This window comes from Porites lutea, chromosome 3 (assembly GCF_958299795.1).
Source record: "Porites lutea chromosome 3, jaPorLute2.1, whole genome shotgun sequence".
In the NCBI taxonomy this organism is placed as follows: Eukaryota; Metazoa; Cnidaria; class Anthozoa; order Scleractinia; family Poritidae; genus Porites; species Porites lutea.
In genome coordinates this window covers 38758986-38831074 of record NC_133203.1, presented here as the reverse complement: position 1 = coordinate 38831074, position 72089 = coordinate 38758986, and the positions used below count along the sequence as shown (strand labels likewise).

The following is a 72089-nucleotide window of genomic DNA, read 5'->3' as shown; positions in this document are numbered from 1 at the left end:
AATGTTTTTCTCTCACCAAACCAATCACTAAAAAGCATGGATCAGTCTAACAGTTATACTAAACTACATGAAATATTGCTGAAATAAGTGTGTGCTAAAATTCAATTAGCAAAAACCAAATTAAATCCTCTTTTTTTTTTTTTTTAAAAAAAGCAAATTTTGAAGAACATGGCCGTCAAAACCTGGTTGCAATGTTCACTTAAACGTTGACGTATACGTCACGGTGACTTTAAAATGTTGCGAGGAAATTCTTAGGAAAAGTTAGCGGAGGGAGCTCCAAAAGCCCCCACCGGCCTGAATAGGGCTAAAGGTGAATTTGTTTCCAGCATCCAAGTATAGCCGACGCATTTGCATGGAGGATTTTTGCTCAAAAACAACACTGAGAAAACTTTGACAGGCAAATGAGTCGGCTGTACGGTAATGCTGCAAATGATGTAATCACATGATGGAGACCAGCCGTAGGCTGTGAAAAGTTCGCGATCAACAAAGTGACTAAATTGTCAGAAAGGATATACGAGTCCTGTCATACACACACCACAGATAGTAATGTCTTCCATTATCTTAGCCAACACGAAGTTACACTGAGATACACAAAAACGCAATAGCTCGTACAATTGCATGTATTTTGTTCAGTTTAAATCCTCTTACATATCTTTAGTAGTAAGTTTTGTTATATGCGTGCTAAGATATCAAGTCGATGTAAAGCTGTTTCTTCAACTATTAAACGTAAAGGAGTTTTAGCCAACCACAGGAGCACACCATGTTTTACACAACAGAGTTTACGATAACTAGATAAAGATGCTCGCTGTTGATTCAATCATGAAATCCTGTCCAGGTAGTCGCTTTTAATAGGGAAGTTCGGGCAAACCTAGAAAAAGGTGCAAGAAATAAATGAAATAAAAATGATAAATGAATAAGTTATAATTCAATACTAATCGCCAGGTAATGTCTTACAAGTACCTGCGTTTAGTGACATTTTTGAGAAATCAAAGTGATAATAAATCGATTTCTTACGTGTTTTAGGTTGCAACTAATAAAATAAATATTCAGACACCCGTTCTCACTCTGTAGTGTCAAACGAGAATAGAAAATAGTAATAATAATAATAATAATAATAATAATAATAATAATAATAATAATAAAAAAGACAGATCATCCTTTAAACGGTGTAAGATTGCTGCCGACCCAGGACAGGTCGCGCACCCGGTCAAGATTCTTCCGCACTGTTTTAGTTTGTTTTTTCTATTTCCTTTCAACTATAAAAGTAAATCTTGTGGCTAAAATAATACAAAGTGGTTATTTATATGTTATTATTCATGTAAAGCACAAAAATTACTATTTCCCGCAGTTTTAACCCGACTTCTAATTCTTGGTAAAATCCAAGATGGCGACCATTGTTGGTGACGTCACAGGTGTCAAGCAGCGCCACCACCCATAAAGTATACCTCATCTTCTTAAGAAGATCAAAGTCTTTCAACTAAAACTACAATCGTTTTGAAATACTGCAGCATATCAAAAACTGCGGGGATGGGTTCTATCCACCGCGCCCCTTCCCCACCCCCCCACCCTTGTACCACGGTGGGGGTATGAATTTGCGTGTACGTTCGAGGGTTAAACTCCCGGAAACCACCAACTTATATAACCCCTATATATGTGGTAAAATAAGCAGACGCTATCTTTTGCCTGAGAGGTGAATATAGTAAACACAAAATTGTTGAGATGTGCAAAAACGAATGCCGATTGCAGATTGTCCAGATTGCACTTGAAACAATGTATAGATAAACAGACAAACAAAGAAACAGATGGACAGACAAATACAAATGGATGGATGAATGCATGGATGGCTAGATGGATAGATTGGTAAATACATTTCAGATAGATGCATCCACCTACTTTTAACGTTTCCAGCATTAACCCCATCGTCGGCCTCTACGTCTGCGACGCCAACCCCCGCGACGGCCTCTGCGACGGCGGCGCCAACCCCCACGCCGGCCTCTACGTCGGCGGAAACGTCGAAATACTGTTCGACCAATGAGAAGAGGCCAGATAGGATCTTCAACTTCATTTCCTGGGTTGATCAAAGCGTTTTCATTCTCATCTTCGTTATCCCCTTCCTCGTCATCATCGTCTACTTGCCGTACAGCATAAACGTTTTCGTCATCGTCTTCTTCGTTTTCGTTTCTGTGATTCATATCTTTGTTCCTGCTGTTTAGGCAAATGAAATTGATATTCCACAGTTAATCTTTATGATATGATATTTGTTTTTGTGTTAACTGGAAAATGTTTTCCAATTGTTTGTTGCCAACGCTATTCACGCATCCAAATAATCATACTGTAAACAATACCTTTTTGTGTAACTATTCGGCAAAGGCTATAATTATCGTGATTTACCGAAAATTAAACAAGGCTACGTGGGGAACTTGGCAGACCGACACATGTCCTGACAGCCGAAATCATTAGTTATGTGCTTTGTTGGCGATAAGTTTTTAAATCATTATATATTTTTTTATATTACAATACCGAATTGTCCCTGTTTCTGCTAGAGATTTAACAAAGTACAAATACACTTTAAAGAACAGAAAATAACTCTACTGGGTTCATAACTGATTTAGTAACTTGCTGGATGAAAAACGTTCATGAAAAAAAAAAATGTTTTGACCAAGCGTTTTTTTGTTTGTTTGAATCCTATGTTAGTGCCTCAACAACTGTAACCTCGATGTAACCAATAGGAACCTAGGAATGTTTGGAGAGCAATGAAAAAGGACACTTGCACATGATGCAATTGAAAATGCGTACATTTCAACCTATGCAGATATGCTACAATTAAGTCTTTGAAAATCTATCAGTAACTGCATAAAACAGGCTACGTTTCTCTCTTACCCTTCTTTTTCGTCTGCTTGGACCTCCCTCGCAAGATCGTTACTTTCAGCATCATATATTTCAGCAGTATCTCCGTTGAATGGAATAGCCAAGCTAAGGGCCAGTACAAAACCAAGCAATGCCAACAGAATTAGAGTCTTCATCTCCAAAACTTCTTCAGTTGACTACTGGTTCATGGAAACGCAAGTCGCGCTTTTATATGCTTTGTAACCATCGTATGTATCGTGATATTTTGATTCAAAACAAAAGTCCACGATAGCTTTCTAAAATTAACATCATGTGTGAAATTTAAACATCACGTTTTGTTACCAATGAATACATCAAAAATATAACGAGGACCTACACTTAACGCTCAATAAGCTACGTAAAAGCCAATAGGTACATATCCTTCTTGACTAAAAGAGTTTCCTGTTGTACACGTCGTATATTAGCCCTAAAAGTAATCTATAGTAATCGGTTATTTGATTTATTTAAAATTAACAAAAATACCAAGGAAGTTAGAAAGCTTTTAAACAAAAGTGTTTGAGAAGGCGTGATTGAGTGTAAATCATGGTTCATATTTTGCACTTAACCTGCCTGAAACTACACTTAACTCAACTAAAAATGTAAAAAAGGAGAGGAACATTTTACCCCAACAAATTTCATTTCTAATTTGTTACACTACAGAGAGATATTGAGGTTTTCAAAAATAGGATTTTCAACTTTCACCCGCGCCATTGAGGTTTCTCCCCATCCGCTACTGAAGGCGTAGCAATATTGTTGCCGATTTAATAATACTATCGCTCTATTTTTAGGCAGGCGTGTCTTTATTATTTCCCCCTATCTGAAGTACTTCCCCTTGATCGAGATAGCATTATAGTGTAACTTTTTTATGCATACCTATTATCTTTTAAAGATTTACTGCGCACAAATTTTATTTTTATTCACGTTCTCTCTTTCTTTCCTTTTTTTTTCATTTTGGAAATTTTCTAACGAAGCAAATTACTACTGTTACTCATAAGTGAAGGAAATGCCCGAACGAGCCTTAATGAACCACGAGGTCTCTGATCAAGGTCCTCCTCTCACGACAATTGTTCATAAGTCAGACATTAAGAGCGTAATAGTCCTTAATTTAACAGATCATAGTGCTGTGTTTCATCCAGCGTTCCTTCCTTACACGGTGGTCGGTTGCTAGGGCTTTTGCTCCCACACCTCTCAAAACTGAGAGTTTAAGGCCATAGAGAGAAGTAGAATGCATAGAATGTAACAAAACTTGGCAAGGAAGTAAATTGATAAATTACCTATTTATTGGTGTTTATTTCATCCCATGGGACTTCTATTGTGACGTCATAAATGATGTCCAAATTTGGCATCAGAAAGAAAATTCAGGAAAGAAATGCTAAAAATTTTACATTAGTTTTCTGTATAGAATTCTATGATTTCTGGTGAAAACCCCATCTCAATCGGATGAAAAGGCGCAAAGTTACATTTAATTAAAGAAATTCAAATTTCCCGCCAAATGACCATATATGGTCAAACTTTAGGGGTATTTTAACGCGAAAACAATGAAGGTAGTCGCAACGGAGAAAAGACAAATTTGCATAAAAACAAAATTGTAGTTTTTTGAGTTTAGGATGTGTGGTCTATGACGCGTATTTCGTCACGAATTACGTCATTTTGACGTCATAATGACGTAATTTGTGACGAAATACGCGTCATAGCACCACATATGCCGAATTCAAAAAACTACAATTTTGATTTTATGCAGCTTTGTCTTTTTTCCGTTGTAAATACAGTCATTGTTTTCGCGTTAAAATACCCCTAAAGTTTGACCATATATGGTCATGAGGCGGGAAATTTGAATTTCTTTAATTACCTGTAACTTCACGCCATTTTATCCGATTGAGATGGGGTTTTCACTGTAAATATTGTTTTTCTGTAACAAAAATGTTTGTAGCATTTTGAACACTGCTTATCAAATTTTTAACGTTGTTACTAAAAATAGGTGTCACTTATGACGTCATACTTTCAAGAAAAGTCAAAAATACCTTTACAATTGTAAAAATTTAAAGAAAACTTTTCTCCAATTAAGATGTTCTAATGTTTTGCTTCATTTGAAATATAAACTACCCCGCTGTAAGCCAGAAATTGAATTTAAGACCAAACGGGAGCAAAAGCCCTAGCAACCGACCATCGTGTTAAGAAGGTAATTTAAGCTTTTTTGTCTAGCTTATTGTTTATAGCCTACGTAACAGACGTAATCTAACCCCCGTTAGAAGTTAAGTTACGTTTGTGACGCAGGCTAATTGTTTAAGCTGTTTGCCTGCCTATTTTCCAACGCGTTAGACCCTACACCACTGCGATTTGGCTACTTCTATAAAAGCTATCGATATAAACCTGATCAATTACATTTTTTTGCAGCTACAGAAGCGTTGGCAAACAACGGTAAGATTACCACTTCCTCCTTTTATTTTATAATTTTTTACATCCAAGATTGATTTGCAACAGGAAACTTCCTGATCAGTGCTCATAGATGAAGGTTAAATATAACCTGCTTGTAAAATGATACATGATAAAACTGAATATTGTAAAAGCGGAGCTCTTACCAAAAGTAGCAAGTTTCGCAAGATCTCTTTTTTAGTAATGAATATCTGTATCACAATATCATTTAAAAAATTAAGTACATCTGCAGTACTGTGCAACTGAAGAAACAAAGCAAATCATCTCAGCTTATTCAAATAACTTGACAATAAAAACAAATTAAATTAGAAAGGATACATATTTTCTCTTGAAAAATAGTAAATTTAAATGGCTATTAATTCCTGTTGGGTTCGACGATTCATGGAAATTGAATATCCTGACTCATGTAACCCATTCTTCAATGGAGTACATGGAGTCCATGATGTGGTGAATGATTATTGGAGGAGTTATACGAATTTCTTCAATTTTCGCTAATAAAAAAACTTGAGCATGACTCTTAAATTAGTGGTTACTAACTAAAGGTTATTTCACAGGTTGACCAAATCCACTGCTATTGCTTGATTTATTTATAATCCTGAGGAACGTTTATTTAAGGAACCATTCACTATACGAGTTGGTGTTTGCAAAAAAGCGATATCGAATCCGTAATAGCGGGGTTACGTGAGAGAAAACAGGCACTGACCATTTCTTTATCTTTTTACTATATATAAAGAAGTGAAGAGGCGGATAAAAATATAAGGGATACAGAATATTTTTGAATGAAAGACCAATATATTAGCGTAGTTGGCATGCAGAAGCATCAAAACTCAAAAAAACACTTGTAAGTGAACGGAGATCAAATAATCGTTATAGTTTTACAAAGAATTGCTCACGCTGGCCGGTTACTCATAAGCAAATCTTTGGTGACTGATGCAATTAGTCACATTCAACATGTAACCGGTATCTTTAGTGCAGCTGCATAAAAGCTAATATCTCTATTAAGGTGTGTCTTCAGTCTTTTCCTGTTTTTTATTACTTCCTCTAAGTAATATATAAAAAAAGGAAAATGTAAGGAGTTTAAAATGACGCTCACAAAATCGATTCCACGGACTCAGATGGAACAGTTTCTTTGAACAAAATTGCGTTTACTGCGCAAATAGCAAAATAGTTGAAAATAGTAAGTTACCCGCAAGTAGTGTTGTCGTATAGGGTCGTGTACATGTATCAAAAACGTTTGTTTGTACTTTCATTATTACTGATTGTCAAGGTATCAGATTTTAATGATGGATATGCGCGCTTTTTTTTTTTTACAATCCGTAAACAACAAAATAACTGCTAAAATGTTTCTTTTATCCTTAGTTTTTTTGTAAGTTTTACTTGATCTTATAGAGGTTGTATTCGTCAGCAATTTTATAAATAGATGAATTAAGAATTTTAATCTTTCAAATTACCCGTAGATTTTAGTGTTTGTATGACCCACCACTGCAAAGGAGGTCAATTAACCTGACAAACTGTCATTTAATCACGTAATGTTAATTCAGGAATTATTCTCTACTCTCCTGCCTTTACTCAAATTGTCACCACTTCGAAAGACGTGATAGGGTAACCACAAAGGGTAAAGGCACAAATTAAATTTTGTTTTAATGGATTATGGCTAGCTATAAAAAGCCGGTGAAAAAAAAAGTCAAAACTTTTTCAATTGTAACATTGGTCAAAAGTTTCACTCATGCAAAAACTAATTACTGTATTGTGAAGGTGGATGACAATCCCCTCTAAGGAGTTTCTGACTTTTTTCCCTAGAGGATTAAACATCAGCACCTCAAGTTTTCAGTAGTTGTTGTTTTATCCCTCAAGCGCATTGTGAGACAAGTTTAGTGATGATCAGTTACTATGGTTACGAGATATGATGTCATAACTAGCATGTGGTCTACCCATTTTTCAGTGAAACGATAAAAGTAGATCTTGTGGATAAAATGAAGAGTTATTCTACATTTCAAGCACAAAAAATACCAATTCTCGCGGTTTTTACTTGATTTATAATTATTGTGTGACGTCACAGGCCTCCAGCAGCGCCACCACCGATAAAATATACCTCATCTTTTAGGGAAGATCAAAGGCTCTCCACTGAAGGTATAATCTTTCAGAAATACTTGAACATGTCAAAAACTCTCTTCCCCCTTGTACCACGCTGGGGAGATCACTTTGCGTTAACGTCCCAGGGTTAACACATCAATGTCCATGAGCAATAGACTGAGAGACTCACTCATGGAAAGAAATAAGCGTAGTTACCATGTTCCACGCTTGGTTGCTGTGCGCCTCACTGTTTATTTCCAACGAGCCATCCGAGCGAAGACGCTCGGATGGCGAGGCGGCAGCAGAATAGAGCCGCGCAAGACTGGGCAACAGGCAGAAAAATTCTCGATCGAGCTGAAAAAAGTGTAACCCAATGTAATGTAGATTCCCCTGAGACCAAGTGGTCAGTTGTGAACCAATCAAAAGGCAGTACCTGGCGCACGGGCTCAAGTTGAATAACAAACAAAATTTCACACACTTCACGCCGTCGCGACTTCGTGTGTTTCTTTACCTAAATTTTTTCGTTTAACCCGGCCACCGCAGTCAAGAGACATGAGCACTTGATATATTCTATTAATTTTAGGGGCCATAACGTTAAATTTTAACGAAGAGAAGTTTGTAAAACAGCAAAAGTGTTCTATGTGCAGCAAGCAATATTCTCACCACTAAAAAGGATCAGATTACACGAGGAGATAAGGAAAGCTTGACACGAAGAATGCAGTCGCTTCTGTTGGAAAATCTGGTGTTGGGGAAAAAATCTAACCAGCAAACAAAAACAATGAGAACAAAAACGAATTACAAGCCTAAAGCGAACGACAAAGGAAAAGAAAACAACGCCATTTTTTTTCGAAACGTGGCCGAGTTCAGTATAAAAATAATGAACTAAAATTAAATACCGACGTGCCGTACATCGTTTGTCCTTGGAAACATTTCAGATGGCCCAGCGAATCATTTTAAGTTTCAATCCGATAACAAAAAGACTCGGGAAATTTGAAAGGAGGTGTAAATGATTAAACTGTGCAAATATTTATCAACAATGTGAAACCGAACCGACAGTAGATTTGTAGCTGGACTTAATAATTTTCCCGATCGCTTCCTCTGCAAAGCTGACTTTATTCTTTCAAGGCACTTCACAATTTTACATAGCAGGTTTGTAAAGCCACCATACTGAATCTGAGAACTTTTCAAGAAAATAATCCTTGCAACAGGAAGGGACCAAGAAATGGTCAAATGGGAAAAAAAGGAATTTTACTCCTAAGCAAAATACTCAAGTAGATTAAGGCCTGGTTCTACGTGATTTGCGATTTTTATGCAAATTTTCCAAAAACTATTGTTAAAGACATCCTCCTTGAAAAATAGGTGGTAAAGTAAACTAACCTTAACAAAAACTTGAAAAAAAATCCAAATTACCTCGTCACGTGATCGACCACGCCCTCTTCTGTTCATAAATTTCAATTAACGATGCCCACCACTTCCTAAACGTGTAACTCCAGTTTCTCTGTATCAAAACTTTGACCCTACAAAGTGTCTACGAAATCAGCCTGGAATGGTTGGAATCTTTACAATTTGTAGGTGCAATTGGTGTTCATTGACTAGTGCCAGTCCTCCTCTTAATAAAATTTTCGTTAGGAGAAAGACGTTAAATGACTTCGTTTCATTCCACCCGTTTTTACAAGAAGACCATCAGTAGCCACTGTTTGGACCTACAAAAGGAAAACGGTTTGCTTTCTACATAGTGGGCATTTCGACCCAAAGGATTTCTCGATAAAACAGGGCGTGGCTGGTCACGTGATGCAGTTATAAACAATTTTTAAAATGAAAGTTGAAGATTTCGTAGTTATCATTAGCCTTAATTTATTAGACCTGGGATACCTTTAAAAAACTTTACATTAGACCACCCCCCTTTAAAATTCTGAGGAATTTGTAAAGAACCAGGCCTTAATCTACTTGAGTAAGCATGATTTGCTCGTTGGCACTCTATCGATAGGTATACCTAGTATATTGCAGCTAATATTAAATCGAAATATCTTCGCTTGTATTACCTTAACCTTTCCAACGATGAGATCTTATTCTAACTCCAAAAATTCTAACATTTTTTTATGGACCCAAACAACGTGCACAATTCGTTAACAATCAACCATTAGTTGACGTTTAGTACATAAAATTCCAAAACTCGGAGGGAATAAATGAGAGAGGAAACAAATATTTTGTCCGACGTGACGTGCGTTTGATAACAAGTGTTTACGAGGAGTTTCGGTTTTTCACGCATGCAAAGGATACTCTAATATTGGTCTTCCTCTCAATGTTATTGTATATATACTATGTATTTATCTCCCTTCACTTCTTTAGTGTCTGCCCCGCTATAAAGGACTTAATCTCGCAACTATGTATTTTTGCAAACACTGACTCGCATATTGTCAGTAATAAGTACCTCTATAAAAAATATGACTGTAAATAAATAAGACTAGGTTTTCTCAGCCTGTAAAATAACCCCGGAGTTTTGGTCTTTTACTCTCAGTCGTTTTCTAAAAGTTGCTCTATGGTACTGTTTATTCAATTGTATGCAAAACGTTTTTTTTTTTACTCGTAAAAATCGTATCGATCATCAGCTGAAATAGATATCCTTGGGCAACATATAATTGTGGACACCGATTTCTAAAGGAACCTGCACTTATTTAAGAATCCTTCTCAACTTGGAAATTGGAGTAATAGGTGTATCTCCTTTCCAATAACTGATGATTCCCCACTTCACGGATTCCTTTCACTCCATTCAAAGTCGGTCGTAGGAGATTAAACTGAGATTATTTGCTTTGAGCCTAAATTTGTAAATATAGGGATATACTTATTTTGATATCACAAGAAATATAATCGATATCGTGATACAGATATTCTGGATTAAAAAAGAGCTCTAGCGAAATGAACAACCAATTAATTTGGTTTTAAAGCCTTTTGTCATATCTTTGCTTTTACTATAAACCTGGTTCCATTGTTAACCTAAATATTGACGAACAGGTCACGACGAATTTTAAATGTCCCGAGATAATTTTTAGGAAAAGGCGCAAAGTTTGGTGGCCATAGCTTGAACGTTTTTGAAGTTATTCAACATTTTAGCGAGGACAGTAGGGAGAGGGGCTTCGAAAGCCCTCTCCGAACCGACTAGGATTAAGGATGAATTCATGTAAAAACAACACTGAGAAAATTTTAACAGGCAAATGCGTCGGCTCTATGTTAATGTGGCAAATGAAATCATCACATGATGGAGACCAGCCGTAGGCTGTCAAGAGTTCCCCATCAATAAAGTGACTACATGGCCAGAAAGGATACATGAGTCCTGTCCTACAGAAACCATATTGAATAATGTTTTCCATTGTCTTAGCCAATTCGAAGTTACACTAAGACACAGAAGAACTCAACAGCTCGTTTAATTGCATTTTTTTATTCAGTTTAATTTCACTTACACATCTTTAGTAGAAAGTTTTGTAATATGCATGCTAAGATATTAAGTCAGTGTAAATCTATTTCATAAACTTTCAAACGTAAAGGAGTTCTAGCCAACCATAGGAGCAAACCATGTTTTACACAAGAGAGTTTACGATAACTAGATAAACATGCTCGCTGTGTGATTCAATCATTAAATCTCTGTCCAGGCAGTCGCTTCTGATAGGGACGTTCGGAAAAACCTAGAAAAAGGTGCAAGGAATAAAAAGTAAATGACAAAAAAATGCAAAAAAATATGAAATAAAAATGATAAATAAATAATGTAATAATCGATTGTAATCGCAAGGTAATGTACTACAAATACCTGCATTTAGTGACATTTTGAAAAATCAAAGTGACAATAAATCGATTTCTTCCGTGTTTTACGTTGCTACTAATAAAATAAATATTCAATGACCCATTCTCACTCTGCACTGTCAAGCGAGAATGGAAAAAAAGAAAAAAAAAGACAGATCATCCTTTAAACAGTGCAAGATGGTTGCCGACCCAGGACAAGTCGCGCAACCGGTCAACATACTTCCGTACTGTTTTACTTTGTTCTTTACAAAGTTTAAACTACCAGAAACCACCAACTTGTGAAAAAGAGTGGTAACTTCCCTACATATATGGTAAAATAAGCCCACTCTATCTGGTAAATATAGTAAAAACAAATTGTGGAGATGTGCGAAAAGAAATACAGATTGCAGATTGTCCATATTGTAGTTGAAACAATGTATAGATAAATAGACAAACAAAGAAACAGGTCGACAGACAAATACAAACGGATGGGTAGGGGGATAAATTGGTAGATACATTAGATTCAGATATATCCACCTACTTTTAACAATTCCAGCTTTAACCCCATCGACGGCCTCTACGTCTGCGACGCCAACCCCCGCGACGGCCTCTGCTTCGGCGACGCCCACCCCCGCGCCGGCCTCTACGTCGGCGGAAACGTCGAAATACTGCGCGACCAATGAGAAGAGGCCAGATAGGATCTTCAACTTCATTTCCTGGATTGATCAAAGCGTTTTCATTCTCATCTTTGTCCTCTCCTTCGTCGTCATCATCGTCTACTTGCCGTACAGCATAAACGTTTTCGTCATCGTCTTCTTGGTCTTCTTCGTTTTCGTTACTGTGGTTCATATCTTTGTTGTTGCTGTTTAGGGAAACGAAATTGATATTCGATATTTAATGTTTATCATATGATACTTATTTTTGTATTAACTGGAAATTTGTTTCCATTGTTTGTTTCAAACTCTATTCATGCATCCAAATAATCAAACAGTAAACAATATCTTTTTGTGTAACTATTCGGCAAAGGCTATAATTATGGTGATTTACCGACCATTAAAGAAGGCAACGTGGGGAACCTGGCAGACCGACGCAGGTCCTCACAGCCGAAATCATTATTTATGTGCTTTGTTGGCGATCTAGTGAAATAAGTTTTTATATAATTATATATTTTTTATATTACAATACCAAATAATCCTTGTTTTAGCTAGAGATTTAACAAAGTACAAATACACTATAATGAACAGAAAATTACCCTGCCGGGTTCATAACTGCTTTGCTGGATGAAAAACGTTACTTTATGAAAAAAAAATATACATTTTGACAAAGCGTTTCCGTTTGTTTGAATTCTATGTTAGGGCCTCAACAACTGTAACCTCGATGTAATCACTTAAACGTAGGACTGTTCGGAGAGCAATGGAAAAGGACACATACATATGATGGAATTGAAAATGAGTACATTTTTAACCACTACAGATAAGCTACAATTAAGTCTTTGAAAATCCATAAGTAACTGCATCAATGAAACAGGCTACATGTCTTTCTTACCCTTCTTTTTCGTCTGCTTGGGCCTCCGTCGCAAGATCGTAACTTTCAGCATCATATGCTTCAGCAGTATCTCCGTTGAATGGAATAGCCAAGCTAAGGGCCAGTACAAAGCCAAGGAATGCCAACAGAATTAGAGTCTTCATCTCCAAAACTTCTTCAGTTGACTACTGGTTCATGGAAACGCAAGCCGCGCTTTTATGTGCTAGGTAACGATCGTATGTATTGTGATATTTTGATTCAAAACAAATATCTAGGATATCTTTCTAAAATTAACATTATGTGTGAAATTTAAACATCACGTTTTGTTACCAATGAATACATAAAAAATATGACGAGGACCTACACTTAAGACTCAATAAGCTAAATAAAGACCAATAGGTACATATCCTTCTTGACTAAAAAAGTTTCCTGTTGTACATGTCGTATATTAACCCCCATATTAATCTATAGTAATCAGTTATTTAACTTATTTGAAATTGCCAAAAATACCAAGGAGCTTATAAAGGCTTTAAACAACAGTGTTTGAGAAAGCGTGATTGAGTATAAGTCATGGTTCATAGTTTACACTTAACCTACCTGAAACTATGTTTAACTCACCTAAAATGTAAAAAAGTAGAGGAACATTTAACCCCAACAAATTTCATTTCTAATTTGTTAGACCACAGAAAGATATTGAGATTTGCAAAAAGAGGATTTTGAACTTTTACCCGCGCCATTGAGGTTTCTCCCCATCCGCAACTGAGGGCGTAGCAATATTAATACTGATTTAATAATACTATCGCTCTATTTTTATGTAGGCGTGTCTTCATTATTTCCCCCTATTCGAAGTACTTCCCCTTGTTCGAGATTGCATTATAATGTAACTTTGTTATTCATGCTTATTATCTTTTAAACTAAAAGATTCACTGTATACAAAATTGTATTTAATTTACGTCTTCTCTTTCTTTCTTTGTTTTTTTGTTTTTGTTGTTTTCATTTTGGTAATTTTCTAGCGAAAAAAGTTACCACTGTTACTATAAGTGAAGGAAATGCCCGAACGAGCCTTAATAAACCACGAGGTCTCCGCTCAAGGTCCTCCTCTCACGACAATTGTTCCTAAGTCTGACTTTAAAATTTGTTTAAGAGCGTAATAGTCCCTAATTTCACAGATCATAATGCTGGGTTTCGTCCAGCGTTCCTTCCTTAAGAAGGTAATTTAAGCTTTTTCGTCTAGCTAGTTGTTTATAGCCTGCGTAACAGACGTAATCTAACCCCCGTTAGAAGTTAAGTTACGTTTGTGGCGCAGGCTAATTGTTTAAGCTGTTTGCCTGCCTATTTTCAACGCTTTAGACCATACACCACTGCGATTTGACCACTTCTATAAAGGTTATGGAGAGAAACCTGAACAATTACAATTTTTCTCTGCTACAGAAGCGTTGGCAAACAACGGTAATATTACCACTTCCTTTTTTAAATTTATTATTTTTTTACAACATCCGAGATTGATTTGCAACTAAAAATTTCCTGATGATTGCTCATAGATGAAGGTAAAATATAATCTGCTTAAAAAATGATACATGATAAAACTGAATATTGTAAAAGCGGAGCTCTGACCAAAAATAGCAAGTATCAGCAATATGATATCTTTTAAAAATTAAGTATATACATCTGCAGTACTGTGCAACTCAAGAAACAAATTAAAGATATTCAAATAACTTGACAATAACAACAAATTAGAGAGCATACACATTTTTCTCTTGAAAAATAATAAATTTATATGGCTATCAAATCCGGTTGGGTTCGACGATTCATGGATATTGAATATCCTGATTGATGAAGCCGATCCTTCAATGGAGTACATGAAATCCGTGATGTGGTGAGTCATTATTGGGGAAGTTATACGAATTTCTTTAGTTTTCGTTAATAGAAGAACTTGAGCATGACTCTTAAATTAGTGGTCACTTTACGATGGGCGTTCTTACTTATATAAGTTGCACAGGGATATCTATTTCAGCTGTTAGATCAATATAATTTTGCAATATTAATCAAATGTTTTGCATAAACCAGACAAAAGATGTTAGAAAACAACCTTTAGAAAATATCAGTAAAATCCCAAAACTCTCCAAAAGTCTAACTAAAGGTTGTTTCACAGGCTGACCAAATCCACTGCTATAGCTTGATTTATTTATAATCCTGAGGAACGTTTATAAGGAACCATTCACCATACGAGTCGGTGTTTGCAAAAAAAGCGATATCAAATCCGTAATAGCGGGGTCACGTAAGAGAAAACGGCCACTTCCTATTGCTTTATTTTTTTACTGTCAAATGCTTAAGTATTGAGGCACCTACTTCGTATACGAAAAAGGTGATTTATATTATAGCGGGGAAGGAGAAGAATTTGTGAAACTATATATAAAGAAGTGAAGAGACGGATAAAAATATAAGGGATATACAATAACTTTGAATGAAAGACCAATATATTACCGTAGTTCGCATGCAAGAAGTATCAAAATTCGAAAACACTTGTAAGTGAATGGAGGTCAAATGATCGTTATCGTTTTACAAAGAATTGCTCACCCTGACCGGTTACTCATTAGCCAATCTTTGGTGGCTGATACAATTAGTCATATTCAAAGCCTATTCAACATGTAACCTGTATCTTTAGTCCAGCTGCATAAAAGCTAATATCTCTATTAAGGTGTGTCTTCAGTCTTTTCTTGTTCTTCACCGACTCAGCTGGAACATTTTTTTAATTGCGTTTAATGCGCAAAATAGCAAAATAGCTCAAAAATAAGATTACCCCCAAGTAGCATTGTCGTATAGGTGCGGGTACTTGTATCAAAAAAGTTTTGTTTGTACTTTTATTATTATTGATTATCAAGGTATCAGATTTTAACTATAGAAATGCGCTCTTTTTTACTCAATCTGTAAATAACAAGCTAACTGCTGAGATATTTCTTTTCACCTTAGTTTTTTTTAAGTTTTACTTGATCTTATAGAGATTGTATTCGTCAGCAATTTTATAAATGGATGAATTAAGAGTTTTAATCTTTCTTCTTAATGTTTGTATGAACCACCACTGCAAAGTAGGTCCATTAACCTGACAAACTGACATTTAATCACGTGATGTTAATTCAGCAATAATTCTCTACTCTCCTGCCTTTACTCAATCCCCTCTAAGGTTTTTCTGACTTTTTTTCTAGACGATTGAACATAAGCACCTCAACTTTTCATTAGCTGTTGGTTTATCCCTTACGCGCAGTTTGAGACAAGTTAAGTAATGATCAGTTACTATGGTTACGAGATATGAAGTCATAACTAGCAGGTGGTTTAGCCATTTTTGAGTGAAAATGCATGTTTTTTTCAATTTCTTTGAGCGATAAAAGTAAATCTTGTGGATAAAATGAAGCAAATTACTTATTTATGTGTTATTCTACATGTCAAGCATAAAAAATACCAATTCTCGCCGTTTTTACCTGATTTCTAATTATTGGTAAAATCCAAGATGGTGGAAAAGATGGCGACCATGTTTGGTGACGCCACAGGTCTCCAGCAGCGCCACCACCAATAAAATATACCTCATCTTTAGGGAAGATAAAAGGCTCTTCACTGGATCCGGAGGTATAATATTTTCGAAATGCTGCAACATATCAAAAACTCTCTTCCCCCTTGTAAAACGGTGGGGGTATCACTTTGCGTGAACGGCCCAGGGTTAACACATAAATATCCATGAGCCATAGACTGACAGACTCACTTATGGAAAGAAACAAGCGTAGCTACCATGTTCAACGCTTGGTTTCTGTGCGCCTCATTGTTAAATGGCAGCTAATATTAAATCGAAATATCTTCGCTTGTTTTACCTTAACCTTTCCAACGATGAGATCTTATTCTACCTCCAAAAATTCTAAATTCTTTCCATGGACCCAAATCGAGCAACTAATTATAATGTTAACACTGCAGCGAATGATACTCCAATTTTGCGAAAACGAAGGTATCCTAAAGTGAATGATGCTTTGAATTATTAATTAGTGTAAGATGTCCCTAAGAAACTTTAATTCATCCCGCCATTTTTTCACAATTTAACCCGTTCATATATGGGTATGAAAGTGCTACTTGCGGGTAATGAAAGGTATTCTTGAACTATTTTGCTAATAATTGTTTTTAAGCATCGAAAGCAACGTAAACTTTTGAGATACTTTTCCAACTGTGTCCGTGTAATCGATTTTCGGACGACAATGTACAAGTCTTCTTACGTACGTGGTCAAGTTTTCCTTTTACGGTTTTTTTAAAAGTTTTCTTAGGGAAAGTAATTGAAAAACAGGAAAATTGTAAATGACACGCCTAAAAAATATCATTTTTTCTGCTAGCAGGACCGAAATACAGATCATATTTTGTGGGTTTGATTATTAGAACCAGTGAAAAGTGATCTCTTGAACCTAAATTTCTAAATATAGTGGGGTACACTTATTTTGATATCCCAAGAAATATAATTGATATCGTGATACAGATATTCTGGATTAAAAAAGAGCTCTAGCGAAATTAACGACCAGTTTATTTGGATTTAAAGCCTTTTGTCATATCTTTGCTTTTACTATAAACTTGGTTCCAAAGTTAACCTTAATTTTGACGTACGCACGTCACGACGAATTTTAAATGTCCCGAGATAATTTTTAGGAAAAGTCTCAAAGTTTTTGGCCATAGCTTGAACGGTTTTGAATTTATTCAATATTTTTGCGCGTACAGGAGTGAGAGGGGCTCCGAAGCCCTGTCTGGCCGACTAGGATTAAGGGTGAATTCGTTTGCAGCATGCAAGTATAGCCGATGCCTTTGTATGGAATGAACCTGAAACAAAGGCTGCGTGGTGAACTTGGCAGTCCAACACAGGCACCCACAGCCAAAATCATTATGTATGTGCTTTGTTGGACATCAAGTCAAAGAAGTTTTTATATATATCATTTATGTTACAAAACCGAATTATCCTTGTTTTTGCTGGAGATTTAACAAAATACATATGCTCTGTACGCTATAAGATAGTCCATGAACAGAAAACTGCACTAACTAGTAACTTTCTGGATGAAAAACGTTCATTAAAAAAAAAAATTGTTTTGACAAAGCCTTTTTGTGTGTTTGTATCCTATGTTAGTGTCTCAACAATTTTAACTCAATGTAATCACTAACCAAAGACCTACAGCCGTGGACTGTTTATAGAGCAACAAAAAAGACACATGCACATGCACATTTCAACCCATTACAGATCAGTTATAACTTTCTTTGAAAATCTATCAGTAACATGTAACAAGCTTCGTCTGTTTCTTACCCTTCTTTTTCGTCCGCTTGGACGTCCCTCGCAAGATCGTTGATTTCAGCATTATATGCTTCAGAAGTATCTCCGTTGAATGGAATAGCCAAGCTGAAGGCCAGTACAAAGCCAAGCAGTGCCAACAGAAATAGAGTCTTCATTTCTAAATCTTTTCCAGTTGACTACTGGTTCATGGAGACGCAAGTCTCGCTTTTATATGCTATGTAAGATCATATATATCGTGATATTTGGATTCAAAAGAAATATTCAGGATATCTTTCTAAAATCAACATCATGTGTGAAATTTAAACATCACGTTTTGTTACCAATGAATACATCAAACATATGATGAGGACCTACACTTAAAGCTCTGTAAGCTATATATAAGCCAATAGGTACATATCTTTCTTGAATAAAAGTGTTTCCTGTTTTTAATGTCGTATATTAACCCCTAACGCCATCAGTTGTTTAATTTATTAAAATTATTTAAAATATCGAGGGAGTTATGAAAGCTTTAAACAACAGTCTTTGAGAAATCGTGATTGAGTGTAAGTTATGGTTCATATTTTACACTTAACCCACCTAAAACTAAACTTAACTCACCGAAAAGTCTAAAAAGGAGAGAGACACTTCACCCCCCAAAATTTAATTGAATGTTAATTTGTTAAACCACAGAGAGACATTGAGGTTTACAAAAATAGGACTTTGAACTTTTACCCGCGCCATTGAGGTTTCTCCCCATCCGCAAGTGAGGGCGTGGCAATATTGTTGTCGATTTAATAATATTATTGCTCTATTTTTATGTAGGCGTGTCTTCATTTTTTCCCCCTTTCGAAGTATTTCCTATTAATCGAGATTGCATTATAATGTAACCTTTTTTATGCACATTTGTTATCTTTTAAAGATTCAGTGATAGCGAAAAAAATTAACACTGTTGCTATTAGTGAAGGAAATGCCCGAACGAGCCTTAATCCGTAATAAACCACGAGGTCTCTGCACAAGGTCCTCCACTCACGACAATTGTCCATAAGTGAGAAATTAAATTTGTTTAAAAAACAAAGTCGGTGATGGAATGATAAAACAATATTGAACTCGGTTATCGAAAATATCGTGATTTGTCAGTGTCTCGCATTATTGATCTGCTCGCCACTGACAAATCACGATATTTTGATCAACCTCGTCCAGTAATTGTTAATTATTTGCTGCTATATTAGCGTTGGGAAACAACAATAATAATATTACAACATCTTTTTTTTTTTACATCAACCGAGATTGATTCGCAACAGATATTTTCCTGACCAGTGTTCATGATAAAGGTAAAATATAACCTGCCTATAAAATGATACATGACAAAACTGAATATTGTGAAAGCGGAGCTCTGACCAAAAGTAGCAAGTTCCGCTAGAGCTCTTTTTTAGCCCTGAATATCCGTATCACAATATCATTTAAAAAAGTAAGTATACATCTATCATTAGAAACTCAAGAACAAAGCAACTCATCTCAGCTTATTTAAATAACATAACAGTAACAACAAATTTTAAAAGCTTACATATTCTTCTCTTGCAAAATGATAAATTTAAATGACTGTTAATTCGTTCAGTTCGACGATAGAATAGCTAGAATAGAATAATTTACTTAATGTCGAAGACGTGGGAAGTGTTTGCACAATCTTCCGAGCCAGAGGCTCATGATCACGATTCATGGATATTGAATACCTGGTTCATTTAACCGACAATCTATCTATTTCAGCAGGTAGATTAATATAATTTTGCAATATTGTTCAAACGGTTTGCTTAAACCTCACAAACAATATGATAAAACAAACTTTAGAAAATATCAGTGAAATCCCAAAGCCCTAACTAAAGGTTATTTCACGGGTTAACCAAATCCAATGCTATTGCTTGATTTATTTACAATCCTGAAGAACTTTTATTGAGACGGTGTTTGCAAAAAAATCGATATCATCTTAAATCCGTAATAGCGGGTTTACGAATGAGAAAACAGCCACTGCGGATGCTGAAGGCAATAGATCGACAGACTCACTCATGGAAAGAAACAAGCGTACCTACCATGTTCCACGCCTAGTTGCCGTGCACCTCACTGTTTATATTGCAACTAAATAAATATTAAATCGAAATATCTTGGCTAGTTTTGCCTTTACCTTTCCAACGATGAGATCTTATTCTAACTTCCAAAAAAATCCAAAAGTTTTTATAGACCCTAAATCGAGCAACAAACGTTAACACTGCAGCGAAAGATACTCCAATTTTGCAAAAAATCAAAACGTCTGAAATACTGTTCCAGCTGTGCATCTGTCCGTGTTATCGATTTTTTGGACGACAATGTACAAATCGTCGTCTTACGTACGAGCCTACGTTTTCTTTTTTCCTTTTTTTTTAAAGATTTTTTTAGGGAAAGTAATTTAAAGAACAGGAAAATTGTAAATAACACGCCTAAAGATATCATTTCTTTTTTCTGCTAGCTGGACTGAAATATACAGAACATATTTTGTAGGTTAGATTATTTTAACCTGTGAAAAGTGATCTTTCTTTTAGACTTCTAACCCGTGAAATGTGACCCTTGTATCAGTTGCCAAATATTATAAGCAAAAGTGTAACCGAACACGGTGCACAATTCGCTAAAAATTAACGATAACGATTAATTGACGTTTAGTACAGAAAATTGCAAAACTCAGAGCGAAAAAAATAAAAAAACTAAATCGATATTCGTCCGACGTGACGTGCGTTCGTTAACAAGTATTTATGAGGTTTTGTTCTTCTAGCATGCAAAATATACTCTAATATTATTGTATATACACTATATTTTTATCTAACTTCACTTCTTTAGTGTCAGGCTCTTTACCTGCCACCCTCTTACGGACTTGATATCGCCATTAAGTATTTTTGCAAACACTGACTCGCATATTAATGTCAGTAATACCTTTAAGTGCCTCAATAAAAGGATTGACTGTAAATAAATAAGACTGTTGCTTTTCTCAGCCCGTAAAGTAATTAAAAAAACCTCAGAGACTTGTTCTTTCACTCTCATTTGTTTTCTAAAAGTTGTTTTATGGTACTGTTTGTCCAATTGTATGCAAAACATTCTTTTTTTGATATACGGTAAACACCGTATTGATTTATCAGCTGAAATAGATATCCTCGGGCAACATAAAACTATGGACACCGATTTCTAATTAAAGTAAACCGCACTCATTTAGGAATTCTTCTGACGTTGGAAATTGGAGTAATACACTGTACGTTTATCTCCCTTCCAATAATGATTCCCCACTACACGGATTACTTTCATTCCATTCAAAAGTCGGTCGTAGGAGATTAAACTGAGATTACTTGCTTTGTTCCTCAATTTTTAAATATAAGGGTATACTTATTTTGATATCACAAGAAATATAAACGATATTGTGATACAGATATTCTGTATTAAAAAAGAGCTCTAGCGAAATTAATTCTACCAATTAATTTGGTTTTAAAGCCTTTTGTCATTTCTTTGCTTTTACTATAATCAGTATTATTATTCCTCTTTATAGTATTTTGCCTTCATCTATGAGTAGTGATAGGGAATTATCTGTAGCAAATCAATTGCTTCTCGGTTGTTGTAAAAAAGAGAAAATGGAAATATATCGTCGTTATTGGCCAACGCTAATGTATCAGCCGTAATCGATCAGGTTTCTCTCGAAAGCCTTTATGGAAACTAGTGAAAAAACAGGCCTTTACGTGTTTGAAAATAGGCAAGCAGCTTAGACAAAACGACGAAAAGGTTAACTTAACTATTGGAACCCAATACGAACTTGGCCTAACACTATGATCTTGAAATTAGTGACTATCACGTTCTCTTACAAAATTTGTAACATATAGAGTTTTACCGCGACAGGGCGACCTTTACACAGAAAAGCAACTTCAACAACAACGACAACACCAACAAATAATTTTCTTTTTCACTAATTGCTTGTGACTCGATAGGCGTATTTTTACTTAAGGTGGATTTCAAATGTAACTTTCCGTCCGTAAATAAGATTGAGGCAATTTATGGAAGGTCGTTTGTACAGGTAAAATTTGAACCTCTCTCAAACATTTAGGGTAAACGCGCGGCCTTTCAAACATTACGTCTATTTTTACGAACGTAAATTTCACGCGTGTGCACAGGGAAAAATTACGCAACAGTGGAAATCCACCCTTAGGAGCTTTTCGTGATGTGGGCCCATGACAAAGAATACTACATCAAGAACCCAGAAATGACTTTTTCTCGAACATTGATACTGAAAAATAAACGATATCTGCAACGGCAGTAGGCTCTTGCAAGAACTACCCGAAGGCTGAGAAAGTCAAGTAAACCTGTTGCTAACGTCACCCAGCTCTCTTTTTCGCGACCTTCTGTTGATATTTGTGTATGCTTTCTGCTTTACGCTTTGTTATGACATCGTTTTACTCATTCTCTCGATGCTTTCGCTTATGCTCTATTTCTATTATAGTCTATTTCTATTATATTTATTTAATTATTCAATTCCTTTGTTTCCTTCACTTTTGGTATTCCTGTTTGTGAGTCAAGCTACACTGAAGATCAATGCGTATAAAGTGAAGCGTCAAGAGATAAGAGATATTCATATAAGTGGTTACTTTATATTTCTTCATGTAAACAAATATAGACTGAAATAAAAATTCGGACTTGGAGGCAATCTCGATCAAGGGGAAGTGCTTGGAAAAGGAGGAAATAATGAAGACACGCCTACATAAAAATAAAGCAATTATTAAGTCGGCAACAATATCCCCATACCCTCACTTACGGATGGGGACAAACCTCAATGGCAAGGGTAAAAAGGTTAAAAATCCAATTTCGCATGCCTCAATTAGCATTAGGGGAAACTTGTTGGTTAGATTTTTGAGTGGGTTAAGTATAGGACAATTGCCTCAAAGGATCAGAAAGTATTAATCATAGGATGAATCATGACTGATACTCAATCACGCTTCCTCAACATATTGCTTGTTTATAGCCTCTGTAACTTCCTCGATATTTTTGATTACTGATTACTATAGGGGTCAATATAAGACATATACAACAGGAAACACTTATAGCCAAGAAGGATATATTCTCATTGGTTTTTAAGTAGATTATTGGACTTTAAGTGTAGGTCCTCATCAAATTTTCTATTAGTAACAAAACGTGATGTTTAAATTTCAAGCATGATGTTAAATTTAGAAAGATACTCTGGATATTTCTTTTGAATTGAAATATCACGATCTTTGTGATCGTTACATAGCATATAAAAGCACGATGTGCGTTTCCATGAACCAGTAGTCAACTGAAGAAGTTTTGGAGATGAAGACTCTAATTCTGTTGGCACTGCTTGGCTTTGTACTGGCCTTCAGCTTGGCTATTCCATTCAACGGAGATACTGCTGATATATATGATGCTGAAAGTAACGATCTTGCGAGGGACGTCCAAACAGACGAAAGAGAAGGGTAAGAAAAAAACGAAGCTTGTCTTCCTGTTAGTGATAGATTTCCAAAGAAAATTATAGCTTATCTGTAATAAATTAAAATACTCCCAATTTTCTTAGTGTAGTACATGTCTTTCTTTCTTTCTTTCTTTCTCTCCTTTCTTCTCTTTTTCTTTTTATCTTTTTTCCCTCTCAGAAAAGTCATTCATGTAGGTTCAGGTAAAGTTGTCGAGGTTCTAATCTAGAATATATAAACAATTGCAAACAATACGAAAATTCTTCGTTAAAATAAAATAATATATTCTAAAAATCAAACTTGATAGACTCTGCCTGAAAATAAGAAAATTCCTGGTTGATTATTTTGTAAGCGCACGTTTTTCATGTATCAATTGTTTCTTCCCCCCGCAGGTACTATGTTACTCAGTTGAAAATAGATATTAGTAAATATTAATATGTTAAAGTTATGTAAACTTTTTGTTGAATGAAACTTGTTCACTTTTCTGGGTATGTACTGCACTTTACAGTGCAGTTTAGTTATGAACAGCTTTGAAACTGGATCGTGTGCGTTTTTAGGCAAACAAACTCACTTGATGTCTGGAAAGTGAATCTATAAAATCTTTTCGATAATAAGATTTCTCGGTCATCGTACAACCGACGATTGCGTTTAATTCTAGGTAAATCAATCGAATTAGCTTTTGATAGTTCAACAAGGTTTAGTTTCCAGTTTGATTTTTTCGATCAATAAATACAGCTTGGATCCACCCGAAAGGAAAAATGATTTGCGAAGGAATATAAAAATTTAATATGATATAGTAAAATTAAAACTAAATACCGAACATCCTTTACATTTGCCTTACTGTAGGAATGAAGATACAAACAACAGAAATGGAAACAACGAAAAAGAAGACGAAGAAGACGAAGACGAAAACGTTTATGCTGTACAGCAATTAGAAGATGATGACGAGGAACTGGAAAACGAAGATGAGAATGAAAACGCTTTGACCAATCAAGGAAATGAAGTTGAAGATCCTATCTGGCCTCTTCTCATTGGTCGCGCAGTATTTAGACGTTTCCGCCGACGTAGAGGTCGGCGCGGGGGCTGGCGTCGCCGACGCAGAGGCCGTCGCGGGGGTTGGCGTCGCAGACGTAGAGGCCGACGATGGGGTTAATGATTAAGAGATCCAATGTAGGTTGATGTATCTATCTAACCATCTATGCATCCATCCATCCTTGCATCCCTTTCGCTGTCCCCCCTTTCTTTCTGTCTGTCTGTCGGTCTGTCTATCTATGCCTTAAAGAAATATATAGACAGAGGCACACTGGCGGCCCAGAGGTCCCTTTTTAGGGAAAAAAAGACCATCCGGCACCCAGAGTAAAACGGAGGCTTCGTACGATTTTTTTTTTCGCACATCTACACTTTCTATTCGTCAGTTTTACCATTTACCTGTCGGGAACCAGTTTCAGTGTAACCACTCTTTAAGCACTTTTGGGGGCAACGGCGTACAATATAGCGATTTCACTGAAACGGATAATAAATCATATTTTATTTTTATTTTTTTTATTCTAGGTTTGCCCAAATGTCCCCTTGAAGGCCGATTGACTGGACATGATTTAAATTCGCCGCTACACTTCAGTAATTCACAAAGGAAACCAAATCAAATTTCAAAACAAATTAGACAAGTAAAAGACGTGTAATTTAGTTACGAATATAAGGTAATACAGAAAAGACGTAAACAATCATAACTTTTTGCACAACGTTCTGACTTTTTTTTTGACCGCGTACTCTTGTTTGTAGGCTCTCTCTGACACAGTTTTTCATTGGGTATAGCCTAGCACATTTACTATCATGATATATATGTTATTGAATTTTAACTGAAAATAATAAATGTCATTTAATGAGCTGTTGATCAACTATTCAGCGTATAAGGGGTTCCTACTTTTTGCTAATATAATGGAAGGAATTAACGCTGCTCTTACGCAAACCAAAGCGAAAATATTATGAAAATGAAATTGATAAAGCTAGACAAAAGATAAAGCAAACAGGAGAGTTTTGGGGGATATTGGTAACAAACGCAAATCCAGATCGAGCCTGCATTCTGGATGTAAACATAATGAGTCCGATCTTACCGAGCCTACCCAGATTGCTGATAAATTTTGTTCTTAATTCACCAATATTGGAAAACCGTTGGTCCACCAAATTCCAGCAACTTTTCACAATCTGCCATATCTTACCTAAACGATTATCCTACTATTTATTTTTTTTGCATCCAACGATAAAGGAAGAGATGTTAAAAATCCAACACATTCCAGGGTGGAAAAGCTCCTGGTTTCGACGGGATAAACAATGTTTTACCTCTATTTGTCCCTGACAATATCAAAATAGCCAAAGTAATACCCGTTTACAAAAAGGATCAAAATTATTTACTAGTAGTTACAGACCGATTTCAATATGACCCTGTTTTTCGAAATTTTTTGAAAGTATTATTTTGAACCGTTTCCAGGATTTTATTGATGAATACTACATACTTTCTGGTCTCCAATTCAGTTCCAGGAAATGCCATTCAACCTGTTTGGCAACGATTAACCTGTTCGAGAATAATCCTTGGGCTCTTGGTGATAAAGAATTCGCTATTGGAAGTTTCCTCGACTTGTCCAAAGCATTTGACACTGTTTCCTCGAAATTCTTTTTGAAAAGCTGTTCCACTATGGCATACGCAGAGTTGCCTTAGACCGGGTGAAAAGCTGTTTCAACGATTGAAAGCATTTTGTTCAATTCAATCAGTCTTGCTTTGGCCATTATAAAATCACATGCGATGTTCTCTGATAGGACCCTTGTTCTTTCTTCTTTATATAAATTACATTTGCAAAGTTCTAATATTAATATTAAAGTTCCTACTGTTTGTGGACGATACCAATGTTTTCTAATCCTCTGATTGACTCGGCAAATTTCGAATTTACCAAAATTGTTATCTGGTTTCAAGCATCGCCAAACAAGCTCTCTTTGAATATAAAAAAGGCTAATTGTGTGTTGTTTAAGCCGCGACAACGGAATTGCTCTTCAGCAAATCGATTGCAAAACAATAGATCGGGTACACCGAACGTCCTTTCGAGGAGTTACTTTTACAAACCAGCTATCTTAGAAAACACACATTTGCATTGTTGCTTCAAAGAAAGCCAAAACAATTGGTATAATTCATAAGTCCAAATACTTTCTACCCAAGAAATCTTTTCTTTCGCTTTACCATTCACTTGTTTATCGTTATCACTACAACCTAGACTGGGATTCAACTTATAAAACCAATTTTCATTGGCCCGTTCTTTTTCAAAAACGCACTGTTCGAATAATCGGCAATAAAGATTATCGAGCTCTTTTGGAACCTAGTTTTAAAAATTTAAAAATTTGAGATCAATTCTTTACGAACCGGTATTTTTATGTTCTCTTATTGTAACCATCTATTGCCTTCGACTTGACAATCTTCTCACATCTGGTTCTCTTGTTCATGATTACAATACTCGATTTGCACAGACTCTTAAACCAGTTCAGTATTTCCTACCAAGGCCCACTCTCTTGGAACTCTCTAAGCAAACATTAACCTAAAATATGTCATCATCCTTACCCTCCTGTTTTAGAAGCAATTTTTGTATGTAATTAAGTTGTATTTTTCCTGTATCTTAGTTTATACTGTGGTTTATTTTGTAAATCGCGTCTTCTTTCCTCTAATGTTATGTCAACTTAAGCTAATCCAGACACAGGGTCCAGAGGAGTTTCGTGTGAATAAATGAATTACTTATTTAACGTCTCACCTCGAAAAATGTCTATACCTGTCGCTTAGTACGATTAATTAGCCCAATAGGATCTTTATAAATCTACTGTAAACGATTTCTTCGCTTCTTATCTGATCCAGATCGACTTTTGAAAATCAATAACCACAAGCCATATCCTCGCTGGCGCACGGCACGTCGCCCGAAGGACCGAGTAAAAGAAAGGACAAGGGAGGAAACTTGTACCTCGTGACTTCGTTCACTGTGAACCGCATCACTCGGTGACGGAAGTGAATGAGACCGGAAACGCAAAAGCAACAGACCGCTGCTAATTCGAGAATCAAAACATCAGCCGCGGAGAGAGTTTTAAAGATCTCACAGACCTATGCGAAGACAACAGAGTTTTAATTGAAGTAAAGATCTTTCAAGATTGGACATTTGTTGTACGTGTCAACAGTCTTCAATGTCTTAAGCAGGTTTTGCCTGTGCGAAGGCTTCCCAGTAGTCGCAAAACGTACAGCCAGACTCAAGAGGTAATATAGTTGGGACCACCGAAGAATGGCACAGTTGTGATGATATTACAGTTGCCTTGTACGTCCGCTCTACTCAGTGTCACGTTTTATTGCAAGAGTACACACGACCCGTAAATCTCTATCCGTAATAATGTAACATTCTCCAAACAAAACTATTGAACTGGGCCCAGCGAGATAAAGCATTGCAGAAAAACGTTACATTCACGGACTAAAGAAAATCGCTTAGTTATTCAGATCCAGAAGGCTCTTTGGAGAAAATTGGAACCCTTATTCAGCCGTAATAAAAAGCTTTACGCCTCCAAAGAGGTCAAAGAAAATGCGCTTGCATCAGAGGGCAAATCCTGCCGACCAGAAACAATAACCACAGTTAATCGATATGTGTCATGATCATGACCTCTCAGTGTGAAACATGCGGCTAAAATCCCCGCTAAAATCACATTTGCTCAGTGAAAGTGTAGAACCTTCCAGAGCATAATCTACCCAGCAGAAGAAAAAAACTTTATTGGAACGAGCAGCATTTTGGCACGAGGCGAAAGTCGTGTAGGCTTTCCTTTTATTGCTCCGATCTTGAGCACATTTACTTTACTACGTCATTTCCGTCCCCATCTGTTGTGGTGCACAGGGAACGAAAGCGCTATCTCGAAGCCGTAAATTTCGGTCGCCGAAAATGAATTTGAACGCTTCTTTATGCCGTTTTCCAACAGTATTTGGAAGATACATAAGAATTCTAGATAAGGTTAGTAAAATCAGACGATTTCATTCAATTCCATTTGAGTTTCAGGGATTCGAAAATCGGCCCCAATTTTGTTTCCTCCCTTTCCGTATTTTATACTGTAAGCCGATCTTGCGAGCCCTCAGTCTCTTGGTTTGCGGTCTATAGAATGTGTAACGAAACTGTAACGCGATCAAAATAACCCATTTTTTCAGAGGTTTTCGTCGGGTTTTGGTGTTCTAACGACAAACACATTTCCTCTGGACCCTGTGATTCAGAGGGAGCCTTGACCCATATAAATCCCAGGCTTCCAGTTCAGGCTTCCCAGTCACCATATTTTTCTACATTTGTCTGTATACTTAACCTGTAATGTGACAAAACAAATAAATAACTAGCTAAATAAAAAAATAATAAATAATAAAACAAAGAAATAAATAAATGATAAGTTGTTGTGGCACGTGTTTGAAAGGGCTAGTATAACCTTTCTCACGATGGTCACTTTGTGATTAATAGCAACGTCTTAACCGCCTGCGATTTGTCTTCATCAGGTGATGAAATTGTCCATTTGTAGAGTAAGTGAGGCGTCTCAATTCCCTGTTATCTGCCTGAATTTGTTGATATATATATATATATATATTTATATTATCTGAGAGCCCAAACGTTTGGCTAAGAATTATTAAGAAATCGACGCAGAGAGCGAGAGGTCGCTAGTTCAATTCCCAGGTGTGAACTTAAAAAAAATACTTGTTTTATCTTGTTCTTTTCCTTTTGGTGTAGATTCCGTTAGATTTAGGCTATGTTCACACTATACCGGAGGCTATCCAGCATAGTGTGAACATCTATCCGCTCTGTGATTCTCCACCTTAGAAATCGGCGTGGCGCAGCCTCTCTCCGTCACTGAAAACGCACCGCAACAACCGTTCTTGTGTGTGAACAGAAGCCCTAGCCGGTATGATTTTCGTGGCGGCGCAAAAGTTACCCGGTATCGTTTAAACATAGCCTAACTGGAATACTAATAAAATCGAGCGCTGATGGTGGTAAAACGAGCGCATCGTCAGCCTCGGTTGTCTTAGCTTGGTCTGATGATGATCAGGGACCTTATGATTGTTTGATGGACAGGAAAGTTGCCTCGAAGGATGAAAGGCCAAAAAAAAAGTATGAATACGTCATGTACAACGGAAAACAGCCTTAGTCAAAGGCGATTTGTACTTCATGGTTTACTGCAGCAAATTGAGCCTCAAAGGTGAAAGTATTTACACTATTTTTACATGTAGTTAAAAGAAAACTTTTTTGAGTTTAAAACGTGCTTTATGAATTTATAATTCAAATATCGCAATATTTAAGATTGTAACATGACATATAAACGCAAGGCCTGCGTTAATATAAACCAGAAACAGAGAAGATTTCGTGATAAAGACTTATATTCTGTTTTCATTGCAGGTGGACTTGTGGCACGGTGGCTATTGCTTTCAACAGAGATGCAGTTGAAGCACTAGATAACGCTGTCACACGAAAAATGTGAGGGACGTTCAAGCAGAAGAAACTGGAGGATAACGTAGAAAATGTGATTTAAAGTTTATTGTGGAGTACCGTAGTATCCCTGCGATGGATAAAAATGTTTTATTTCAAATTATCTCAGCTGTGTATGTACGTTTTAAAGTCAACCGAAGGTTGTAACTGTTTCAACATGTTTCTTGTATCTTTTCAACAGGTATTTGACCATTTGTTCCGTAGCAAATGAAGAGCATCGTGAATCATCATAAATCAGGCAAATAAATCATTTTAATCCAGCAGGCGGCTTGAACACCCAGTTACAAGCCAGTTTCATTGGTAAAGCCTTTTTTTGAACATTCTTAAAACTTTATATCAGCTTTTTCATTAATCATCGTTTATTTAGTATTTAGAATTTCGCAACAGACACTTAATTCTTTTTGACTTGATAATGGCAATTAGATTAGTTGAACGTCGAAACGTTGTCGTTTTTTAACGTTAATATTTTTAATATGAAAGTACATTTGCACAGTATTTTACATCCAAATGTTTAAATATTATGTTATTTTAAATTTGTATCAACTCTTTTTTTTCCTTCACTTTTTTTTGAAACGTTATCCCTCTTTTAATTTTCGGAGAATCCTTCAACTAAGCTGCAGTAAAGAAGCATTAATTGTTGCTTTTTGTGTGAAGAAACGATCAAAACCGGTCAGTCCTTCGCGCTTCTAAGGCTAAGATGAAGGTGACGTTTATTAGTTGCAAAGTGGTTTTTTTTCGATATTGATTTGCATCCTCATACGAAATGGTTCATTTAATGTATTTAATAAGATCAAGACTGAAGTAAATTTTAAGAGGTCGGCACCGATGGAAGTGTGAAATATATATTTAGTATTATTATTATTATTATTATTATTATTATTATTATTATTATTATTAACGACAAAATAGTCCAACTCTGTGTCTGTTAACGAAGTAAATAAAGGTATATAGGGATGAATAAACAGTTATGCCAAGTATCATTTATACATTTATGCCAATTTTATCAAATTCCATTTTATGTTATCATTATGATTATTATTTTATTTCTTATGTTATCTGGTGAATGTATCTACCTGATTATCTTTGTAATATACATGTGTTAGGCTAAGGTTTTTTTTAAAAGTGTTCATGTTTATGAAAGGAGAGTAGCCCTAGAATGGGAAATCAGTTTCCCCCTGCCGCTATCCCGCCATCTTTTAACGTACCTTTTTGTTATTTTTATTGTATGGATAGTAAAGCATTATTAAACTTGAACTCAATCTTAAGTTAGGTCGAAAAGGAATTAATTTGCTTACTATAAAAGCTTCAAATATCCCAACAACTACATAATTTTGAAAAGTTTTATTTCAATCTGGAATCTTGAAGAAAAGTCTAATGCTGATTAGCTTAAGAAAACAGTATTGCAGATCAACTTAGGCTGTTTTACTGGTTGCTTGTTTAATTTGCTATTGCTCATTTTACTGTTCCCTGTCAATTTCAAGCAAAGGGACATTTGAAGTGCACGAGTAGCACACTTTGTACATTTCTTTGCTGTTGTTTTGTACGACTACAATGTGAAACATCCAGAAGCTTCCTGGTTACACGTTTTATGGAGGAAATGTCGTACGTGTTCTTGTTCACTTTTTTCCTCTGTCGCTCATTTTCACCCAGGTGGCCGCTAGCATTTCTCATTTTCTCATCGCCCCTACAAAATTTCATGCTGTTCCTCCAACAAAAAATTCCTCCTTTGTTTTTTCTATCTCGCTCTTGCTCTTTTTCTCGTTGAGCTTCGCTGGCCTGTCGCCTTACTTTCTCTTTTTCTCTGTCTTTCTCTTCCCCTATTTCCCAATTTGTGGACATGACAATTAATCTAAACTTGACACTTTAGACAACAGGATACTGTTTAGTTGTCTCTGCTTCACATGACGCGGGCAGCCATACGCTTTCCCGCCAAAATAACCTGACATTTGGCATCGGCTTACATGAAGTGGGTGTACTTCGCCCGCTGGCATGGAGCTCCGCTATAAATTCAATTGAATTGATCTGTTCCAAATGTCTGTGGGAAACTCTGCTTTTTGCAACATCTTCTGACTTTGACATCGATATGTGTTCGAAATATGAAAATAGTATCGTAAAAATAATTATGCAAACATTCATTGTTCTGATCCTCATGTACTCACTGAAAGGAAGCAAGATTCTAGGAACGTGCTTAAAGTTTATTTGAATATAAACAGTATTCAAAATAAAATCGAAGAGCTAAAGGAACTATTCCGATCTTTTGAAAGCTCAAGTTTTGTTCCTGTCTAAACAAAGATTTCTAATTCCTACACTAACGATCAATTCAGAATTGAAGAATACCAATTAAATATTTCGAAAAGATCGTTTTGAAGATGGCGGTGGCCTGTAGGCTTACATCTCATGTGCATTAGGGTCGAAAAAGATGAAGTTGCCCAAGGCATTCAAAACCATCGAAGTTCTGGCATCGGAAATGAACATTGCAGGCAAAGAACTCCTAATTCTAGGCATTAATAGAACTCCAAAAGCAAACAGTGAGGATAACTTTCTCAAGCTAGATTTGTTTATGTGGTCACCCCCGTTAAAGCATGTTGTCGTCGTGGGTGATTTGAACCTTGAAAGTATGCGCTTGGACAAAAGAGAGGGAAAATTGTTGATTGATCTGGAGGAAATCTACAATTTCAAATGTCTATAGGCCTATATATACGCGGGTTACACCAACCACGCAAACACTTATCGAGGTTTTGCTGTCTAATAAACCTTATTATTTCAGACCAAGCGGAATAATAAATGCTAGTTTAAGTGATCATTTCATGATTCATGGTATTATGTACAGCAAAATGACAAGGATCAGGAAACTGGTACCAGAGAAGACCAAGCGTCTTTTTAAATCCCTTATCCTTCTTGGGTTAAACTATTGTTCAATTGTATGGTTATTCATAAGAGCATTCGACAAGCGCAAATTGAAACAAATTAATGCCACACCTGATGCAAGAAAATGCTGGCGAGCAGCATTTAATGACAATACATTAAGTTACGAGAGCTTGTTGAAAAAGGCAACACTACTAACTTTTTATATAACAGAAGACTGCAAGATTTGGCAATTTTGATCTTTTAAGTTAAGAATGGAATATCTCCAGATTATATTTCCGGCTGAGCTGTTTCAAAGATCGGACACCGTTACTATAAGCTACGTAATTCTGACATTATAATTCCTATAGATTAAACACGATAAGTTTTGGTAAACACTCCATCAGACAATATCTTGGTCCGTATCTATGACGTAAATTACCAATAGCCTTGAAAGAAAATTAGGCAAAAGTAATATAGCCGGTCACTTGAGGGAAGACAAATGTGGGTCGGAATGCACCTTATGTAGCTCTTAAATCTTTCTTGCTTTGTCTACAAAAATTATTTCTTTCTTTCTTCATTTATTTTTCAACTGTTATTATTTTATTTTATTGCTGTACATGTTGTACATATATGTCTTTTATTTCATAGTGTCCCCAATTAGCTTCATAGCTAAAGACCTGAAACTTAAATAAAGTTTATTATTATTATTATTGTTAACAGCTGAAGAAACTGCTGTTAACATTACCCTTTTCAGAACAGGCTGTTTTTGATTCCTGCGACCGTGGGGAGGCTTCTAGAGCCCTTCTCTATAACTTCACAACCGCTCATGCTACGACCACCGAAATTACACAGGATAATGTACTTATTTTTTGCAACATCCAGGCATAACATAATTGATACAAAAAATGGACACGAAATTCGACGTCATATTGTTGAATTTATGAGCAAAATCGAAATTCCATCTTTTTTTCCCTCCAAGCGGGGGAAAAGTGATGTCATGGTGACGTAATTCATAGTTAAAGAAGGGTCTGAAACCATCCGCCATCTTGGATTAGACAGTTTAATTGATGAACTGTTTTCCATTTTAGGGACTGTGCAATAATTATCAGGAGGGGGGGCTAAAACCAGAGGGGGGGCATTACATAAAATGGCTGCCAAGATAGGGGGGCTCAAAGTAAAATCACTCATTTGACGGAGGGGAGGGCTTAAGTTTTATTCGAAATGTAAATAAAATTAAACGCAATAAAAGGTTCTCAATACAGGCATCATGATAGACTGTAACAAATATCAACACGAACAGTTGTTAAACGATTATTGAAAATATTCCATCAAAATGAAAAGCAAATTCACAACTGATCAATTTTAACCCGTCTTCTAATTAATTGAGCTGATCCTATGTAAAGCAAAAATCATGAACTTGTTTTTCAGCTTCCCCCATAAAACAATGGGAATCAAACAGATCTCGTAGACAAGCTTTGTCGGTTTTTGATGTGGCAAAAAGTAATGTTTCTTCATCGACTGAATCGATTTGCAGAATTCCATATATATGTGGCTCATAACAAAGTTCAACAGGCTCTCCTCTTTTTCGTCTGTTATTTGAAGCGTTCAATCTCCTGTTCTTTGATTTTTTTTCTCTGCTCCTTTCTCTTTCTGGCGTCAGAAATTTTAGATTTTGAGCCAATGTGGTAAGCACCCCGGTACTTAGCAAATACTTTGTCTAAATCTTCAATCAAGCGATCAACATCCTTCTCGATACTAGATGTTACATAATAACGTTTGTCATTATTGAAGTTTTGATGGCAGCTCAGTCCAGTTTTGAGTTTACCAGTGTGGTGGGGGGGGGGGGGGGGGGCGACGTTATTTTTAACATAACAGAGGGGGGGTTAGAACTAATTTTTTTGTTTTAGAGGGGGGTACTGTCTAAGTTTTTGCTAGATAACTCTAGTTTTTCAGCCCCCCCTCCTGGGGGGCTGAAAAACTAGAGGGTGGCTCCCAAAGCCTCCTCCGGTCTGAAGAGGGTTAAGGATGAATTCGTTAGCAGCATGCAAGTATAGCCGACGCATTCATATACAGGATTTTTTCTCGTTTTTTTACCCAATAACAGCAGAAAGTTTTAACAGGCACATGCGTTGGCTATACGCTAATGCTGCAAATGGATGGCATCATCGATCATCTCATGATGGAGACCAGCCGTAGGCGGTCAAGAGTTCGCGATTAATAAAGTGACTACATTGTCAGAAAGGATAAACGAGTCCTGTTATACACAAACCACAGTGAGTAATGCCTTCCATTATCTTAGCCAACACAAAGTTACACTAGGACACAGAAGAACTCGACAACTCGTTCAATTGCATTTATTTTATTCAGTTTAATTTCACTTACATATCTTTTGTAGTAAGTTTTGTTATATGCATGATAAGATATTAAGTTAATGTAAAACTGTTTTATAAAATATAAACTTTTTAACGTAAACGATTTCTAGACAACTACAAGAGCAAACCATATTTTGCACAAGAGAGTTTACGATAACTAGATAAATTGCTCGCTGTTTGATCCAGTCATTAAATCCTGTCCAGGCAGTCGCTTTCAATAGGTACGTTTGGGCAAACCTAGAAAAGGTGCAAGAAATAATAAAAAAAAATTAGGGAGAGCAAAAATGTAAGAAATAAATGAAATAAAAATGATAAATAAATAATGTATTATTCGATAATAATCGCTAGGTAATGTCCCTAAAAGTGCCTGCATTTAGTGACTGATTTTTGAAAAATCAAAGTGATAATAAATCGATTTCTTACGTGTCGTTGCAACTAATAAAAGAAATATTTAATGACCTGTTCTCATTCTGTACTGTTAAACGAGAATGAAAAAAAAGGAGAAGAAGAAAAGACACGTCTTCCTTTAAACAGTAAAAACAAAATTGTGGAGATGTGAGTAAAGAAATGCACTCCTCTGTCCAGATTACACTTGAAACAATGTACAGATGAACAGACAAACAAAGGTGAACAGACCGACAGACAAATACAAATGGATGGATGGGTAGATGGGAAGATACATTACAGATAGCCTACTTTTAACATTCCGGCGTTAACCCCATCGACGGCCTCTACGTCTGCTACGCCTGCGTCGGCGGAAACGTCGAAATACTGCGCGACCAACAAGAAGGGGCCAGACAGGTTCTTCAACTTTATTTCCTGGATTGGTCAAAGCATTTTCATTCTCATCTTGGTTCTCCACTTCCTGGTCATCATCGTCTACTGGTTGTACAGCATAAACGTTTTCGTCATCGTCTTCTTCTTCTTGATCGTTTTCGTTTCTGCCGTTTATACCTTTGTTCCTGCAATCAGGCAAATGAAATTGATATTCTATATTAAATCCTAATAATATGATATTTGATTTTTGCGTAAATCCGAAGGTTTTTTTCCAGTGCTTGTTGCAAACTTTATTCATTCATCCAAATTATCAAACTGTAAACTATACCTTTTTATTTAACTATCCGGCAAAGGCTATAATTATAATTGTGATTTACCGACAATTAGACGATTCTGCGTGGTGAACTTAGCAGACTAACACAGGTACCCATAGCCAAAATAATTAGTTATGTGTTTTGCTGGCGATCAATTTAAAGAAGTTTTTATCTAGAGACTCAACAAAATTCAAGTACAGTATAACATAATTCATAAACAGAAATTTAACCTTGTTGAGTTGATAATAATAATAATAATAATAATAATAATAATAATAATAATAATAATAAAAATAAAATGTTTTGACAAAGTTAATAATAATAATAATAATAATAATAATAATAATAATAATAATAATAATAATAAAATGTTTTGACAAAGTTTTTTTGTTTGAAGAATGTACAAACAAAAGCATGTACTACACATTTAGGAGACTAGGAATGATGGCATTTTAATATACTACGGATAAGCTAAAATTTTCTTCGGAAGTCTTTCATTAACATGATGCCAAGCCTACGTTTCTTTCTTACCGTTCATCTTCGTCTGCTTGGATGTCCCTCTCAACTTCGTTCCTTTCAGCATCATATGCTTCAGCAGTATCTTCTTTGAATGGAATAGCCAAGCTGAAGGCCAGTACAAAGCCAAGCAATGCCAACAGAATTAGAGTCTTCATCTCCAAATCTTCTGCAGTTGACGACTGGTTCATGGAAGCGCACGTCGTGCTTTTATATGCTTTGTAACCATCGTATGTATTGCAATATTTTGATTCAAAAGAAATATCCAGGATATCTTTCTAAAATTAACATCATGTTTGAAATTTAAACATCATATTTTGTTACCAAGACATCGAAAATATTATGAGGACCTACACTTAAAGCTCTGTAAGCTACATAAAAGCCAATAGGTACATATCCTTCTTGACTAAAAGTGTTTCCTGTTGTAAATGTCGTATTTTAACCCCTATTAATAGTAATCTATAGTAATCAGTTGTTTAATTTATTTAAAATTGCTAGAAATATCAAGGAAGTTATAAAGGCTTTAAAAACAGTTTTTGAGAAGCCGTGACTGAGTATAAGTCATGGTTCATATTTTACACTTAACCCACCTGAAACTACACTTAACGCACCTAAAAAAGGAAGAAGGAAAGGAACCTTTCACCCCTGGCCAACAAATTTCATTTAGTGCTAATTTGTTACACCAGACAGAGAGATATTGAGGTTTGCAAAAATAGGACTCTGAACATTTATTTTACCCGCATCATTGAGGTTTGTCCTCATCCGCAACTGAGGGCGTAGTAATATTGTTGCCGATTTAATAATATTATTGCTCTATTTTTATGTAGGCGTGCCTTTATTATTTCCCCCTTTTCGAAGTACTTCCTCTCGATCGAGATTGCGTTATAATTTAAATTTTTAACGATAGCTATAATCTTAAAGATTCACTGTATACAAATTTTATTTAATTTACGTCTTCTCTTTCTTTCTCTTTCTTTTCTTTTTGGAAATGTTCTAGCGAAACAATTTACCACAGTTACTACTAGTGAAGGAAATACCCGAACGAGCCTTCATAAATCACGAGGTCTCTGCACAAGGTCCTCCTCACGACAATTGTCCATAAGTCTGACATTAAAATTTGGTTAAGAGCGTAATAGTTCCTGATTTCACGATCATAGTGTTGCGTTTCGTCTAACGTTCCTTAAGTTGGTAAGTTAACTTTTTTCGTCTGGCTAGTTTTTTAAAGCCTGCGTAACAGATGTAATCTAACCACCGTTAGAAGTTAAGTCGCGTTTGTGGCGCAGGCGAGTTGTTTAAGCTGTTTTCATGCTTATTTTCGAACATGATAGCTAGGGCCTACACCATTCACTACGTATATAAAGCTATAGAGATAAACCTGATCAACTGCAATTATTTGCTCCTACAGTGGCGTTTGCAAACAACGGTAATATAACCACTTCCTTTTTTTTATTTTATTATTATTATTACTATTTATTTTTTATTGTTACAACAACCGAGATTGATTTGCAATAGAACATTCCCTGATCAGTGCTCATACAGACGTAGGAATTATATAACCTGCTCATAAAGTGATAAAACTGAATATTATAAAAAGAGAGCTCTTACAAAAATTCTCAAGTTTCGCAAGAGCTCTTTTAATTTTTAGTACTGAATATCTGTATCACAATATCATTTAAAAAATAAGAATACATCTATCATTAGAAACTCAAGAACAAAGCAAATCATCTGAGCTTATTCAAATAACATGACAAAAACAGCAAATTAGAAAGCTCCCATATTCATCTCTTGCAAAATAACAAATTAAATTTAAATGGCTATTAACTCGTTGGGCTCGAGGACTCATGGATATTGAACACGAGGAGCCGCAAGCAGTGATATTTTTGCACGGCATCTGGCGGCATATCAAGGAATTTGGAATTGAAGGGCAAATTCCTAGAATATCTTCGCCAGTTAAGCTAGAGAAAAGGTGTTAAAAAACTTCAGGATCCAAAACAACACGTCAATCAAAATATCACTTGGACCTTTTCGCTAATGAAGAGCTATCACGCGGCTAAGCTTAAATTAGACATATATTGAAATAGGAATTCGTGTCAATAAAGAATCAGAAGTGAGTGGGAATCGCTCCTTGTTAAAAAACTGGTTCACAGGGATATGCATCTCTTCTAGTTAAGAGAAGGGAATCAGAACTGCTTTTCACGCAGGAACAGGTTTTCTTCGGGCTACCTACAAAACTTCAGCTTTTTTCACTCCTTGACATTATGAAAGCGCATTTTGTAAAGATGACTTTTTCCGCTTTATCAGCTTTTTTTATATTCTATTCCATTAATGTTTAACCTCCCTCAAAAAGCCAAATAATATAAATGCTGTTGTTAAAAAAAGCGTTTTACCTGTTTTCGTGAATTCGCTACCCAAAGATCACTATGCTCAAAGGACAGGGCAAAATTTCCAGGAGAGACTCAGAGGCATTAATTTTTTTTCCCACGCGGTTACAAAGAGAAAATGCAATGATTAATTTTATTAATGTAACCATCAGGTATACTCTACCCATGAGTTTACGGACAGCAAATGCAGTGATTATTATTAATGTAACCATCAGGTATGTTCTACCCACGAGGTTACAAAGAGAAAATGCAATGATTATTATTAATGTAACCATCAGGTATACTCTACCGACGAGTTTACGGACAGCAAATGCAGTGATTATTCTTAATGTAACCATCAGGTATGTTCTACCCACGAGGTTACAAAGAGAAAATGCAATGATTATTATTAACGTGACCTTCAGGTATGTTCTACCCACGAGGTTACAGAGAGAAAATGCAGTCAGTGATTATTGTTAAATGTAACCGTCAGGTATATTCTACCCACGAGGTTACAAAGAGAAAATGCAATGATTATTATTAACGTAACCTTCAGGTATGTTCTACCCACGAGGTTACAGAGAGAAAATGCAGTCAGTGATTATTATTAAATGTAACCGTCAGGTATATTCTACCCACGAGGTTACAAAGACAAAATGCAATGATTTTTATTAACGTAACCTTCAGGTATGTTCTACCCACGAAGTTACAGAGAGAAAATGCATTGATTATTGTTAAATGTAACCGTCAGGTATATTCTACCCACGAGGTTACGGAGAGCAAATGCAGTGATATTATTAATGTAACCATCAGGTATGTTCTACCCACGAGGTTACAGAGAGCATGCAAATGCAGTAACAATTATTAGATTTTAGTGCAACTATCAGGTTGAGTTCCTCCATTAAAAGAGTTTTTTGCTAGGGTTAAACAAGTTTGGCTTTCATGAGTTTCAAGGTGCAAGAAATTATCAGTATAATTATAGCACACAAACATTGTCATCTAATTTTTCGCACGCAGTCGGAATAAGCTAAGAAATGAAGCATATATAATGAAAAATCGTTCTCAGATGATCTCCATATTAAGTAAATTATACTAAACGTTGCGAAAGAAATTATTGTTTGTAACCGTCTTATCCATCGTAAAAGCGGAGGGTCATCGCATGACATCCGGTATATTAAACAGAGGTAATACTCACGGGTTTCACGAGTTGTATGCACTATTTTTCGCCGAGAAACAAATTTAAACTTCAATTCTTACCTTACAGTAGTCCGTTCTTTTACCTTGCATTCGACAACAAATCTGTTAAAGGCGAACAAAGCGATTCCGGCACTCTTCTTTATAATGAGTAGCAAGCCGCAGGAACTGAAGCCGCTTGACTGAAGTAAAATCCACCGATATGCATGGCATTCTCACTACAAATATAAACAAACTTCGCGGGGAAAAAAAGACGAGGAGGAAAAAAAGGCCAGATCTTCGCCTCGGCAATGTATTCCAGAGCCGGCGTATCTCCAGAAGGTGGACTCGAAGTGGGACAAACCTTGTGATTTTTTTTAGAAGCCCTTTGCGCGCAGACTAATTTTTTCTGGCGCGAAATGAAGATTAACGTATACTGAAATCTAATCCACGACAAGAAGATTTTCGCACTGTAGCGCGACATATTAAATGCCTATTTTTACAAGTACGCGGAGAAAGTGGTCCACTAGTTTAACTTTTTTAAGATGAATTTACTCCACAAAAGCAAAATGAAATGTTTTATCTCTATGTTGTTTACGTGCCTGCTTAGAAGGCAGAAGTATATTCATCATACAGACCCCATCAAAATGAAAGTGCACGAATGAAACGGAATAAGTCTGGGACGGTTTAGTTTCTACTCAGCAGCTTCTTTGATTTTATAACAAAAATTTAATGTTGCAGTCTGTTTTAAACGTTGGCATATCAACGCGCACAGTCACTGAATGAAAACAACAGTCACGATCAAGTTCTTCGAAACCGACCAGACGCGCGCGACCTACCACTGTTATGGTAAGCAATTATACTGAAGGTGTTAATGTTCCCGTGACAGTCTTCGCACTGAAGGTGTAAATGGTAAACCGAACGGTCGCTTTGATCATCAGAAAGACCTGTCAACTTTGATGATTTAACTGATTAAATTACGGGACAGAAATTTTACTGCTTGCGGCTCCTCGTGACCCTGATTCATAACCGACCCGTCACTGGAATACATGGAATCCGTGATGTGGTGAATCATTATTGGGGGAGTTATACGATTTTGTTCAATTTTCGCTGATAGAACTTGAGCATGGATATCTTATTTTACTTGTCAACCTTCATACATTGTACATAATCTTGTTATTTCAATATATATATATATATGAAGACTGTGTTTCGATTTTTCCGTACTAGAGTGCTCGATACGTTAAAGTAGAGCGTGATACATAAATACTGGAAATAGTTAAAAGTTAATAGTTAAAAGGAAACACAGTAAGCTCTTATGAGCTTTTTTTAAGGATCCCCAATGATTTCTTTACAGAGTTGAAAATAATAACAAAGGTGGCGTATAAAGTATCACTATCAAAGAGCATTTTTTTGCTGATTGTACATGATGTAATACTTTCTTAAATGCGTTGCTTGATTTTAATTCCTTCATATCATTTGGTAAACTATTCCATATTATTGCTCCTCTATACTGAAGAGAAAATTTTCCGTTATTTGTTCTTTTAAAATCAATGTGTATTTTTGAATCTGACCTAGTATTACAGGAGTGTATACTATCATTCATTACGAAGTAGTCATTTAAAGTTTCAGGACGTTTGCCATAATAATGTAAGTACATGAAGTTTGTAATTATGAATAGATTTATTTAAAAGATATTCAGTATTTTTAATAATTTGAACAAAGGTTGACAAGTTTCTCGAAAACTTGAAAAAGTCAAGAGTCTTACGATTTTCTTTTGTGCTATATAAATAGATCTTAGTCTAGCTGGATAATTATGTCCTTGCCCAGTTAATGTTACAATAGACCAGTTATGGATAAACCATGGTATTGTATAATTCCTTTAAATTTTTAAGCTCTAAATAATGTCTTGCTTTTTGCTATTATTCCTGCTATTTTTGATACTTTCATTGAAACATATAACTGATATGAAATTTTTGTCTATGTATACCCCCTTAGAATTTTGTGTGATCGACTGTCTTATATTTTGGTCTGCAATATTTACAGGAACTTCATGTTGAACGTTTTTATTTTTGCTTTTGAAGATCATAAAATTAGCTTTTCCAACTTTCAATGATAATTTGTTTGCTGCTAGCCACAATGTATCCTTCTCTAATTCTTGGTTCATGGTATTGTTGAAAACAATAAATTTTGGTGACGTAAGAACAGATTTGTATCATAAGCAAATAAAATAAAGGATAATATCTCAGAGCTTTTACATATATCAATGATATAATAATATATTAAAAACAAGAGCGGTCCTAGAACAGAGTCTTATATATTAGTGGTTACCTTAAAATGGGCGTCTATCTATTTCAGCTGATAGATCAATATAATTTTGCAATATTCTTCAAATGTTTTTCATAAAACTGACTAACAATATGACAAAACAACTTTTAGAAAATATCAGTGAAACCCCAAAACTCTGAACTAAAAGGTTATTTCACAGGATGACCAAATCCACTGCTGTTGCTTGATTTATTCACAATCCTGAAGAACTTTTATTAAGGAGCTACTATACGAGTAGGTGTTTGCAAAAAAAAGCGATATCGAATCCGTATTAGCGGGGTTACGTAGTCACCACCTATTGCTTTATTTTTTTACTGTCAAAAGCTTTAGTATTGAGGCACCTACTTCGTATACGAAAACAGTGATATATATATAATAGCGGGGAAGGAGAATAGTTTGAAACTGTATAAAGAAGTCAAGAGACGGATAAAAATATAATGTATGAGAACTTTGAATGAAAGACCAATATAATAGCGTAGTACGCATGCGAGAAGCATCAACACTCGGAAACACTTGTAAGTGGCGGAGGTTAATTAATCGTTATCGTTTTACAAAGAATTGCTCACCGTGATCGGTTACTCATTAGCCAATATTGGTAACTGATACAGTTGGTCACATTCCACATGTAACCTGTATCTTTAGTTTAGCTGCATAAAAGCTAATATCTTTATTTGTTTATTTGTTTATTGTTTTGTTTGCCAAAAATTATACTAATCAAATAAAATCTAATTGCCTTAACTCTCATGGCGAGGAAGCCCAAGAGAAGCCACCGGGCTTATAAGGAATGGGCTCCCTCAGTTAGATAATTAGAACAAAATATTGTCATAATTACACACGGGAAAATCAATGGCAGAGCTACAGTAAATCTTAAAATAAGTATATTAGATAGTCGTACTAATCATAGTTCTAGGCTAAAAAAAGCGAAATGACAAAAAGAAAAAACAAAACAAAACAAAACAAAAGAAAATAAAAGAGCAAAGGAAGAAAAAAAATACATATATATATATATATAAATATTGAGGTATGTCTCCACTATTTTCCTTTTTTTTCCCTTTCTTTTTCCTAAGTAACAAAAGAACATAAAAGGACAATGTAAGGAGATTTAAAATGATGCCCACAAAATGGATCACAAGGACTCAGCTGAAACAGTCTCTTACAAGAAATTCCGTTCGATACGCAAAATAGCAATTAGCTCAAGAATAAGGTTACCCGCAAGTAGCATTGTCTTATACGGGCGGGATTATTATTACGCGCACATGTATCAAAAAAGGATTTTGGTTTTACTTTTAGTATTATTGATTGTCGAGGTATCCAATTTCAATGATGTATATGCACGCCCTTTTACTCAATCTGTAAATAACAAAGTACCTACTTAGATATTTATGATGCACCTTAGTTTTTTGTTTATTTTTAATATAGAGATTGTGCTTGTGAGAAATTTTATAAATAGATGAATAAAGGGTTTTCGTCTTTCAAATTACATGAAGATTTCTTCGATCATCAAATTACCAGACGCCTCAAATGTTTGTATGGCCTACCACTGCAAAGTAGGTCAATTAACCTGACAAACTGGCATTTAATCACCTGATGTTAATTCAGGGATAATTCTATACTCTTCCGCCTATACTCAATTTGTCACCACTTCGAAAGACGTGATAGGGTACCAACAAAGGGTAGTCTAGAGAGGATGGGTAGCTATAAAAAAGCTGATGAAAAAATAGTCAAAACATACTGCATGATTGGTCAAACGTTTCACGAATGCAAAGTCTAATTACTATATTGTAAAGGTAGAAAAAAAATATCGATTTGTATGGAGGATATAAGCACTAAAGATGTTTTAAGAGGTTAAAGTGTACCCTTCCTTTTGTAACCAAAAAGCTCAGTGTCCGGAATAACAAGAGTCATTATGGCTCTTGGGAATAATTAATCAGTTACAATGTATAAGAAAGTAGTATCCTTCTGATGTGAGAAAAGTAGGAGTTGTTCATGTCCAGGTGCGAATTGATGACTTTTGAAAAATCGCGATAACGAAGCTTTTTACCTTCGGACGAGCAGGGAGTGGGGGGGGGGAGGGGGGGGGGTCTGAGTTATGCCAATTAACCCCTTGTAAGGTTTTTCTGAGTTTTTTTCCTAGACGATTGAACATCTGTACCTGAAGTTTCAGTAGCTGTTCATTTATTCCTAACGCGAATTTTGTGACAACTTTAGTGATGATCAGCTACTATGGTCACAAGATATTACGTCATAAGTAGCAGGTGGTGAGGCCATTTTTGAGTGAAAATGCATGTTTTTTCAACTTCTTTCAACGATAAACGTAAGTCTTGTGGATAAAATGAAGCGAATTACTCCTTTATGTATTATTCTATATATCAAGCACAAAGAACGTGAGAGAAGGCGTGCCGCACGGTTCTGGAGTCACTGCAATTTATCACGCAACGTTTTACCACATTTACCCCATACCACGCTGCAATAGTCAAAGTGTGATTGGACGAGGCCACAATATACATCATGCAAGGCGGTTGGGGGCAAACAATGACTGATGCGTTTCATAGCTCCAATACCAGATGCAATTTTCTTAGATAAAGCGTCAGCATGGTTTTTCCATGTTAGATTTTCGTCAATAAGCACCCCAAGAGACTTGAAGCATTGCAAATGTGTTATGGGAACGTTATTTATATTCAAAGAAGGCAGAGAAGGTAAATTATTAAGCTTTTGCCTTGAGCAGGTTAACATGAAATCAGTTTTAGTCGTAGTTAGCGTTAATTCGTTTGCGATAAGCCAGCGATTTATGTTGCGAAAGTCCTCGCTCAGGGAAGACTGAATGGAGTGGATATTACCATTCGAATAAGTAGAAGGGTATCATCAGTATACATTCTTGTCAGAGAGTGAGACACCTAGACAATTGGGCAAATCATTGATATATTATAGCAAAAAAAGTAAAGGCCTTAATGTATGGTGCATTCTAATGGTGCTTAGACAAAATATTATGATCTGATAAATAGGCAAAGAGTTGATCGTAGATAATTCTTTCAAATACTTTGCCAATTATAGAGACCACTGAAACTGGACGATAATTATCTATATCGCTTCTCTCGCCATGCTTAAATAGAGGAGTAAACATCGCGGACTTCCAATCGTCAGGAAATATACCATTAGCTAAGGAACTATTAAATATAATTGAAATGTGAGGTGCAATCAAATCAGCGCAAACCCAAAGGATAAGGCGACTAGATATTCCATCGAGACCGTGTCTTTTAGACTTGTTCAGTTTTGCTCCATGAGCAATAGACTGAGATACTCACCGTGGAAAGATTAGCAAGCGTACCTACCATGCTCCACGCACGCTTGGTTGCCGTGCGCCTCACTCTTTATATTTCAACTAATATTAAATCGAAATATCTTCGCTAGTCTTAAAGTTTACTTTTCCAACGGTGAGATCTTATTCTTACTCCTAAAATTTCCAGAATTTTTTATAGACCCAAAATCGAGCAACAAACCCTAAGACTGCAGCCAAAGATAATCTACTTTTGCCTACTGATTCCTTGAAACCGCTTGATATTTATATTGTAGTACACTGGGTATGAGATTATGACAGGGGCTTAACAGAGGAGACGGACAAGAGATTTAATTTACCTTTCGGTATTATTAATAAGTGAAAAACTTTCGTAAAAAACTTTATTTAGTCCCGCTATTTAACCCGTTGATACATGAATATGAAAATGCTACTTGCTTGTAATGAAACGTATTCTTTGACTATTTTGCTATAATTGTTTTTGCGCATCAAAAGCAACGCAAACATCTAAAATACTGTTCCAGCTGTGTCCGTGTAATCGATTTTTTTGGACGACAATGTACAAGTCTTCTTACGTACGTGGCCGTCACGTTTTCCTTTGACGTTTTTTTTTAGATTTCTAAGGGAAAGTAATCAAAGAACGCGAAAATTTTTTCTGCTGGCTGGACTGAAATACAGATCATATTTTGTAGGTTAGATTATTTTAACCAGTGAAAAGTGATCTTTCATTTAGATCTCTAACCTGCTGTGAAATGTCACTCGTATCAGTTGCCAAAAAATAGCAAAAGAGTAACCGAACAAGGTGCACCATTCTTTACCGATAAGGATTAAGTGACGTTTAGTACCTAAAAATTCCAAAACTCGGAGCGAAAAAATAAGAAACAAAACGAACATTTCGTCAGACGTGACGTGCGTTCGTTAACAAGTGTTTACGAGCTTGATTCCTCTCGCACGCAACATATACTCTAATATCGGTCTTCCATTCAATCTTATTGTATATTATATTTTTTTATTTTTATCTCTTTTCACTTTTTTAGTGTCAGGCTCTTTACCTTCCCCGCTATTACGGACTTAATATCTCGATCAACTATGTATTTTTGCAAACACTGACTCGCATATTGTCAGTAATAGGTGCTTCAATAAAAAATTGACTGTAAATGAATAAAACAAAGACTGTGGCTTTTCTCAGAGTGTAAAATAACCTCAGAATTTTGGTCTTTCACTCTCATTTGTTTTCTAAAAGTTGTTTGATGGCATACTGTTTGTCCAATTGTCTGCAAAACATCTTTGTTTACGATATCGTAAAAATCGTATTGATCTATCAGCTGATATAGATATCCTTGGGCAACATAAAATTGTGGACACCGGTTTCTAATTAAAGTAACCTGCACTCGTTTTGGAATCCTTCACAAGTTGGATTTTGGAGTAATACACTGTACGTGTATCTCCCTTCCAATAATGATTCCCCACTACACGGATTCCTTTCATTCCATTCAAAAGTCGGTCGTAGGAGATTAAACTGAGATTATTTGCTTTGTGCCTAAATTTCTAAATATAAGGGTATATTTATTTTGATATCACAAGAAATATAAACGATTTCGTGATACAGATATTCTGTCTTAAAAAAGAGCTCTAGTGAAATTAACTACACGATGAATAAATTTGGTTTTAAAGCCCTTTTTTTCATAATCGTTACTTTAATTTACTATAATCAGTATTATTAATAATTTTTGTATTATTTTACCATCATCTATGAGTACTGATAGGGAAATATATTGTCGTTATTGGCCAACGCTAATGTATCAGTCGTAATTGATCTGCAGGTTCCTCTCGATAGCCTTCATGGAAACGAGTGAAATGGTTCAGGCCTTTACGTGTTCGAAAATTGGCAAACAACATCAGGCAAAAAGACGGCCTGTATGGTCTAACACTATGATCTTGAAATTAGTGACTATTAAGTTCTCAAACAAAATTTGTAGCAGTATGGACAATTGGCGTGACAGTGCGACCTTACATGGCAAAGTAACTTCGAGAACAACGACAACAACAACAACAACAAATTATTTTCTTTTTGACAATTGCTTGTGACCCGGCAGGCGTCTTTTCACTTAAGGTGCATTTCAACTGTAACTTTCCGTCAGTAAATAAAATAGAGGCAATGTATGGAAGGTCGCACGTAAGGCAACAGTGGAAATCCAAAAAACTCTTCGAGGTTGGCCCAAGACAAAGAAAACTACAGTAAAAACCCATAAATGATTTTTTCTGGAACATTGGTATTGAAAAATAAACGATATCTGCAATGGCAGTGGCTCTCTTGCAAGAACTACCCTAAGGCTGAAAAAGTCAAGTAAACTTGTTACTAACGTGACTCAGCTCTCTGTTCTGTTGATATTGGTCTATGCCACTTTCTGCTTTCCGTTTTGTTCTGACATCGTTTTACTCATTCTTTAAATGCTTTCTTTTATGTTCTTTTTATACCATATACTATTTTCTATTCTATTTATTTAATCGTTCAATTCCTTCTTTTCGTCACTTTTGGTATCCCTGTTAATGAGTGCAGCTACAACTAAGATAAATGTGTATAAACTGAAGCGTCAAGAGAAAGACATATGCATACAAGTGAAGTTACTTTATATCTCATTAAAACAAAATAGACTGAAATATAATTCCTGGAGCTGGAGGCAATCTCGATCAAGGGAAAGTGCTTGGGAAAGGAGTAAATAATGAAGACACACCTACATTAAAATAAAGCAGTTATTAAGTCGGCAACAATATCCCAATACCCTCACTTACGGATGGGGACAAACCTCAATGGCAATGGCAAAAAAAGTTCAAAATCCCACTTTCGCAAGCCTCAATTAGCATTAGGGGAAATTTGTTCGGGTTAAGTGTTACCCTCATTTTTACATTTTTTTACATTTTTACATTTTAACATTTGGAACCGATTACCATAGGGGTTAATATATGACATACAATCTGTGTGTATAACCGATCGATTGTTATTTCATAGTAAATGCACTGAACTTGCCGCTTGCCTCACCCACAGCGATATATCGCTAAGTATGTATTATAAATCAATGTTAAACGTTGAATTACTTTTCCTGTAGTAAATCGCGTCCTTTTGCCTCAAAAACGATTGTTTGAGCGATTTGGAAGGATTTTGAGTTCGCCGATTATATTTCCTAATAATAGAAGGACAAGGGAGGAATCCCTGTTTTGAAAGGGCTCCATCGCCGGAGCAATTTTCCCCCAGAAAATCGCATTGCTCTGGTTTCAAACTTTGCAGCAAAAAGGTCGAAAGATTCACGCTTCTCCTCGTACCTTCCGATCGAAAATCCATCCAAAAGGCCCGGAGCTAGCCCTCGAAGAAAATTAAAATGCGACAGTTTTTTAAATTGGATGTCGTTAAACAAACAATAATCGCTTACAAAGTCTTCTTTAAATTTATTATTATTTAACCATTTGGTTAACGACATCCAATTAAAAAGAGGCAATCAGCGGGACGGTTTCTGACTGGCACGTATGAATCTTACTACGCATTTTGACTGTTCAAGAACTGTGGGATTTTAATTTTCTTCGACGACTATCCACAGGAAAGGTAATTCAACGTGTAACATTGAGTTATACACATACTTAGCGATATGTTGCTATGGATCAGAGGCAAACGGTAAACCCAGTACATTTACCATAAAATAACATCGGTTACACAAACAGATTGTGTGGGCCCCCTACAGGGAAACACTTATAGTCAAGAAGGATACGAACCCTTGGCTTTTAAGTAGCTTATTGAGCCTTAAATGTGGGTCCTCATCAAATGTATTGGTCACAAAACGTAATGTTTAAATTTCAATCATGATGTTAAATTTAGAAAGATATCCTGGATATTTCTTTTGAATTAAAATATCACGATGTCTCTGATCGTTACATAGAATATAAAAGAGCAAGCTGCGTTTTCATGAACCAGTAGTCAACTGAAGAAGATTTTGAGATGAAGACTCTAATTCTGTTGGCATTGCTTGGCTTTGTACTGGCCTTCAGCTTGGCTATTCCATTTAACGGAGATACTGCTGAAGCATATGATGCTGAAAGCAACAATCTTGCGAGGGACTTCCAAGGAGAAGTAAATGAAGGGTAAGAGAAAAACGTAGCTTGTCTTCCTGTTAGTGATAGATTTCCAAAGAAAATTATAGCTTATCAGTAATTTATTAAAATTTTACCAATTTTCTTAATGTAGTACATGTTTCTGTTTTCTTTCCTTTTTTTCTTTTCTTTTTATCTTTTTTCCCTCTTCGAAAAGTCACACATGTAGGTTCAGGCAAAGTTGTCCAGGTTCTAATCTAGATATATAAGCAATTGCAAACAATAGAAAAATGCTTTGTTAAAATAAAATAATGTGTTCTAAAAATCAAGCGATATACTCTGCTTGAAAATAAGAAAATTGCTGGTTGATAATTTTGTAAGCGCACGTGCATCAATTACTTCTTCCCCCCGCAGTTACTAAGTTAAATATTATGGTAAAGTTCCGGCATTATGTAAACGTTTTGTTAAATGAAACTTCGGCAGTTTTCTGGCAATGTACAGCACTTTACAGTGCAGTTTGAAAGGGCTTTTGAAACTGGAACGTGTGAGTTTGTCGGCAGATAAACTTACTTGCTCTCTCTGGAAATTGAATTTATAAAATGTTTTCAGTAGTAACATTTCTCGATCATAGTACAACCTACGAGTGCGATTAATTGTCGGTAAATCATTCGAATTAGCAGTTGATACATGTTCGGCATGTTGTTCAACAAGGTTTAATTTACAGTTTGCTTATTTGGATCAATAAATACAGCTTGGATTCACCCCAAAAGGAAAATGATTCGCGAACGAATATAAAAATTTAATATAATATAATACAATTACAACTATTAATATCGAATATCTTTTACATTTGCCTTAAGTTAATGTAGGAACGAGATACAGACGACAGAAGAACGAAGAACACGATGACGAAAACGTTTATGCTATACATCACCAGCAATTAAAAGATGATAACGAGGAAGTGGAGAACGAAGATGAGAATGAAAAAGCTTTGACCATTCTGGGGAATGAAGTTGACGATCCTATCTGGCCTATTCTCATTGGTCGTACAGTATTTCGACGTTTTCGCCGACGTAGATGCCGGCGCGGGGGCTCTCTATCAAGAGAGGATAAAAGGGCTAAGAGAATTAATCCCCCATATAGGCTCTGTACACATCGTAATCCCTCTAAAAATATTTTTAGATCTCCTCTGACGTCTGTTGTTCCCAAGAGGGTTGATTGATATGTCCTTAATTTTATCAATGTTGACAGTCGGGCAAAGGCCCACGCAATACTTCCCGACGTTCGCGAATCAACTGATATGAAGGCGTAGGTAAGGTTAAGAACACTGCAGCCATTGGAAACCAGCCGTATGTATACGTTTTGTGGACGAATGCGACTGCACGGAAGTGAGTGTAAGAAAAGGTACAGTTGCATAGATTGTAAGGCTTCAAATAATTAATTAACGAAAGAACTACAGGACATCGCGCTCCGGTCTTAGGACTCACTGGCGTCAAGGAAAACAAAATGGACTGTATCAGTCCCTGAAGAATGTTCTTAGTGTATCTTCGGTTTAAGCAACGCTTCGGATCTGAAGATAATTTACCGTGAGAATATGGCATCCTGCAAACAGTGAAGAGCGTCTAGCGTCTAACGTCAGAACATATCGGTAGCACGAAATCATAATTACCTTTACGGACCAAAAGCTACACGCATGTAGCTCTTCAGATATATGCACTTTGGGGAAAAAAATCACTACTAAAAGGTTATATCAAAAAAGCTGTAAGAAAAAGCTTAAGATTTTTTAAAAAGAGGTCACAGAAAATTAATGTTTAACAACTCCATCTGATCGATCAAATTAATCCTGTGTAAAGAACATCGGAAACCACAAAACAATTACTAAATGGGTCATGAACCCTCAATCCCCTCAATCCCGGGGGGGGGGGGGGGGAGGCTCTCAGTGTCAATGTATGACTCCACGGAGACTCATTAGAGTGGCCAATTTGAGATTTGCTCAGAAAAAAATTAATCTACTCCATACACTGCATATCCTAGCTAAAAGGAAAAAAAAAAAGAAAACCGTTGTTGTTTTGAAAAACATTCTAAGACGGTCACGTTTCACAATCACGAACTTATGGGTCGTGTTTAGCCTGTTAACACTTTATTTCAAACGTAGCTGACCGTGTTCTTTTTCTCGATGCTCATGCTGACTTTGATACATACTCAAATAAAGAAAAAAAATCTCAAAAAACGGTAACTTATCATTTCCCATTAAGAGAGGATAAACCCTCTTTATTTTCTCTTCATCGCATTCATCGCAACTCTCGCCCTCCCGTTCTCCAGACATGCTTTTGCACTTTTATTCGTTCACGAAACTTCCATGCATCACGCGAGGAAATTATTATCTGCGGGAAAACCGATACGTTCCAAAAATAACTTTAGAGGGATTACGATGGGTAGAGGGCCTATATAATGGATTAATTATCTTAGCCCCTTTATCCTTTCATGCATCTATCTATCTATCTATGTATCTATGTATCTATGTATCTATCTATGTATCTATCTATGTATGTATGTATGTATGTATGTATGTATCTATCTATCTATCTATCTGGTTGTCCGTGTCGTTGGCAAATAGTGGTACTGATCTTTTTCGAACCTGATTGTGTGTTCCCATGGTAAAGTTTTAGAGAGAACTAATTGTTTGTTAAGCTATAAAATGCGAAGCAGATTGTTATCAACTAGTGTAGGATCTTATGAAATTTGTCGCAAATATTGCTGTGATGGACAATCCCGGCAATCGAAGCGATCGAACGTAGCGAACCTACAGTGTAGCGATTCAAAGCAATGCAGGCTTCAGTGTTCGCATTAGATTCAGTCTGTTTGCACCATAAACTGTATCAGCGAAATTTCGTGTTTCCAAAATTTCGCAAGCGCGAATTTTCGCTCCTGCAAAATTTCGTTAAACCGAAATTTCGCTTATATCCATCCATCCATCCATCCATCCATCCATCCATCCATCCATCCATCCATCCATCCATCCATCCATCCATCCATCCATCCATCCATCCATCCATCCATCCATCCATCCATCCATCCATCCATCCATCCATCCATCCATCCATCCATTCATCCATTCATCCATCCATCCATCTATCCATCTATCCATCCTTCCATCCATCCATCTATCCTTCCATCCCTCCCATACATCCACCCATTCATTCATCTATCCATGGCTTCAAGGAGGATGTAGGCAGAGGCCCCCCCTCCCTGCTGCCCAGAGGTCCGTTTTCGAGAAGGGAAAAAACCCTCTGGCACCCAGGATATAAAACGAAGGCGTCGCACGACTTCTTTACCCACGTCTAGACTTTTTATTATTTTTATTTTTTTGAAATAGTATTGTGTTCATTTATTGGTTTATTCAGATATTTACAATTCTATTCTCTCACTGCCCACAAATAGCAAAGGCTAGTCTAGGTGAGCAGTGTCTATTTAAAACAAAATACGCACTCATGGTATTATATTAAATTAACAGGTGAACGAAAATTATTTAAGCTTATATAAATATATTAAGTTATACAAAAGGTAAGGAACAGGAGAAAGGTTACAATAAAAACATAACTGAGATTAACTGGAATACAGAATATAAGTCAGAAGCTTACAAGTACACTATTAAAATGATTGCAAAGATAACAAGTGGGTGAATTACGGACGACTTTGAATATTTTGCATTTGTCCTAATAAGGTAGGTAGATCAGCTAGGATAGTCATTTGTTTGTGAACGGATTTGAAGTAAGCAGTCATATACTTTCTTTTTAAAGCTTTGTTTTGGGAGATTTCTAATACTCGGAGGTATACAATTCCATATTTTGGTCCCCAATCTTGAAAATGATTTGCCTTGTTTATGCAGTCTTGAAAATTTAATTTCGTAATCAACTCTTGACGAGGATCTAGTGTTATAAGCTTGTTCTTGATCAATAGGGTTGAATAAACGTAAAATATTCTATGTTGCTAAAAAAAATGACGACGGGGATCTGTGTCATCTAATATCTCTAAACCCACCACAGTCTCAGAAGGCTTTCTTACCTAATGATCACTCTGCTAAAGACATCACACTTATCCCACTAGAGCTCATTAAATCTAATAGAGACAGTGTACGAAAAGCTAGAGAAGCATACCTCATCGAGAGAGGTAAAAGTCTTGAATCATTAGGTATGAATAAGAAAGATGAAATGTAATACAGTCTTTATTTTTTCTATTATTTTGTTATCATTTATTTATACTATTTTTACATTTCAAATTTCTTTCCAATCACTACTTCAACAGTTTTTGTGTTCAACGTTCACTTTTTTCTCATTTAAATTTTCACGTGTCATTATAGTATCATATTGCACGCTATTCTTTAATTTTCAAATTGTAACGACTTAGCTTAACCCCTTCACTGTATGTAAGACTCCTCAAGAAGGCGTCGAATAAACTTGCAGATGATACATTTAGGGCGCCCACCGGTGGCGTCTGTCGGTGGAACTCGATGGGCAATGTCAATACCTCGAACAGTCGAACTTGCTCCTTTGGCATTAAAGATACGTACACAGAGCTCCGTTGTTCCCATAGATGACTCCGTTGGCTTCAGGTCAGGGATTCCTAAGAGCTTGACATTGAAAGAGTAGCTGTATTTTTGGGCTCTTCAATTTGTTTCGCGAGTAATTCAACCTTCTCCGATAAGCGAGATAAACGTGTCGATAGGCGCGAGATTAATTGCTTCGTGTCTTTGCAGCTTGCGTTGAGATCGTCGTATTCATCTCCTAGGAAGTTAAGAGACTTCTCTTCTCTTCTCTTAATAATAAAAACAGATCATCTTTTCAACGATGCAAGATGGCTGCCGACCCAGGACAGGTCGCGCACCCGGTCTAGATTCTTCTGCACTGTTTTAGTTTGTTTTTTCTATTTCCTTTCAACAATAAAAGTAAATCTTGTGGCTAAAATAATACAAAGTGGTTATTTATATGTTATTATTCATGTAAAGCACAAAAATTACTATTTCCCGCAGTTTTAACCTGACTTCTAATTCTTGGTAAAATCCAAGATGGCGACCATTGTTGGTGACGTCACAGGCGTCAAGCAGCGCCACCACCCATAAAGTATACCTCATCTTCTTCAGAAGATCAAAGGCTTTCAACTAAACCTAAAATCGTTTCGAAATACTGCAGCATATCAAAAACTGCGGGGATGGGTTCTATCCACCCCGCCCCCTCCCCCCCTTGTACCACTGTGGGGGTATGAATTTGCGTGTACGTCCGAGGGTTAAACTACCAGAAACCACCAACTTGTGAAAAAAAATGGTAACCCCCTTATATATGTGGTAAAATAAGCAGACGCTATTGTTTTGTCTTAGAGGTGAATATAGTAAACACAACATTGCGGAGATGTGCAAAAAGGAATGCCGATTGCAGATTGTCCAGATTGCACTTTAAACAATGTATAGATAAATAGACAAACAAAAAAACAGATAGACAGACAAATACAGATGGATGGATGAATTTATTGATGGCTAGAAGGATTGATTGGTAAATATATTTCAGCTAGATGCATCCACCTACTTTTAATATTTCCAGTATTAACCCCATCGACGGCCTCTACGTCTCCGACGCCAACCCCCGCGACGGCCTCTGCGTCGGCGGAAACGTCGAAATACTGCGCGACCAATGAGAAGAGGCCAGATAGGATCTTCAACTTCATTTCCTGGCTTGATCAAAGCGTTTTCATTCTCATCTTCGTTCTCCCCTTCCTTGTCATCATCGTCTACTTGCCGTACAGCATAAACGTTTTCGTCATCGTCTTCTTCGTTTTCGTTTCTGTGGTTAATATCTTTGTTCCTGCTGTTTAGGCAAATGAAATTGATATTCGATCTTTAATCTTTATGACATGATATTTATTTTTGTATTAACTTGAAAATGTTTTCCATTGTTTGTTGCAAACTCTATTCATGCATCCAAATAATCAAACTGCAAACAATACCTTTTTGTGTAACTATTCGGCAGACTATAATTATTGTGATTTACCGACAATTAAACAAGGCTACGTTGGGAACTTGGCAGATCGACACAGGTCCTCACAGCCGAAATCATTAGTTATGTGCTTTGTTAGCGTTCTAGTAAAATAAGTTTTTATATAATTGTATATACAATACCGAATTGTCCTTCTTTTTGCTAGAGATTTAACAAAGTACAAAATACACTATAATGAACAGAAAATTACTCTGCTGGGTTCATAACTGATTTAGTAATTGCTGGATGAAAAACGTTCATGAAAAAAAAAAAAAAGGTTTTGACAAAGTGTCTTCGTTTGTTTGAATCCTATGACTATTTGTGCCTCAACAACTGTAACCTCGATGTAACTACTTAAACCCAGGACTGTTTGGAGAGCAATGAAACAGGACACATCCACATGATGCAATTGAAAATGAGTACATTTCATTCTATGCAGATAAGCTATAATTCTCTTTGAAAGTCTATCAGTAACTGTATAAAACAGGTTACGTTTCTTTCTTACCCTTCTTTGTCCGTCTGCTTGGACGTCCCTCGCAAGATCGTTACTTTCAGCATTATATGCTTCAGCAGTATCTCCGTTGAATGGAATAGCCAAGCTAAGGGCCAGTACAAAGCCATGAAATGCCAACAGAATTAGAGTCTTCATCTCCAAAAATTCTTCAGTTGACTACTGGTTCATGGAAACGCAAGTCGCGCTTTTATATGCTTTGTAACCATCGTATGTATCGTGATATTTTGATTCAAAACAAAAGTCCACGATAGCTTTCTAAAATTAACATCATGTGTGAAATTTAAACATCACGTTTTGTTACCAATGAATACATCAAAAATATGAGGAGGACCTACACTTAATAAGGTACGTAAAATCCAATGGGTACATATCTTTATTGACTAAAAGATTTTCCTGTTTCGGTACATGTCTTATATTAGCCCCGATAGTAATCTGTAGTAATCAGTCATTTAATTTATTTAAAATTGCCAAAAATACCAAGGAAGTTATAAAGATTTTAAACAACAGCGTTTGAGAAAGAGTGATTGAGTGTAAGTCATGGTTTATATTTTACACTTAACCTAGCTAGACGAAAAAAGTTATCTTACCTACTTAAGGAACGATAGACGAAACCCAGCACAATGATCTGTGAAATTAGGGACCATTACGCTCTTAAACAAATTTTAATGTCTGACTTATGAACAATTGTTGTGAGAGGAGGACCTTGAGAAGAGACTTCGTGGTTTATTAAGGCTCGTTCGGGCATTTCCTTCAAGTATAGTAAGAGTGGTAATTTGCTTCGCTAGAAAATTTCCAAAATAAAAAAAAAAGAAAGAAAGAGAAGACGCAAATAAAAATAATAGCGGAGCTCCACGCCACCCATCCCAAAAAATTTGGTAATCTCGTGACCGTACACCGACCGACCGCCCCCCGACCGTCCGTCCGCACAACAGGAAAAGCAATGTTTACTCTCACACTTTTAGCTAGTTTGGGAGCCCAAGAGAAAACCAATTGTACATCAATGTTGTGATCAATTGACAGCTGTCAAAACAGGGCATCCGCCGACCAGTATCACCTGACCGTACCGCGGGCTCAAGTGTCGACCCATCGAGGTCGAATATTTTTTGAAATTATCCGCTGACAAATTACCAGTTTCAAATGATCGCAGGCTCAAGTTTATTTTTTCCAAGGATTCATATCAAATATGTTGTGTTTATGTCACTATGGCCCCGCACTATTAGGATTTTGGCTTCAAACTGGCCTCGGAAGCGAAAATTCAGCCAGTTTTTTTAAACGTACAGGTGGGGAAGACCTTATCTTACCATGGTCACGCGTTGGTCACGCTCTACGTCCAATTTTTATACTCTGATTGGTCAAAAATTGACAGGTGAGTTCATGCGGACAAATTATGCAGCATCTTGAAAGTTGTTTACTTTGACAGCTGAAGCTGACAGAGTTTTGTGTCAACTTGTGATGTTTTAAACTGTCTTTTTCCTCTGGATGTACAAAATGAAATACAGCTACTATCAAGAGTCTTCTGTTATTCATGGCTGGTTTGTTTACTGGGTTTTTGGTTGAGAAATGCGTCGCTTGTCAAAATTATGAAATTTGTTTTTGGATGGCATCGTTTTCGTTTTTCACCTTGCTTAATGCGTAAGAGGGTTTAAAAGTCTCAAGCAACTGTGGCCTTCCTTGATAGCTTTCAGGAACTAAATCTCGAATGGTAAGCCTGAGTAATTATTGTATTTGATGTTTGTTTTTGTTATATCTAATTTCATGAAGTCTTGCACAGTTCACGCTGACAGTTTATGCGGCAAGTTGCACGTTTGTAGGATTTGAGTCAATGATCTGACCTATTATCAGGTTTGATATAAGCTTACAGAACTTTAAAAAGCCTTCAGATACATTTGCTCACCACAAATAGAAAGAAAACGTTCCGAAGAGTATTTAGTTATAAATTTGGCTGTAGAGAGAAAACTTTGAGCGATTTTCTTGCTTCGAGGAGTTCACCTTCGAAAACAATAAACACCGCGCCGGGAAGCCGCCTTAAGCTTTATGCTTAAAGGCTTAGGAGTTTTAGAGACACTTTAATACTTGTCTTCGTGAATGAAAATTGTTGTCTCTGTAAATGTTTCACCAAATTATATTTCTTTTTTTGATTGTTAGTAGTCTCTCTTGCAATTTTAATCGCTAGTCTGTGCCGTTTGTTTTCATCGTTCATGAACATCGCTTGCAGGAGTACTCAAAAATGTCGACGCGCGTATCAAACGTTGTATAAGATTACACATAGTCAGGGAGCATATGTAATCCCGTGGGATTTTTATGGTGAAAGCAAACCACCTACCTAGATGTGTTAAGGGGACACTAAGGAACACAAACAATGTTGTCGGTAATTTTGTAACCTGCACCGGCGGCCGCTATCGGGGGTCTATTTTTAGACCTATATGGTTCAACATGGAATTGAGGCTCGAATACAAAATGGCGTGTAAATACAATTAACTACAATAAATTTCCACAAAAATACCATAAATCTTTAATATAGTCTATCGAAGACATATCCATAGACTTAAGTACTAAATACTGATGACGTGATCAACACTGCACGAAAGCGAGGCTGGTCGTTTGTTATCTTCAAATAAACATAAAAAACATATTTCTTTTTCTGGGGTTGTTCAAAAAAATGACTCGACAAGTGAACTACATGACAATATGTTTTGTTCACGTTAATTGAACTACCTTTGAATATGTTTTGTTCGCATGAGACGACATGGAAGTGAGGCTGAGCTCGCGGGCACTTGTTAGGCCTGCTGTTATGACTGAAACCATTAAATAACAAAAAAAAAAAAAATAATAAATTCGCTATTATGTTGAAGCGTAACTCTATTAAAGTTCATTCAAACACTCGACCATACTGACAGCTCGCACTATAGAAACGAGAGCCAGCTGGCCGTATGGGTGATTTTGGAAATTTTTGAACGGTTTCGCTCAAAGCCCACGAGTGATCGGCCTGAAAATTGACTGAGTGCAATTTGTCTTGATAAATTGTGAAATACCGTATTCTGTCCGAAGTCTGTATGATAAATAGTACTGTTTCACCTCAAATGTGATGTATAAAAATTATAAAAGGTTGGTTTAAACACCCCCAGATTTGTTGGCAAGAATTTGTAAAGTAAACCTGTTGAACGGAAAAAAATTCGGCGTGATTTGTTTTCAAAGAATTTGTTTTCGAGGCCTAATCTACTGTGATCTTGAATGTGATCGAAGGTGTTTGCTATTTTTTGGGTGTACATATAAGGTTATCAATTCGATGTAAGATGTTTCACTCTAAAATAACTTAGCCTTTCCCTCAAAAGTCACATGCATGTGCCCTTTTTGTGGATTAATAGTTTATTGTTTGATTTGAATTATAAATTTATTAATTGGAGCTTCGCTTTTAGCCCTGGTTAAATCTATATATTATTTGTATACACTAAATCTTTAAAAGATAATAGGTATGTATAAAAAAGTTACACTATAATGCAATCTCGATCTTGGGGAAGTACTTCGAATATGGGGAAATTATGAAGATACGCCTGCATAAAAAAAGAGCAATAGTATTATTAAATCGACAACAATATTGCTACGCCCTCAGTTGCGGATGGGGAGAAACCTCAATGGCGCGGGTAAAAGTTCAAAATCCTATTTTTGCAAACCTTAATATCTCTCTGTGGTGTAACAAATTAGAAAATGAAATTTGTTGGGGTAAAATGTTCCTCTCCTTTTTTTGCATTTTTAGGTGAGTTAAGTGTAGTTTCAGGTAAACCCTCGTTAGAAGTTAAATTACGTTTGTGGCGCAGGCTAATTGTTTAAGCTGTTTGCCTGCCTATTTTGGAACGCGCTAGACCCTACACCACTGCGATTTGACCACTTCCATAAAGGCTATAAAAAAAATCTGATCAATTACAATTTTTTGCAGCTACAGAAGCGTTGGCAAACAACGGTTATATTAGCACGTCCTTTTTTTTATTTTATTATTTTTTTTACGACATCCAAGATTGATTTGCAACAGATGAAGGTAAAATATAACCGGCTTATAAAATGATACATGATAAAACTGAATATTGTAAAAGCGGAGCTCTGACCAAAAGTAGCAAGTTTCGCGAGAGGTCTTTTTTAGTAATGAATATCTGTATCACAATATCATTTAAAAAATTAAGTACATCTGCAGTACTGTGCAACTCATGAAACAAAGCAAATCATCTCAGCCTATTCAAATAACTTGACAATAAGAACAAATTAGAAAGCATACATATTTTCTCTTGAGAAATAGTAAACTTAAATGGCTATTAATTCCGGTTGGGTTCGACGATTCATGGATATTGAATATCCTGACTCATGTAACCCATTCTTTAATGGAGTACATGGAATCCGTCATGTGGTGAATCATTATTGGGGGGGGGGGGGGGGGGGGGTTTGTACGAATTTCTTCAATTTTCGCTGATAGAAGAACTTGAGCATGACTCTCAAATCAGTGGTTACTTTACAATGGGCGTTCTTACTTATATAAGTTGCACAGGGATATCTATTTCAGCTGTTAGATCAATATAATTTTGCAATATTAAGCAACTGTTTTGCATAAATCAGACTAAAGATATTAGAAAACAACCTTTAGAAAATATCAGTAAAATCCCAAAACACTCCAAAAGTCTAACTTAAGGTTGTTTCACAGGCTGACCAAATCCACTGCTATTGCTTGATTTATTTATAATCCTGAGAAACTTTTATATGGAACCATTCACCATACGGATCGGTGTTTGCAAAAAAAACGATATCGAATCCGTAATAGCGGGGTCACGTAAGAGAAAACGGCCACTTCCTATTGCTTTATTTTTTTACTGCCAAATGCTTAAGTATTGAGGCACCTACTTCGTATACGAAAAAAGTGATTTATATTATAGCAGGGAAGGAGAAGAATTTGGGAAACTATATATAAAGAAGTGAAGAGACGGATAAAAATATAAGGGATATACAATAACTTTGAATGAAAGACCAATATATTACCGTAGTTCGCATGCAAGAAGTATCAAAATTCGAAAACACTTGTAAGTGAATGGAGGTCAAATGGTTGTTATCGTTTTACAAAGAATTGCTCACCCTGACCGGTTACTCATTAACCAAACTTTGGTGGCTGATACAATTAGTCATGTTCAAAGCCTATTCAACATGTAACCTGTATCTTTAGTCCAGCTGCATAAAAGCTAATATCTCTATTAAGGTGTGTCTTCAGTCTTCCTTCACGAACTCAGCTGGAACAGTTTCTTTGAACAAATTGCGTTTAATGCGCAAAATAGCTCAAAAATAAGACTACCCGCAAGTAGTATTGTCGTATAGGGGGGGGGGGGGGGGGGGGAGGGAATTGTATCAAAAAAGGTTTGTTTGTACTTTTATTATTATTGATTGTCAAGGTGTCAGATTTTAACTATGGAAAAGCGCCCTTTTTTATTCAATCTGTAAGATATTTCTTTTCACCTTAGTTTTTTTAAGTTTTACTTGATCTTATAGAGATTGTATTCGTCAGTAATTTTATAAATAGATGAATTAAGAGTTTTCTTGTTAATGTTTGTAGGAACCACCACTGCAAAGTAGGTCCATTAGCCTGACAAACTGACATTCAATCATGTGATGTTAATTCAGGAATAATTCTCTACTCTCCTGCCTTTACTCAATCCCCTCTAAGGTTTTTCTGACTTTATTTCTAGACGATTGAACATAAGCACCTTAACTTTTCATTAGCTGTTGGTTTATCCCTTACACGCAGTTTGAGACAGGTTAAGTAATGATCAGTTACTACAGTTACGAGATATGACGTCATAACTGGCAGGTGGTTTAGCCATTTTTGAGTGAAAATGCATGTTTTTTTAATTTTGACGTACACGTTAGAACGAATTTAAATGTCCCGACATAATTGTTAGGAAAAGTCTCAAAGTTTGTGGCCATATCTTGAACGGTTTTGAATTTATTTTACAAATTTTTGCGGGTACAGGAGGGAGAGGGTCTCCGAAGCCCTGTCTGGGCCGACTAGGATTAAGGGTGAATTCGTTTGCAGCATACAAGTATAGCCGATGCATTTGTATGGAAGATTTTTTCTCGTGTTTAGCTCAAAAAGAACACTGAGAAAATTTTAACAGGCAAATGCGTCGGCTGTACGCTAATGCTGCAAATGATATAATCACATGATGGAGACCAGCCGTAGGCTGTGAAAAGTTCGCGATCAATAAAGCGACTACATTGACAGAAAGGATATACGAGTCCTGTCATACAGAAACCATAGTGAAAATGTCTACCATTATCTTAGCTAATACGAAGTTACACCGAGAAACAGAAGAACTCAACAGCTCGTCTAATTGCATTTTTTTTATTCAGTTTAAATTCCCTTACATATCTTTAGTAGTAAGTTTTGTTATAGCATTCTAAGTAAATCTATTTCATAAACTTTCAAACGTAAAAGAGGTCTAACCAACCACAGGAGTAAACCATATTGTACACAAGAGAGTTTACGATAACTAGATTAAAAGATGTTCGCTGTTTGATTCAGTCCTTAAATCCTAACCAGGCAGTCGCTTCTAACAGGGACGCTCGGGAAGACCAAGAAAAAGGTGCAAGAAACAAAAAAATGCAAAAAATAAATGACATAAAAACGACAAATGAATAATGTATTAATCGATTGTAATTGCTAAGTAATGTCCTGAATTTACCTGCTTGAGTGACAGTGAGAAATCAAAGTAATAATTTATCGATTTCGTGTTTTACGTTGCAACGGATAACAGACATTTTTAATGAACTGTTCTCACTCTGTACCGTCAAAAGAGGATAGAAAAAAAAAAAGAAAAAAAGACATATTATCATCCTTTAAACAGTGCAAGATGGCCGCCGACCCAAGACAGGTCGCGCACCCGGGTCAAGATTCTTCCGCACTATTTTAGTTTGTTCGTTGCACCGTTTAAACTATAAGAAACAACCAACTTGAAAAAAGAGTGGTAACCCCCTTATATATGTGGTAAGCAGACTCTAGCTGGTGCCTTAGAGGCGAAAAAAAGCAATGACAAAATTTCGCAAATGTGCGAAAAGAAATGCAGATTTCAGATTGTCCAGTTTGCACTTGAAACAACGTATAGATAAATAGACAAACAAAGAAACAGATCTACAGACAAATATAAGTCGATGAATAGATGGATAGATTGGTAGATACATTAAAGATAGATATATCCACCTACTTTTAACATTTCCAGCATTAACCCCATCGACGGCCTCTGCGTCTGCGACGCCAACCCCCGCGACGGCGGCGCCAACCCCCGCGCCGGCCTCTACGTCGGCGGCGGAAACGTCGAAATACTGCGCGACCAATGAGGAGAGGCCAGATGGGATCTTCAACTTCATTTCCTGGATTGATCAAAGCGTTTTCATTCTCATATTCGTTCTCCCCTTCCTCGTCATCATCGTCTACTTGCCGTACAGCATAAACGTTTTCGTCATCGTCTTCTTCGTCTTCTTCGTTTTCATTTCGCTGGTTTAAATTTTTGTTCCTGTATTTAGGCAAATGAGATTGATATTCCATATTTAATATTTGGCATGATATTTCATTTTTGTATTAACTGGAAAGATTTTCCATTACTTGTCGCAAACCGTATTCATTTATCCGAATAATCAAACTGTAAACTGTACCTTTTTGTTTTGCTATCGGACAAAAGCTATAATTATTGCGATTTACCGACAGTTATAAATAAGGCTGCGTGGTGAACTTGGCAAACCAACACAGGCACTCACAGCCAAAATCATTATGTATGTGCTTTTTCGGAGATCAAGTCAAAGAAGTTTTTATATATATCATTTATGTTACAATACCGAATTATCCTTGTTTTTGGATGGAGATTTAACAAAATACATATGCACTATACAATATATAAGATAGTCTATGAACAGAAAATTGCCCTAACTAGTAACTTTCTGAATGAAAAACGTTCATAAGAAAAAGAAAATTGTTTTGACAAAGCCTTTTTGTTTGTTTGTATCTTATGTTAGTGTCTCAACAATTGTAACTCAATGTAATCACTAACTAAAGACCTACAGCCGTGGACTGTCTGTAGAGCAACAAAAAAAGGACACATGCACATAATGCAATTGAGCATGGGGACATTTCAACCTATTACAGATCAGTTATAACTTTCTTTGAAAATCTATCAGTAACATGTTACAAGCTAAGTTTGTTTCTTACCCTTCTTTTTCGTCCGCTTGGACGTCCCTCGCAAGATCATTGATTTCAGCATTATATGCTTCAGAAGTATCTCCGTTGAATGGAATAGCCAAGCTGAAGGCCAGTACAAAGCCAAGCAGTGCCAACAGAAATAGAGTCCTCATTTCTAAATCTTTTCCAGTTGACTACTGGTTCATGGAAACGCAGGTCGCGCTTTTATATGCTATGTAAGATCATATATATCGTGATATTTTGATTCAAAAGAAATATTCAGGATATCTTTCTAAAATTAATATCATGTGTGAAATTTAAACATCACGTTTTGTTACCAATGAATACATCGAAAATATGATGAGGACCTACACTTAAAGCTCTGTAAGCTATATATAAACCAATAGGTACATATCCTTCTTGAATAAAAGTGTTTCCTGTGTTTAATGGTCGTATATTAACCCCTAAAGCAATCAGTTGTTTAATTTATTAAAATTGTTTAAAATATCGAGGGAGTTATAAAGGCTTTAAACAACAGTCTTTGAGAAAGCGTGATTGAGTGTAAGTTATGGTTTATATTTTACACTTGGATGGAGATTTAACAAAATACATAGGCACTATACAATATATAAGATAGTCTATGAACAGAAAATTGCCCTAACTAGTAACTTTCTGGATGAAAAACGTTCATAAGAAAAAGAAAATTGTTTTGACAAAGCCTTTTTGTTTGTTTGTATCTTATGTTAGTGTCTCAACAATTGTAACTCTGATGAGGACCTACACTTAAAGCTCTGTAAGCTATATATAAACCAATAGGTACATATCCTTCTTGAATAAAAGTGTTTCCTGTGTTTAATGGTCGTATATTAACCCCTAAAGCAACAGTTGTTTAATTTATTAAAATTGTTTAAAACATCGAGGGAGTTATGAAGGCTTTAAACAACAGTCTTTGAGAAAGCGTGATTGAGTGTAAGTTATGGTTCATATTTTACACTTTAACCCACCTACAACTACACTTAACTCACCTAAAAGTCTAAAAAGGAGAGAGACACTTTACCGCCCCAAATTTAATTTAATGTTAATTTGTTACACCACAGAGAGACATTGAGGTTTGCAAAAATAGGATTTTGAACTTTTACCCGCGCCATTGAGGTTTCTCCCCATCCACAAGTGAGGGCGTGGCAATATTGTTGTCGATTTAATAATATTATTGCTCTATTTTTATGTAGGCGTGTCTTCATTTTTTCCCCTTTTCGAAGTATTTCCCCTTAATCGAGATTGCATTATAATGTAACTTTTTTTATGCACATTTGTTATCTTTTAAAGATTCAGTGATAGCGAAAAAAATTAACACTGTTGCTATTAGTGAAGGAAATGCCCGAACGAGCCTTAATCCGTAAAAAACCACGAGGTCACTGCACAAGGTCCTCCTCTCACGACAATTGTCCATAAGTGAGAAATTAAATTTGTTTAAAAAGACAAAGTCGGTGATGGAATGATAAAACAATTATTGAACTCGGTGATCGAAAATATCGTGATTTGTCAGTGTCTCGCAGATCAATTATTGATCTGCTCGCCACTGACAAATCACGATATTTTGATCAACCTCGTCCAGTAATTGGTAATTATTTGCTGCTATATTAGCGTTGGGAAACAACAATAATAATATTACAACATCTTTTTTTTTTACAACAACCGAGATTGATTTGCAGCAGATAATTTCCTGACCAGTGTTCATGATAAAGGTAAAATATAACCTGCTTATAAAGTGATACATGACAAAACTGAATATTGTGAAAGCGGAGCTCTGACCAGAAGTAGCAAGTTCCGCTAGAGCTCTTTTTTAGCCCTGAATATCCGTATCACAACATCATTTAAAAAAGTAATTATACATCTATCATTAGAAACTCAAGAACAAAGCAACTCATCTCAGCTTATTTAAATAACATAACAGTAACAACAAATTTTAAAAGCTTACATATTCTTCTCTTGCAAAATGATAAATTTAAATGACTGTTAATCCGTTCAGTTCAATTCGACGATAGAATAGCTAGAATAGAATAATTTACTTAATGTCGAAGACGTGGGAAGTGTTTGCACAATCTTCCGAGCCAGAGGCTCGTGATCACGATTCATGGATATTGAATACCTGGTTCATTTAACCGACAATCTATCTATTTCAGCAGGTAGATTAATATAATTTTGCAATATTGTTCAAACGGTTTGCATAAACCTGACAAACAATATGATAAAACAAACTTTAGAAAATATAAGTGAAATCCCAAAGCCCTAACTAAAGGTTATTTCACGGGTTGACCAAATCCAATGCTATTGCTTGATTTATTTACAATCCTGAAGAACTTTTATTGAGACGGTGTTTGCAAAAAAATCGATATCATCTTAAATCCGTAATAGCGGGTTTACGTATGAGAAAACAGCCACTTCAGATGCTGAAGGTAATAGATTGAAAGACTCACTCATGGAAAGAAACAAGCGTACCTACCATGTTCCACGCCTAGTTGCCGTGCGCCTCACTGTTTATATTGCAACTAAATAAATATTAAATCGAAATATCTTGGCTAGTTTTGCCTTTACCTTTCCAACGATAAGATCTTATTCTAACTTCAAAAAAATCCAAAAGTTTTTATAGACCCAAAATCGAGCAACAAACGTTAACACTGCAGCGAAAGATACTCCAATTTTGCAAAAAATCAAAACTTCTGAAATACTGTTCCAGCTGTGCATCTGTTCGTGTTATCGATTTTTTGGACGACAATGTACAAATCGTCGTCTTACGTACGAGCTCACGTTTTCGTTTTTCCTTTTCTTTAAAAGATTTTTTAGGGAAAGTAATTTAAAGAACAGGAAAATTGTAAATAACACGCCTAAAGAATATCATTTTTTTTCTGCTAGCTGGACTGAAATATACAGAACATATTTTGTAGGTTAGATTATTTTAACCTGTGAAAAGTGATCTTTCGTTTAGACTTCTAACCCGTGAAATGTGACCCCTGTATCAGTTGCCAAATATTATAAGCAAAAGTGTAACCGAACACGGTGCACAATTCGCTAAAAATTAACGATAACGATTAATTGACGTTTATTACAGAAAATTCCAAAACTCAGAGCGAAAAAAATAAGAAACTAAATGGATATTCGTCCGACGTGACGTGCGTTCGTTAACAAGTGTTTATGAGTTTTTGTTCTTCTAGCATGCAAAATATACTCTAATATTATCGTACATACACTATATTTTTATCTCTCTTCACTTCTTTAGTGTCAAGCTCTTTACCTGCCACACTCTTATGGACTTGATATCGCCATTAAGTATTTTTGCAAATACTGACTCGCATATTAATGTCAGTAATACCTTTAAGTGCCTCAATAAAAGGATTGACTGTAAATAAATAAGACTGTTGCTTTTCTCAGCCCGTAAAGTAAACCTCAGAGACTTGGTCTTTCACTCTCATTTGTTTTCTAAAAGTTATTTTATAGTACTGTTTGTCCAATTGTATGCGGAACATTTTTTTTTACGATGTCGTAAAAACCGTATTGATCTATCAGCTGAAATAGGTATCCTTGGGAAACATAAAACTATGGACACCATTTTCTAATTAAAGTAAACCGCACTCATTTAGGAATCCTTCACAAGTTGGAAATTGGAGTAATATCCCTTCCAATAATGATTCCTCGCTACACGGATTCCTTTCATTCCATTCAAAAGTCGGTCGTAGGAAATTAAACTGAGATTATTTGCTTTGTGGCTAAATTTCTAAATATAAGGGTATACTTATTTTGATATCACAAGAAATATAAACGATATTGTGATACAGATATTCTGTATTAAAAAAGAACTCTAGCGAAATTAACAACTACCAATTAATTTGGTTTTAAAGCCTTTTGTCATGTCTTTGCTTTTACTATAATCAGAATTATTATTCATTTTTATAGTATTTTGCCTTCATGTATGAGTAGTGATAGGGAATTATCTTTCTCGGTTGTTGTAAAAAAGAGAAAATGGAAATATATCGTCGTTATTGGCTAACGCTAATGTATCAGCCGTAATCGATCAGGTTTCTCTCGAGATCCTTTATGGAAACTAGTGAAAAAACAGGCCTTTACGTGTTTGAAAATAGGCAAGCAGCTCAGACAAAACGACGAAAAAGGTTAACTTAACTAGTGGAACCCAATACGAACTTGGCCTAACACTATGATCTTGAAATTAGTGACTATTACGTTCTCTTACAAAATTTGTAACATATGGAGTTTTGCCGTGACAGGGCGACCTTTACACAGAAAAGCAACTTCAACAACAACGACAACAACAACAAATCATTTTCTTTTTCACTAATTACTTGTGACTCGACAGGCGTATTTTTACTTAAGGTGGATTTCAAATGTAACTTTCCGTCCGTAAATAAGATTGAAGCAATTAATGGAAGGTCGCTTGTACAGGTAAAATTTGAACCTCTCTCAAACATTAAGGGTAAACGCGTGGCCTTTCAAACATTACCTCTATTTTTACGAACGTAAATTTTACGCGTGTGCACACGGAAAAATTACGCGACAGTGGAAATCCACCCTTAGGAGCTTTTCGTGGTGTGGGCCCATGACAAAGAAAACTACATCAAGAACCCCATATTACATTAATAACAACATTAATACTGAAAAATAAACGATATCTGCAACGGCAGTAGGTCTCTTGCAAGAACTACCCGAAGGCTGAGAAAGTCAAGTAAACTTGTTACTAACGTCACCCAGCTCTCGTTTTCGCGACCTTCTGTTGATATTTGTGTATGCTTTCTGCTTTACACTTTGTTATGACATCGTTTTACGCATTCTCTCGATGCTTTCGCTTATTCTCTATTTCTATCATAGTCTATTTCTATTATATCTATTTAATTATTCAATTTCTTAGTTTTGTTCACTTTTGGTATTCCTGTTTGTGAGTCAAGCTACACTGAAGATCAATGCTTATAAAGTGAAGCGTCAAGACATAAGAGATATTCATATAAGTGGTTACTTTATATTTCTTCATTTAGACAAATATAGACTGATATAAAAATTCGGACCTGGAGACAATCTCGATCAAGGGGAAGTGCTTGGAAAAGGAGGAAATAATGAAGACACGCCTACATAAAAATAAAGCAATTATTAAGTCGGCAACAATATCCCCATACCCTCACTTACGGATGGGGACAAACCTCAATGGCAAGGGTAAAAAGGTTAAAAATCCGATTTCGCATGTCTCTGAATTAGCATTAGGGGGAACTTGTTGGGGTAAAGTGTTCCTCTCCTTTTTAGATTTTTGAGTGGGTTAAGAGTAGGACAATTGCCTCAAAAGATGAAAAAGCATTAATTATATGATGAACCTTGACGGATACTCAATCACGCTTCCTCAACATATTGCTTGTTTATAGCCTCCGTAACTTCCTTGATATTTTTGATTACAGATTACTATAGCGGTTAATATACGACATATACAACAGGAAACACTTATAGGCAAGAACGATATATTCTCATTGACTTTTATGTAGATTATCGAACTTTAAGTGTAGGTCCTCATCAAATTTTCTATTAGTAACAAAACGTGATGTTTAAATTTCAAACATAATGTTAAATTTAGAAAGATATTCTGCATATTTCTTTTGAATTAAAATATCACGATGTTTGTGATCGTTACATAGCATATAAAAGGGCGACCTGCGTTTTCGTGAACCAGTAGTCAACTGAAGGAGATTTGGAGATGAGGACTCTAATTCTGTTGGCATTGCTTGGCTTTGTACTGGCCTTCAGCTTGGCTATTCCATTTAACGGAGATACTGCTGAAGCATATGATGCTGAAAGCAACAATCTTGCGAGGGACTTCCAAGGAGAAGTAAACGAAGGGTGAGAAAAAAACTAAGCTTTTCTTCCTGTTAGTGATAGATTTCCAAAGAAAATTATAGCTTATCTGTAATAAATTAAAATACTCCCAATTTTCTTAATGTAGTACATGTTTCCGTTTTCTTTCTTTCCTTTCCTTTCTTCTCTTTTTCCTTTTCTTTTTATCTTTTTTTTCCTCTCCGAAATACATGTAGGTTCAGGTAAAGTTGTCGAGGTTCTAATCTAGGATATATAAACAATTGCAAACAATATAAAAAGTGTTTGTTAAAATAAAGTAATGTGTTCTAAAAATCAAACTTGATAGACTCTGCCTGAAAATCCAAATACTTTCTACCCAAGAAATCTAGCTACAACCTAGCCTGGGATTCAACTTATAAAACCAATTTACATCGGCTCATTCTTTTTCAAAAAAGCACTGTTCGAATAATCGACAATAAAGATTATCGAGCTCTTTTGGAACCTACTTTTAAAAATTTAAAAAATATTAATATAATTAAAGGTCAAATGAACCAAAAAATTGACATATTTTCTTTTGTCACTTTACCTTCACCAAACACTAAAAAGAACCATCCTAAGTGAGATTTGGGTAAAGATTTTTCTTCCCAAGCCTTTATAGAAAGATAAAAGATCAAAATCCGAGCATTTCCGAAGACTTTACGAAAACGTTTCTGAAATGGCCGCGTGATAGACTGGAGACTACGTGACGCCAATGTTGGTCTTTCAGGGCGGAAAAACGTTCTGCGCAAGCTTCTGCGCATCCCATATCGCCTGCGTTTGTTTGTCTCGTTCTGAATGAAGAGGTGCGAACGTTTGCTCCGCGTAAAGGCTTCTTTTTTTTTGTTGTTGTTGTTATTTTTTTCGTCACTTGAAAATTACTTTGGATTCAGAACAAGCAATATTAGAGTAAATACAGATCATTCCGTCAGTCTTAGGTGGAATAAAACGTTTTGAACATTTCCAAACAGGTTTGTATTTTCCTGATAATTGTGCATTCGATTTGTGAGTTGATTTTGTGTCCAGTGCTTGGCCTTCTTTCGCTGGGTTGAATTAAAAGCTGCTTGTATTCTGTTATTAGTAGTTATGGTTAGTTTTTTTACATGCCCAGTTTTATTTACCTTTGCAGAACCAGCTTTATCCTTGTCTTCAGTCAAAGAACCGTAACGGCTAACGCATGCGAGTGAACAACCTTGTGTGCTTTTAAGCTTTTAAGTTTTAAAAACTTTCACGGAACTTTAGAAGGCCAGCAAGCCGTTACTCGAGAAGAAAAGACTACTTCGATCATTTTTCTGTTGCTCAAGTAATGCTAGTCAGAGTTTTTTTCCTTTAGTTTTTTCAGTTTTAATTACATAGTTTTGTTATCTTTCTGTACGCAAATTTTCCTTTCACTCTCTGTGAAGTAGCAGAGAACGACAACTGCCGGCTTTGA

At 36.0% G+C, this 72089-nt stretch overlaps 2 protein-coding genes and 1 long non-coding RNA gene across 3 annotated transcripts; 1 reads left to right on the top strand and 2 right to left on the bottom strand.

Moving 5' to 3' along the window:
* Positions 1-1910: 1910 nt before the first annotated feature.
* On the bottom strand, positions 1911-3035 carry LOC140932271 (uncharacterized). The gene is made up of 2 exons (XM_073381894.1): positions 2881-3035; positions 1911-2205 (listed from the first exon to the last, which is right to left on the bottom strand). Exons 1-2 carry the CDS (start codon positions 3021-3023, stop codon positions 1911-1913), a joined length of 438 nt encoding a protein of 145 aa, XP_073237995.1. The 5' UTR covers positions 3024-3035.
* A 21273-nt stretch (positions 3036-24308) lies between these two features.
* LOC140929729 (uncharacterized) lies at positions 24309-25340 on the top strand. Its single transcript, XR_012164780.1, has 2 exons — positions 24309-24627; positions 25009-25340. It is a non-coding gene; the product is annotated as an uncharacterized lncRNA (long non-coding RNA).
* Positions 25341-35168: 9828 nt separating this feature from the next.
* Positions 35169-36969, bottom strand: LOC140929728 (uncharacterized). The gene is made up of 3 exons (XM_073379445.1): positions 36820-36969; positions 35894-36159; positions 35169-35434 (listed from the first exon to the last, which is right to left on the bottom strand). The coding sequence occupies exons 1-2, from the start codon at positions 36960-36962 to the stop codon at positions 35910-35912; spliced, it is 393 nt and encodes a 130-aa protein (XP_073235546.1). The 5' UTR covers positions 36963-36969; the 3' UTR covers positions 35169-35434; positions 35894-35909.
* Between the last annotated feature and the right edge of the window lie 35120 nt (positions 36970-72089).

Bases quoted from the DNA above. Each gene is read 5' to 3' on its own strand.
- LOC140929728 (XM_073379445.1), bottom strand. From the start codon at position 36,962: ATGAAGACTCTAATTCTGTTGGCATTGCTTGGCTTTGTACTGGCCTTC. The intron at 36,160-36,819 runs GTAAGAAAGAAA...GCCTGATTGCAG, and splicing joins CAAGCAGACGAAGATGAACG to GAACAAAGGTATAAACGGCA.
- LOC140932271 (XM_073381894.1), bottom strand. From the start codon at position 3,023: ATGAAGACTCTAATTCTGTTGGCATTGCTTGGTTTTGTACTGGCCCTT. The intron at 2,206-2,880 runs GTAAGAGAGAAA...TTGCCTAAACAG, and splicing joins CAAGCAGACGAAAAAGAAGG to CAGGAACAAAGATATGAATC.